We start from the raw sequence: 71,610 nt of genomic DNA, 5'->3' as shown, positions 1-71,610 counted from the left end.
AACATGCTAACAGAGACATGATCGTTCCATAGAGTGGTTTTTGATGCTCTGAGGCTTCTTGTGTGTGCCATGGCTTATGGAGATCAGAGCTTGGTTTCATAAGTAGTGTTTTAGGTCAGATCATTAAACCCCACCTACTAAAATCCCCGCCCTGTCAGGGGGTGTGGTCTGGAGTCTCAAAGCTTTTCAAAGCAGCCCCCTCTATACTCTAACCATTCCGCAACCCACATCCTAGTTCTTAGAAGTCTGTGCTGAAAATGGCAGGCACTGGTGAGCCTAGCAGCCTGTGAAGACAGTGAGGATCGGAGAAAGCTGGAAAGAACGGAGTAGACTGCAAACAGGCGGAGAAGGGAAATATGAGCAGTTTTTACCAAGGAAGACCGAAAGTCTGCATAACCTATCTGTACTGTAGGACTCGGGAAGGTGGCTCGGTGAAAGAGCCTGTGCTTCTAGCTTTCAAGTATCCTACAAAGCTGTAAATAGCATTTTAATGAGGGCTCTGCTGGGAGTTGATATTATTTATCTCTCAGTATTTTTAAATGATGCCTACCTGTTTGCCTAATCACATCAGCCATAAACTCTCCTTCATATTCCATTATAGCTTCAGGAAGCAAAGTCTGAGGTTGGTAAATCAGTTCATCTAAGGCGAACAAAAAGTACACTGTTTCTTGCTTCTAAGAACACAGTTGGATCATTATCTCTTATTTGGTATAAATTCAGACTATGGTTCTGTCTCAGCTGGGACGCAAATGGGTGAAGGGACTTCCAGTCTTAGGATGTCAAAGGATTTTGAGGCCATTTCACATCTCAGTACTCTCAGCTTACATCTGTGAACAGCCCTGACCCAGTACATTCCCTGAAAAGTACTGATTAGTCATAGTCCAGACAGTGGACACTCCAGGTCACTCACAGGAGGCAAACGGGGAACATTCACTGCTGGTAAGTGTGGAGCTCAGACCCCTACTTACTCAGGGCTGCCTTCGTGAAGGACAAGGACAAAATGAGTTCATTTAGCTTAGTATAAAAATGAAGTGTGAAACAAAAGCAATAAAAATGAAACTGAAAAAAGAAAAAGATAAGAGGTAGCATTCTCAAAAATGTGACAAAAGAATAATGCTCCAAATGTATTTTAAGTGAGTATTTTAATAGACGTTTAGGCTCCTACTCTTCTCTGTTACCTGATTGATAGGGTCACAATCATTCATGATCTTTATTAATTTACTTATTTACTTACTTACTTATTAAAATGTGACACACGTGAATTATGTGTGAGAAAGAATGCATGTGCTCATGCATTTTTGAGTGTGTGTGTGAGCATATATGTGTGTGTGTAAATGCAGGCACGTGTGTGCTGACGCACATGTGTTGAGTTCAAAACCTTGAATATTGGTTTTCCCCTTCCACCTAGTTTTGAGACATGGTATCTTTGTCCATTTTCTTCCATGTAAGTTGGCCTAGGAGTCTCTGGGGATCCCCCCACCTCTGACCCCGTTTCCTCACAGGAACCCTGCAATGGGCAGAATGTTGCATTACTGCACCCAACCTAAACACAAGATCTGGAAATTCAGACTGGTGTCCTCGCTTTTGCTCAGCAAGCGTTTTTACCATCTCCATCCTCCCTCCTGCCCCTCCGCTTGACGATTGCCTTTCAAAGAGCTATCCCTCAAATACCTGAGAGAGACGCACTTGGGTTGAAAAGCCATCAAGGGGCTTGTGTGACCTTTAAAAAGGTTTATAAATATCTCAGGGAAGGAAAGGAAAGCAATAGACCCAAAACCAGGCGCACTAGCAGTAAGCGACCTGGCAAATCGTCCAGGGAAGCCCTCTTACCTGAGGGCTAGGCATGGCTGAGCTTGAGCCCATGTGTGGGGTGACGTGCCTCTACTTGTCTGTAAAGAGTAACATTCCCTTCTGTCTTTGCAGTCTCCCTGGCAGTTTTCTCATAGTGTGCAAGCATTCTGACTTGGTGCTTACCCAGTAACAAAACGCTTTCCTTTCTCCTTGACTCTGGAGAAGAGCTAGCCTACCGGTGGGAGGTTTTGCTTCTAATTCTGCTTCCCCAACACAAGGCATCCATTGCAAGTGAGAAGTGCTCCCACCACTGACACCCACGTGCTCTCTGTGTAGGAGAATCTCCAGGCAAGCCAATCTACATCTAGAAGAGTCTTTTGCAAATAGATGGAATTGTGACACCACCCCCCAACCCCCCAAAAAAGGCAGCTTGGAGTCCTGACCTTAAAATATGAAGGTTTTTGGAGATAAAATCCTTACAAAGGTGATAAAGTTAAATAAAGCCTGTAGGATGGAGTCTTCATCAGTATGACCGATGTCCTTAGGAGAAGAGGAAATGTGGACACGGAGACAGACACCCACAAACAAAGATGACATAAGGAGGCAGGAAGCAAAGGCAGTTTCTCTAAAACAAAGAGGAAGGCCTGGAATATATCCTTCCTCCACAGCCTTCCGGAGACAACCTGGCGAACATCTGAATCCAGTCTCCTCAGGAACCAGAACACGTCATGTCTGTGATATGAGCCGCTCACTTTGTGGCACTTGGTCATGAGATCTCTCTGCAACTCGATATAAAATAGTGCCAGTGGGCAGCCTGAGGCCCTTGCCTTACAAGAGGAACCCTCGTGTGCGGTCAACAGGGTGGATGAACACTGCGTCTACCACGTTGCCACCATTCCTGTTTTGCCTGGATCTTGATTCCTTAGGCAGATAGAAGCTGTTCCCCATTGTAGATGACCTGGGTACTGTTGTGTAGCTAGCCCAGTGACATTCATGTGAGGCAATGGGTCCCTTGTTTGCTCCCCTGGAATGCAGTAGATCCTGAATACATAACAACTAAAGAAGAACAATTGACCTCGACTGGGAACGCTGCGCCTTCCCGAAGAGGCTGAGCGCTTCCCCCATAAAGCTGCCCTCAGGGCATGCCGCCCATGGAGACTTTAGTAAGTGGAGACACATGTGCAGGGTTGTGATAAATACGAATTCTGGAAAAGAGACCAAAAATCCTAGAAGTAAGGAATGGAATGACCGTTACCAGGACCTGGGGTGCAGGTAGACTAGGAAGATGCTGGTTGGAGTCCAGGAGTTGAGCTGTGGAAAGTGGCAGCTACAGTGAGTTATGATAGACTGATGGCTGGAGATGTAACTCCATGAGAGAGTTTGTCTGCCAGTCAGTTCTGAATAAAAAAAAAAAAAAAACCAAACAAACAAAAAAACATCCTGTGTGTATGTGTGAGAGAGAGATAAATACAGACAGAGACAGTGATACACAGAGAGAGAGACAGAAAAATGCTAAGTATATGATATGAAGAGTACATCAATTGGTTTGATTTAACCATTCCACACACATACATTTTACAAACCATAGATATATTCGATTTGTATCCATTAGAATGATAAAATTTAGAACGCTGACAGTGGCCTGGTCCTTGACTTCAGTTTCAAGTGTCCTGTACGTTTCCATGCTTTTCAGATCATCTTCAGCCTCATTCTACCTTTCCTGGCCTCCAGCTGATGTTCCTTTCATGTTTATAAACAATAACAGAATGGGAATAGCAATGAAGGAAATAGTGTCCTATCTGTAAACTCAACAACCTTCACCTCCATCACTGAGGCACCACAACTGCTTTACTAACCATTTCTGGTCCTGGCCTGTTTCCAAGTTCCCACCAAGGAGCAAACATCAAAAATGTCTTATTTTTGCTCTTCTAGAGGCAACTGTGCTGTAAAGATCTGAACACACGTTGTGTATTGAGGGGACACCGAGCACAATGGGGGGATGGACAAGTGAGAAGGGAAGGGGAAGGCAGCCGGAATTGTGTACCATGGCTCTCGTCAGTCCTGTCCATAGGCTGCTCTGGGGACTATGTCACTTCAAAGCTGATGAGGGGACAGCAGCCCTCATAGGATAAAGACGCAAGACTGAAATGTCACAACATGAGGGGGCTATGCATGGCGTTAGCTGTGCTCTACTATTTTGGCTGTTACGGGAACCGAACGAATGTATTGTTGGGCACCTTTTCACCTCTCCTCAAGCCTGGACTCTCACTTAGGCCTGGGTGTCAAGCTCAACCCAAAAGCAGGACATCAGTCCCCTAGGCTGTTGAGTGTGGTAGTGAAGACATAGGTCCAGATATCACCTCAAGAAGAAGTTAGAGGAATCCAAAAAGGAAGCCTCATCTGAGAGTTTGAACAAGCTTAATCAGCAAAGTTTCAGACAAGAGGGAGTTTGAAACTATGCCTGGAGAAGGAAGGTACTGTGTGCACAGATCCGAGGACCCTGTGACTCTTGTTAAGGAACATGGCTGGAGCAGGGACACAAAGACCATAGTCGTGTCACCAGAAGAAAACAAGGGAGTTCTTAGACCATGGAATGTTAGGGTTCCCAGTGTGTATGCCTGAACCTGGACTACCATAGAAGCCCCAATTTCTACCCTGTTCGTGGGCAAGCAAGTTCGCTGTGGCCCTCCACAGCCCTCATCTCAGCTGTGGTAGCCGGAACAGCGTGGGAAGACTGTGCAGACACATGGGGAACACAGTGCAGAGCTAGTTACACCTAAGCCTCTCCACGGCTTCCCGCCTATTGCTGGGCGCAGGTTGGGGAGCAGACATGGAAAGAGTCTGGACCTCGGGGCAATGTTTCTTGGTCGGCCTCAAACTGTGCCTGCGAAACCACTAGTCCTCACCAGCCTTAGTAATGGATGCAAACACTGGCATTTATCAGATAGCTCAGATCACAGAGTTCCAGAAAGGATATGGAAAGTCTCACAGTTACAGCCGGCAAATAGATGGTTTCTCAGCAAAGGTACGCACAAATCAAAGATCACTTTGCAAACATTTGAGTTGGGATGGAACTAGCCTGGTGAATTGTTGGTCTGATGGAAGCAAACCCACAAAGTGCCTTTTCGTTGAGCCAACTTGATGTGGCACCAGTACTTCTTGGACAGTCATCTTCTGAGCCTCAACCTGTGGCCAAGGGATCCTGATACATCCTATCTTGTGTTCATCCTGACAGCTCTTCCAGGGAATGTGTCAGCATAGGAGTCATTCTCTGTTCTGCCTCACTCCATGTCGGTGCACATTTCACTGTGCCAAACAGCAGAAGCCGAGGCTCAAAGCCCTGGCCTGACAGTCTGAAGACTGGGGATGCAGGAACCGCTCGGCAGTCTTTGAGTAATGGCAGCCATGGCTCTTGTGCTTGCCTCTGGTCTTGCACAGAAAAGTTTGTTTCTTCTCCAGCTTCTTGAATGTCTCGTGCTCTGTGACTTGCTTCATTACTAAGAACATTCCAGACTTGGCCTTACAAGCAGCTGTTAATGTGAGTGAAACAGACATGATCAATGAGATTTCTTTCACATTGTTCTTGAATGTCAACAAATACCTAGTTAAGTAGTTTCTAAATGGAATGCTCAAGGAGGTACATACTTGAGAAATATTACAAAGTAAAGGTTTTAATCTAGAACATGCAGGGCTGCCTTCCTCCTCGCATGATCTCTTAGTGGAATGTGTGTGTTCTCAGAGCACACACACCTATTTGCTTTAATTTTTTATAGCTCTCCAGTGCTCACCTAACAATTCTTTCTTTTCTTTTTTTCTTTTTTGATTCTTCTTTACTTACTCCAAATTTTCAAAGAAGCAATCTATGATGTCTCTACTTTCTCATCTCCCACTTACTCTTTACCTTTACCATCCACCCACTCATTTGTATTTGTTCAATATTGTTCTTCTGTATGGAAGGCTTTGTTCTCAGTGTCCTGACACAAAAGATGAAGAGTGCTGTCATTGCCCCAGTGAACATGCTTTTGGGGAATAAAACACATCACACATCACAGGAAAAAGAAAAAAAGCATAGTATGAAGAGAACAGTTACATGGCTGCGAATTCTGACTCTGTTTCTTACCAATTATAGCCTTGGGCAAATGACTTTACCTCTCTCCTCTGAACAAGTTTTCTTTTCAGTGCAACGGGGTTCTTCATAGTATTTATCCTCTCCATTTCCTACAAAGATAATAATAAGTAATGTGTTTAGTACATTTTTGGGCATATAACAGACATCTAGCAATGGAGTGCATTTCCTCTTGCTACTAGAATACAGAAGGGGAATGCCTTGGAGCCCATGGGCACCATTCTCAAGCGGGGCCAGGGAGGGAAATGATCTCAGAAAGGTTTCCTGCAGCAGAAGAATGGCCTCAGATAAATCCTGAAGTTTAATTAGGAGTTAGCTAGAAGAGAATGAAGAGAGAAAGGGGAGGCTAAAGGTACTCCAGGTAGAAGTCCCTGACAATAGAAAAACAGAGAGACATAGGAGCGCCCGGCATCTTGGAAAGAAACCCATGTTGGTGAGGTGACAATTCATCTGCAGCCGCCTTATGTTCTGGGGCAGCAGAAGCCTCTGAAGGACTTCACAAAGGCAATGGAGGACACAGACTGGCTTCTTTGGAAGGTGTTTCTAGAGGCAGGAAGATGATACGGTGGAGGAGAAACCAGGAAAAGGATGAATGGGAAGTGTTGGTTCTGATGACTAAACTTTTACACACACACACACACTCTCTCTCTTTCTTTGTGTGTGTATGTTCATGATGGGGTCATGTGTGTCATAATATGTTTGGAGGTTAGAGAACAAATCTGTAGCAGTTTTCTCTCCTCCCACCTTCACCTGGATTCTGGAGATCAAACTCAGGTCACTGGGCTTGCGTAGAACCTTATCCACTGAGCTCTCTCACTGGCCCTCTGACTGTTAATTTTGTGCATCAGTCTGCTGGGCCAAGATGTCCAGCTATTTGGATGGACTGTGTCTGCAAGAGTGTTTCCAAGTGATGTTAACATGTGAATCCATAAATTAGGTGAAGCAAACTGTCCTCCCCAGTACGGGTGGCTCTCCTCCATCTGAATACAACATGAATACAAGGGTTGAATAAGAAAGAATTCTTTCTTGCTGCTTGGTTGTCTCCAAGTTGGACGCCAGTCTTCTGCCGTCAGCTCTGACTTAGTTAGGAACTCACATTATCCATCATACTGGTTCTCAGGCCTTTGGCGGCACCACTGGGTCTCCTGGGTCTGGACCAGCATTCTCCAACATCGGGATACATGAGCCTGTTCTCACTTTGTCTCCTTGTACTCTGGATAACCCTCAGGCACTGGAGTGATCCCATGCCTCCTCATATCTGATTAAGTCACATTTCTAATAAGTGTCTAGGCAGACCAGAAATTCCCTTAAGACCACCCTGTAGTCCCTGCTTCCCTGTGACCCCCAATCCCTATCCTACAACTAAAGACCCTTCACAATTTGAGTTCACCAAATGGTTCACCTGTCGTATTTTTCTTACGTCCCTTTAATCGCCGGTGTGATTCATCCTATCTTTCGCACATCTGTACCCCTTGCACCCACCATCTCCATTCTCTGTTGTGCCTTTCCCCATTCTCTCCCTGGTTATATAAATACTAGGTATATAAAATCCAGCTTAAGAGTCACCTCATCTGTATGCCCCCGTCCCTGAATCCCCAGAGTTAGGATGCTCAGCTCCGCTCTATCACTTCGTATAACGAAGTGTTCTCCACTGTGGCAGAAATTAATCGTGGCACCTATCCACTATGCGTTTCTATCACTAGGTAGAAGGCTTCTCAAAAGATATAGACCATTACAGTTTCAGCTTTGGATCCCAAGGACCTAGCAAATAAGGGGAATTCGGGCCCTAAGTGATGAAATGCTGAATGTAAATAGGTACATGAAAAAATGATTAGAGAGATGCAAGGGACAGAGCAGGCAGGACTGGAGCTGTACAATCTACATGCCCTGAGGCAGTCTTCTCTTCAGGCATTGCCTTGGTTTGGTTCCTACTGATATGATAAAAACATGGGTTCCAAAAGAAGTTTGGGGGAGGGAATGGTCTGTTTGGATCACAGTCCATCAGTGAGGGAAAGAAGGGCAGGAACTCAAGGCAGGAACCTCGAGGCAGGAACTGAAGCAGAGACTGTGAGGGAATGCTGCTTACTGCTTTCTCCCCACAACTTGTTCAGCCTGCTTTCTTCTATGACTGAGGACCACCTGCCCAGGGGTGATACCACCTTCTCTGGGCTGGCCCCATCAGTGTCCCATGGGCTTGCCTAAAATTCAATCTAATAGACAACATTTTCTCTACTGAGATTCCCCCTTCCCAGAGGACCCTGGGTTGTGTCAAATGGACAAAAACTAACCAGCATAGATGTCCTGTTAAATAAGTATCCTAACTGTCTTTCCTAGCAACTATATACACTGTGGACTTGTTTTCATAAGTTTTACTTTAAAAAAATTTTTATCAGTTTCAAATTGGGCTTTGTTGCATGACTTTTCTTTCCCGAGAGGTGTGCAAACGCCTGTTTATTCCAGATATGACAGCAATGAGTGACCAAAGAAATGATTTCACAAAAGAAGTCTACGTTGAACCAATCAATTTGTTTTGGTTATTTACATGAATAGGGTTAGCACAAAGGAAGCCAAAGTACTGCAAAGTTCACTCTGGCATGGAGGATGACTCAAGAAAACTGCATCCCCGAGCGCTTCCTGCCCACCATGCCACAGCAGCTGCACTAAAGAGAGTGCCTTACCAGCCTCCAGCCCCTCCACACCCCACCCTCACCCCACCCCAGCAAGATCATCTTGGGAAGGAGCCTTGGGGCTCTTGTAACTTTCCAAGGTTTCTGAGCTTTTTCTTAGCTTCGTCCTCTGAGCTTCCCCTGAGTCCTCTGAGCTTCCCCCGCTCCCTCTCCAGGAAAGGAGGTTTCAATCAGGAGGAAATAGTTACTCTGAGAGGCTTGAATAGCCTCCCTTGGCTGAATTCAGTGACTGCTGGCCCTCTGTCTTTTAAATTTCATACTGGTGGAAAGTTCCGGAACATAGTCCGCCTGGTGCTTCTGGGAATCGTCGTTGATAGCGAGGCTTAATGTGGAATTAGCATTTTAAACAGGACAGAAGTTCGAGAAAATAGTCTCTGCTCTTCTGACTGATAACTGAACACGTTTGGGGTTTTGAAAGTCCGGCTCTGTGACTCCTGCTCTTTATGGAGTAGCTGGCCTTTGTAATGAAGCCTAGCAGAAAACAACGTGGAGATTAAAGGAGGAGGCACATGTATTTTTGGCAGTTAACAGCCTAGGCCTGGTGAGTCCTTATCCTGACTCCTACTAAGCAAGAAGAGAAAAACGCCTAAATGTAGGGGCTTTATAATGAAACTCCAGCACAGATAACAAAAGTTGGTTTTGTCATCTTAAAAGCAGTGCTAGGACCAGAAAAAGAAAACACCCGACACCATTAGGACATAAAGGCCGGCCGTTTGGCCTTGATGTTTTGCTGCAGGGCAACTGGGGAAATGAGTATTTCCACTTGGGCCAAAAGCCACAGATTTCTCCTATGACTCATCTGTTAAGAGAGCTTGGTATGAGGAAGGGCTTTGGAGCCTCGTGGCCTCTCTCTGTTAACCCTTCAGTGTAAGCCGAGGATGGCCTTTGGGATGAGTTTTGTGGGTCAGTTTTATTTGGGGTATGTTTTCCAGGACATTCTGAGGTTTGGGGTAAAGTGACTTCATTTTTAATTTTTTTTAAAAAAATTATAAATCCAATTTTGTATGTAAATGTGGGTATTACAACACACTCATACCAATTCTCATTCTGCATTCTGTGGCCTAATGCAGACACTAATGCCTCTGGGAAGCAGTGAGCGCTTCTTAGCTCCTTTTTCGCCTCTGTAAAATGGGGACAGGGGATCCTTGTGTCTGAGTTATGTGAGGGTCAAATGATGGATATATGCAAACAGCTTAGCACAGTGTCTCACACACATTCATTATTCCACACAGTTGTGTTTTTGAAGGTCTGGTGTTGTTAGTATTAATGCTGGTGCATTGGGTAGACAGTTGGCCAGACAGCAGAAGAGCCTTCATGCTAAGAAGTTAGCTGCTGTTAACCTTAGCTTACTTACCTATTACTTATCCTACTTTTGAAGCCTGATTCTCACGTCTAGGCCTAGGTAGCTTATAACTTTAGCCCTTCTGACCCTGTGAATGTAGTGATCAATAGAGTCCTCATAGCTCCATGACCCAAGCTCCTGCGGTTTTCCTGAAATTATCTTTAGCCAGCGCAGATCTAACATCTGCCCTCCGTGAGGAAAGCAGAACTCCGAAGCGGCTTGCTCCACTCTGGCACAGAAGAGCTCCGCAAAGTCGCAGAGCAAGAGGTGTTCTGCAGTGTTTTCCAAGACCAAGACCAGAGTGCCCAGAAAAGGCTTTTAGCCAAAGCTGGTACACAGATAAAACTCAGACTTCAAGAGACACTGTTTCATTTTAGGAGAGAAAGGCCGGCAACTTTGTCCCCAAACACCATGGGATTTAACCGTGTCAGCTTGGAAAGAGAAGTTTTCACTAGACAAATTCTCCACCCTAGCTTCAGGTAAGTACGGACGGCCGTAACAGCATACTTACTGCACCCTTGCATCTGTTTGGCTCTCGCTCTTTCAAAGCCCTTTGTCAGACATTAGCCAAGTCTTCCCACAACTGTATGGGCAGGCGGGACAGCTACCAGGATATAGCCCTTGCTTAAAGAAGAGCGCTGAGCTCCAGAGGTCATGTGACCCTCACCTGGGTCACACAGGCTTTTTAGCTTATGCCCCAACCAGTGACAGGTGACTCTCACCCTCTAAGGGCTGTTACATGCCTCCCTCCGCCCCTGAGGATATATCCGAATAGCAACAACTCTGCCTTCTCCATTAGTTGCCTTGGAAGCTGGCAAAATATTTTGGTATTTTCATCTGATAAAACTAAAAGAAGTTAATTAAAAGGAAAAAAAAGGATGCAGCTTCTCACGCAGGGCTGCTAGATAGTGTAAGGGGTTAGGGGAGGGAAACGCTATCGGGGGGTTCCACTACCAGATTGAGCACTTTAAAGGGGGCTGTTAAATCATAAGCTTTCCGCTAGGAAGAGTCAGCTGCAAAGGGAACGCCCAACTCAAACGTGCTGCCTCGTAGATCACTTGATGGAGACATTTATCTGATTAAACAAATGCTGCAAGAAGAGATTCAGGCTTGTGATCAGAATAAAGATCATTCTTGGCTTGGACATATTTTGTTCAGTCTGCTCTGCCATTAGGAAATGTGCCACATGATGTCTCTTGCTTGGACTGGGAAAGAAAGGTTTTCCTGTGACAGGTTCCAACTGAGGCCTCTTGGACTCACCTGCATCTACGACAAGGAAATGCAGGCAGACAGTGTTTGGCTGAATAACCACCAGGGCTCTTGCTAGGAGACCAGAGCTATTTTTCCTTCTCCCAGGATGCTGCCACTGAGCATGCCCAGAATTTTCTTCTGCTTCTTGCAGGTTCTAAGTTCCTTCTCCCACCAAAAAAAAGAGAGAGAGGGGAGAGAGAGAGAGAGAGAGAGAGAAAGAGAGAGAGAGATGAAACCCCTCTATCAATTTCCCAAAACTGACTCCCTTTGTCATGTGCCAGTCTATAGCTTTAACCTGTATATTTGCAGAGAGAGATACTTTGAAATTGGACCCCAGGAGGGGTGGAGGGCAGTGAGGTCTGGAACTGATAAAATCAGGCTGTTTCTTCTGTCATAGCACCCCCAGTAAGGATGTCCCTGGCAGCAGCAGGCCTGATAGAACCCTGAAGAGATGAAGAAATGTGGCTTTCAATGTCCGCAGCTCATTCCAGCATAGAAGAAAGTCCTCGGTCTGGAGTTTTCCTGTTATTCTTTCCATCTGTCCTACTGTGCAGTGTCTGGTTAACCAAAATGGAAAGACATGCCAACGAGGAGCCTATGGATGAAAACCCGATGCATCCCTGTCATAGCCCGAGACAGGACTAAAGGCAGCAAGAGCCTGCACTCGGTAAGTAGCGCAGCTGCCAGGAGCAGTCCCTGTACTTGTCTCTGTAGCCCAGGTCCTTACTATTCTGTTTCATCGTGGAGTAAGTTGGCTCAACTATAAATGAATAACTAAACTTGTGTGAGAAGAAAAGGAAGCATCAGGTGCCAGCCCAGACCCCTGCCTTTAAGCTCCATGGCCTCTAGGTGGACCAGAAGGTAGGAGTGTGGGGTTGAAGAGAGAGACCTGCAACTGGGGTGCTCGTCTGCACGCTGCGGTTCCTTACTGTCTCCCCACCTGATCCCGACCCCACAGGCTGTGAGGGTAACCCACCACACCTCTGACAAACACTGGAAATCACAGAACACTAACTCAGAGAGGAAGAAAATCTAAAGGACTCCTGGGGAGGTTGGGGAGGTTGGACATCAGAGTCTCTCTCTCTCTCTCTCTCTCTCTCTCTCTCTCTCTCTCTCTCACACACACACACACACACACACGCACACTGTACCACCTCTGGTGGCCTCCTGTCTGTTGACCATGAAGTAGAGGGCAAGACCTCCTTGCAGGTTGACATGCACCACGAATGCTGCCCAAAATAGTCTTGGCCCCTCATCACCTCATCAAGTTACAGAAGCAATTTCTGCCCATCACCTGCCTAGCCACACTCCAGCTCCCCTCCCCTCCCCCACCTCCTCTTTTTCTCCCGACCTCTCTGTGGATTAGCTCCCTGTGGCTGGCTCAGTTTGTACTTCCCAAGCAGATTCCCATCTCCTCCCTGGAACTCTGTCAAGGCCCCTTTGGTTTCCTCCTCTGATCTTTGCAGGACCTACTGTGCCTGCTGCTATCTTTCAGGTTGTTAAGAATCAAGGGCAAATGAGGACGAATGCCAGGAGAGCAACTGTCACATCCTGGGTGCAGAAATGACAACACTGAGCCTCTGAGGGTTGCCCTCATTCCCAGCTCTGCCACCTGAGCCGGCACTCAGCTTCCAGAGTCCCAGTTTTGTTATTTGCATGGTAGCTACAATAATGTCTTCCTCAAAGTATTGGGAGAGGTTAATGAGATAACGGTACGAAACACTTAGCAGTGGACAGCGGCTGGGAACGTTCTAGCTATTATCACTATCCTTGTGATGTGACTTGTTACTCAGCGCCCCTGTGGCACAGAGCTTCCCTCATTTTCTGACCCCTGCAACACCATTTATAGTCTTTTTTTCCTCCAAAATATAGATTGCCTCGATAACCTTTACAAGTAGGTGTGATTACCCCAGTTTGTGAGAAGACAAAGTCACAGCTAGGTTATGTAACTTCCCAAGGTCGTAACATTTAGAAGAAAAGCAACTGGGATGAATGACTTCACTCTGTCTCCCACCGTAAGCAGCTGCAGGTGCTTCTAGGCCATTTTCTTTGCTAGCGGCAGCACAGACATGTGCCTGAAAGTGCGAACAACCAAATGCAAACTATGCAGGTGCACAGCCAATGACAAAATGGTGGTGGGAGAGCATTTAAGTAGATAAGCAGAGTCACTGGGGGAGGGGTGGCCAAGTACTCAGAGGGCAGGACCCCAGAGCTTTCCCACCACCACAGAGCTGATAAGTTTAAGCTAAAGAAACTCTATCTTCTGTTCCCGGGTTCTGGGACACAGCAAAGGAGAGAGAGAGTGATGAGTATGGGGGCAAAGAGATCAATCAAAGAGAACATGGAGAGGTAGGTACTCATATTAGGGCAGAGTTCTGAAAAAGCTCACAGACAGAAATGAAAGGAAAAGGCATGCAAGGTGTGGGGCTAGCCTGAGCAAAGTCCTTTGGGCTAAAGGACAAAAGACTCATGGTATGCAAGTGCACCAGTAAGGGTGGGACAAGATCATGAATTGCCTAGAAAGCTATGCTGAAGCCAAAAGGCAGCCATCAAATGGCAGGTAAAGATTAGAGTTCCTTTTGTTGGCGGTATGTACATGGAGAGCAGAGAAAAGAAAGACCAAAGGGTCTGCCTTAGCCCATCTCCGGAGCCCTGCATCCCTTGTGTAGCTCACCTCTCTGCAGGAGCATGCTGCATTGACCTTCTACTCATCTGCAGCCTTAGCTGTGGAAGTGGCCACTTCTCAAAAGTCTAAACTGAAGGTGAGCACAAGCCCCTATGTCTCTGTCTCTAATCTAATTGGATCCTCCATTGTTTCCATATCTCCTTCCTCCAAGAAATCTAAGGACCCAAAGGTAGTTTGTTGGTTACTTTTGCATTATTATGACAAAATATCTATGGTGGTTTGAATAAGAATCGTCCCAATAAGTTTTTATATTTGAGTACTTAGTCATCAGGGAATGCTACGTATGAGAGAGTTTAGGAGGTGTGGCTTTGTTGGCTTGTCACTGTGTGGGGGCTTTGAGTTTTCAAAGGCCCATGCAAGGCCCAGTTCTCCATCCCTCTCTCTCTCCCTCTGTCTATGGATCAGAACATAGCTCTCAGCTACTGCTCTGACACCATGATCTCACCATGGTCCCTGCTATAACAGAAACTAACTCTGACACTGTAAGCAAGGCCTCAATCAAATGCTTTCTTTCAAAATACCCTGAACTTACTAAGTAGCCCGGGGTTACTGGCCTAGAACTTATGCTAACAGCCTTGATTCTGCCTCCCAAGTGTCAGTGTAAAAGCATGACCACCATGGCCACTGTGGGCCACAGTTTCAGAGGGTCTCAGTTCATCATGGCAAGGAAGACATGTTAGAGTTTAGGGCAGGGGAACACGGGATGGGGGCTCCTTGTCCCAAGGCAAAGCAGGGAGCAGAGCTGGGGTGGGAATTAGGGGCCAGCCTGCAGCTTTCACGTGACCTGTTTCCAGCTAGGCCCAAACCAAGTCACACAACTTTCCAAAATGAGGCCACCAAGCTGGGGCACAAATATTCAAAATATGAGTCTGTAAGGGACATTTCAGATTCAAACCATAACTGTACCCAAAATGTTTCCTATCTCTCGGTTCACGCTAATGCTCATGCTTTGTGCAGTATTTCCTTTGCAGAATTACTATTCTGCTATTGTGCTCTTAGTTTTCTTTTCCTCAGAGCTTGTGGTAAACTATATACAAGAATTTCTAAGTTACTCTTGGAAACCAGAAAAAGTAAATTCAATGCAACATGCTTTGCTTCGGGCTTCCTGTCAGTGGCATATAGAATGCCCAGGGGACTTCTGACTGTATAAAACTGAGAAATTCTAGAAGAGAGCTTAGATTCTAAAAAAAAAAAAAAGTGCCAAAGAAATCTGTGTTTAATATTTTTCTGTTGTTCACCAAGTTGAAGTAGTTTGACCATATATTACTAAAAGTTGCACTCAAAAGAAAAATACAAGAAAGCCTTTAATTAACGTGTTTAAACCCACATTTTCTGATTCAAAAAAAATATAAGGAAACATCTTTTTTTGTTGTTTGTTTTTTTTGAGACAGGGTTTCTCTGTGTAACCTTGAACTTACTTTGTAGACCAGGCTGGCCTGGAACTCACAGAGATCCTCCTGCCTCTGCCTCCCTGAGTGCTGGGATTACAGGCCAGTGCCACTGCACCAAACTATAAAGAAACATCTTAACATCTTAACTAGGGCAGATCTTAGTAATTTATTCAGCTTTGAGGCAGAGAAACCCTGACTGAACTGACTTTAGCAATAGTGACTGCTTAGCCAAACGAACACCAAGCCTGAGCTCATGGCCTTAGGGCTTTAGGGATTCTGTGCCCATCAAGGATACAAGTTGTTTACATTTTACTCTGACTTTCAAAAAGGGCTGGTTTTATCAGCAGATACTTCCTGGGTTTCCAGAAGAGGCTCCCAGCCTGGGATCACTTCTTCATGCAGCCAGCCTGAAGGCAGCTCAAGGTCTCCACTTCACAGAGCCTGCATAAAACCGTGCATTTCTCGTCCCCCACCCCTGCCCCCACCCCCGCCTCAGGAAGCCATTCCAGAAGTGTTCTATACCTTTTTTTTATTTTTATTTTTTTTAATATTAGTTACAGTTTGTTAACTTTGTATCCCTGCTGTTTCCCACTCCCTCTTTCCCTCCCAAACCCACCATCTCACCCTCATCTCCTCCCTGCCCCTTTCCAAGTCCACTGATAAGGGAGAACCCCCTCCCCTTACATTTGATACTAGTTTATCAGGTGTCTTCAGGACTGGCTGCAAAGTCCTCCTCTGTGGCCTAGCAAGGCTGCTTCTCCCTGGGGGGGTAGGGTGGGGTGTGTGTGTCAAAGAGCCCTCCACCGAGTTCATATCAGAAACAGTCCCTCCCTTTTGCTCTTGTTTCCTTTTTTCCAGACTCATACAATGTAAATAATAATATAGAATCACCAGGACTAACTTAGAATAAAGGAACACTTACTTCTTAAGCTTCAGAAGGCCCTTATCCTAAGCTATTGAAAGCTGAATAAGATGAAGGGTTGATTAGCAAGGACTTCAGGAGTTTGGCTTGCTGGTGTTTTGATCAGCAGCACCATATCTATCCTGGGCATTTTGGTGTCTTGTTCTTGGAGTTTGCTTTAAACTTTTGGCTAAACTTTCCTTTCTTGTATAGTGGACCATCCCACCTTTCTGATGACAAGAAATATTTAAAAAGTTTCCCAGCTCACTGGATAGGATGTTGAACATTAAATTTTTTTCATTATTCTTGGTGCTAGGATCCAAGGCTTTAAAAGAATGTCCTGAACTTATACTGGTTATGAAGATGTAGTTTGGTTGGTACAGTTTGGGCAAATCACCAACATTCATTGGCTGTGATCTAACTTTCAATACCAAAGCAGGTTGCTGAAAGCACAGTTGGCTACATCACGTGCCATTTTAAAGGCCTGGCTACTGGCCGTGTATCCTTGAGTCCATAAGAATTTGTAGAGTAAGGAATAGAACCTGCAGCTAGGGCCGGGGGAGAGATAGGATTCTTCTAAAGTCATCTAGCAAATTTTATGATTCTCCACTGGAGGCTCTGTATAGTGTAATGAGCAGTGTGAAAATGACTTTGAAAGTCCACCAAGAAAATGAGCAAATGGAAAATGGGCAAATCAGCATAGAACCTACACCCGAGTCCAGGACGCCCTGATGCAGGGAGATCACACCTTCCAACAGTCTGTCTCCAAGGCCTTCGGAAGTTGCTCATCCAGGTTTCCAGCAACGTCAATAAACAAGTGGGCCTCATATCCAGACTTTCTGGACTAAGATCCCCGCGTATCTCCAGCTGCTAAGACAGCTGCTCCATTCTAGCTTTGCTGGGGCTGTAGACAGAATTCTTGCACTGGAATATGGACCCATGCCATACATCCTGCAAAACCACCTTGGTCTCTTTGTGGGACCACGGAAGTAGAGAACCCATTCTCTTCCTGTGTGATCTTCCTACTAGGATTTTCTTTTCCCCCAAGAAAGTCTATTCCTTAATTAAACCAGAATGAAAACAAGATTTATTTCAAATGTGAGGCAAAAATCCTAGGAAGGATTCAATTTGCATGCAGGACACACTGGCTTCTTCAATGTAGAGAAAGTAAAGGTTACATTTAATCATTCTCACATGTGCTAAACTACTATAGTGATGTAGGAAAAACACCTGTAAGACACTTTGAGGTGCTGGGGAGACGGCCAGCAGCTGAGAGCATTGCTTGTTCTTGCAGAGGACCACCGTCCAATTACCAGCACTCAAATGGCAGCTGTAACTCCCATTCCAGGGGATCTGATGCCATTTTGTTCTCTGCAGGAATCATGTTTGCAAGTGGTAGATAGATAGGTAGATAGACAATAAAACGTTTCACTCCTAGTTTAAATTAGGCCTTAAATTTATTGCATGCATAATGAACATTCCCTCCACCCTCTAAATTTCTCTCTGCTTTACTGAAAACGCATGGTGTTCTTTGCATTGTAGCCTTTTTCATGTTGAACTCTTTGTGGGACAGAGATGTGTTACACTGAAAGTACTTTACCTCTCATCACTGACAGCATCCTTGGACAATCTGGTGACTCTCCATTCTTGGGATAAGTTCTCACTTCCCTAAGAAGGCTTTCCGTTCTTCTTTTATGTGCCATGGACACAACCTATTCCTGTCTCTTTCTTTTCATGCAAGACTGATACTAGGGAGCTCCTAGATGAAGCCAGTAGAACAGGATCCTCGTTTCTACATTTTAAAAATGTGGCTTAATGACACACACCTCTAGTCCCGGCACTTGAGAGACTGAGGCTATATGGACATGCCTTGTCTAAAAACAAACAAAAAAGGATGCAAATAATTCAATTTATTAATATATTGTTGTCCCTCCCACTAAGAGATGATCATAGTACTTTATCTCCCAGCGTGTGAGTTTCTTCTTTAATTTTAGCAAATGTGAAAGTGGCTTTGGGAGAGTGTGTACATTGGGAGTTGCCATCTTTTCTGTTTCTGGAACCCAGCAGCCAGTAAAAATCTTGAAGTCATCTATGAGAGAATGTAGAAGTTTCTCTGCACTGTAAGTCAACTACTAGGCATGTTAATAGAGCCGTCAAAGGTCAAACTGCTTCTGGCTGACTCACCAGCTGCCTGTAGCTACACACATGAGCCCAGGCAGGACCCACAGAAGACTCTCCAAGCTGAGCTCAGAACTAACAGCTGATAGGCAGAACCATGAGTTTCTCAAGAGGTGCTGATTCAAGTCACTCATTTTTGTGCTGCTGCGTGACAACAGATGTAACACTGATGGAGCAAGTATCCATAATGGACTGTTGTGACAAAGCAGGGGATCCTCTTTCAGTTCTGTAATTCTGTAACTTGATGAGAAGATTCCAGTGTCTGCAACATGCAATCCAAATAAACTCATAGCTGAAGACCACGCTTTCTTACCCACTCTTTTGCACATCGCATCCCAGAGACACATGATACACGGCAACAGGGAACCATGACTGATTGCTATATGGCCTCATAACGTTGCTTCTTGGCCATGCTGTGAGTTGTTACCATCGTGGAGGTCTGTATCCTGAGGTGCACACTGTGTGTGTTTCCTTGGCATGAGCCCACCTCGAGGAAGCGCAATGCACGTTAAAAGGGAGTTGCAGTGTATGAATTTTTCAATAGCTGTTGAACTCACTTGCAAACTCACAGACAAGCATTTAAAAAAATGCAGCTGCTATAAATACTAAAGGAAATTGCCCTCAGACCACCATCCAGTACAAAAGCAAATTTCAGCGGCTAAGTCAGGCCTTGCGAGTCAGAAGCAATAATGGAAATGCTGACAGACCCTTAATTCCCACTGCTGTGGGGATGGTAAAGAAAGACCAGTGTAATAACAGCAGTGTGCATTCCTAGTGTTTTTACCTGGGGTTGGTGGCAAATGACAGTTTTCCATAAGGATAATCCTTCAACATTAAAAAAGATGTGTGTGTGTGTGTGTGTATGTGTGTGTGTGTGTGTGGTACATGTAGGTGGTGGACAGAAACCACAAGGGGGCATCAGATTTTCTTTTCTATCATTCCCATCTCTTATTTTTGAGTTAAGAGTCTCTCTCTAAACCTGGACAGCCAGAAATTCTCAGCAATTCTCTCATGTCTGCCCTGCTGGGAGATAGAGTTACAGGCATGTGTGGGACACCCAGCCTATCACATGAGTCCTAGTACCCAAACTCTAGTTCTCATGTTTGCACAGCAGGTACACTTAACCACTGAGCTATCTTTCTAGCCCCAAGGACCTTATAATTAAATCAGAGTTTATCTAGCTCATGTCTGAAAGTTGGGGGGAATGGTACTTTTGGATTTGGGAATAAGAGTCCACCTTGCTGTGGTTCCCAAGTCACATTTGCCACATGGGACATGACCCCTGGTTTAGGTTACAAACCTGGTATCCAACTGAGGTCACACAGAGAGAAATACAGGGCAGGCAACAGCACTTTTGAACAGAGACTGTGACATCAAAGATGGTGTCCTTTTCCAACCCTGCTTTGGTCCAGCATTGCCTTTGAAGCATGGGGACATCAGGGATGTGCAGACTTTCATCTCCAGTTGTGACCTTCCCCCCACTTCTGCTTGCAAGTCCCCTGAGAACTTCAGAGTCTCTCCTCTTCTGGGTGCCTAGGGCCGAGCCACGAGGAGGGAAGCAGAACCCTTGGAAAGTACGGTATGCATTACAGAATGTCCTCTCTTATCTCGCCGTTTTTCTTTTCTTTTTCTAGCTTGAAGAACAGAGACATGAGAGCAGAGTCTTGGTTTTCCTTGTTAGTTTGTTCCAGTTGATGACCCATACATCATTTAAAAATCATTTATGATTTAAAAACTTTTTTTTTGAGGGAGGGTTTCACTATGGAACTCAGGCTGGCCTTGAATGTGCTTTGGCTTCCAAAGTGCTGGGGTACAGACACAATCCCCAGCTTCCAATATTTAAAAACTTTTTTTCTTTTTCTTTCTGTTTTTCAAAAGTTTTATTTATTTTTTTTATTCACTTTACACCCTGGTTGTCTCCCTATCCCTTCTCCTCTCCCAGCCCTACCCTCTCTCTCCCAGCCCCACCCTCTCTCTCTCCCTTCTCCCCTTGCCTTTTTCTCAGAAAAGGGGAGCTCCCTTTCCCATCCACCCCAGCTCATCAGTTGCATCAGGATGCGTGTCCTCCTCCCTTGTGGCCTGTCAAGGCAGGCACACCAGGGAGGAGTCATCAAAAAGCTGGCAAGTGTATCTGTATCTGATACAGTCCCCACTTCTCTTACTAGAGGACCCACATGAAGCCTAAGCTGTCTATTTACTATATCTTTTTGGGGCCTAGGTCCAGTTTATCCATGGTCCTTGGTTGATGCTTCAGTCTCAACAAGCCCTTCTGGGCCCTGGTTAGTTGGCCCTGTTGATTATCTTGTGGAGCTCCTATCACCTGCAGGTCCTTTTTCTCTTTTCTCCTGCTTTTCCACAAGATCCAGTGAGGTAACCCAGACCCACAAAGACACACATGGTATATACTCACTTATAAGGGGATTTTAGCCATAGAGTACAGGATAAGCATATATCCCTGGGAGGATGCATAAATCTCACTTGGGAAGGGTAGATAAAATACACAGAGGTAGTGGCTGGAGAGAGGGAACAAGGTAGGAGAGGGGGCGCAGAGAGTTAGGAGGGTGGAGAACAGACCTGGGGAGAGCGAGGGCGAGAGGACAGAAGGCCTATAGAGAAACAAATGGAGGGTGGGCGTACCTCTGTGACAAGCTGGAGATCGAAGGCAGCGTGGGCTCCTGGGAGGATGTGAGGATTCAAGCAGTGACTCCTAGTAGCAGAGGCTATAGAGACTGAAGAGGATACCTTCTAACTAGGTTAGCCTCCTAGTAGAGGAAGGGGAACTCCAACCCACCCACAAAAACTTCAGCCCCCAAATTACCCTACCTGCAAGATGTGCAAGGATAAAGACAGCAGGTTAGAGCAGAGACTGAGGGAATGCCCAACCAATGCCTGGCCCAACCAATGCCTACCCTATGGGAGAGTGCCAGCCCCCAACACTATGAATGATTCTCCACTGAGCTTGCAGACAGGAGCCTGATAAAGTTGTACTCTGAGAGGCTCTATCCAGCACCACCTCAAAACAGATGCTGAGGCTCATAGCCAAACACTGGGCGATGCTTAGGGAGTCTTGTGGAAAAGTGGGAGGAAAAAAAAACTTTTCTTTTTCAAATGTTAAAATCCCATCTTTATAATTTTATGAGGCTGTAGAATGAGAATTCAGTATAGAAAATGTCTTGAGGTTTGAAGATATAGTCCCATTGGCAGAGTACGTGCCTTGCATGCATGAAGCCGTAGGTTCAATCCTCACCACATTAAACAAGTTTGTGGTGCGCATCCTGGTGCTAAGGAAGGCGAAGTTAGAAGCATTGCAAGTTCAGTGTTACTCTCCACAATACAGCAAATGTGAGGCCAGCCTGGGATACATGAGATGCTGTCGCAAATACACACGCAATCAAGAAAAAAAAAGTATAAAAAAGTTTGGTCAACAATCATCCAAAGAAATACAAATGAAAACAAAGAGGGTGACTGTGAACAAAACATAACTGCTTACTTGTGCAGTTGTCATTGTGTCCACCAATGATCAAACTGTGGGTGTTTCATAAAGCCCAGGGACCGGCTCCTCCTTAAGCCTCTTGAGGCTTCTTTGCCCAAGGCTGAGTGGTGCCTTGGAGACACAGGACTTCAGACTCAGAGCTGAGGGAACTCAGTGTTGACGTTGATTCAACAACTCCCACTCCCTCTCCCATGCCCAGCTGAGAGTGGGAAAAACAGATAGAGAGATGTTTATGGGCTGACTTACGTCCACCCTAAAGAGATGTTGAAACCCTGATACCGAAGCTTCTGCCCGTGACTTCACTTGGAAATAGGGTCTTTGCACATTTTGAGGTTAAGATGAGGTCATTAGGTGGGGCCCTAAATCAGTCCGGTTGGTGGCCTTATCGCAGAAGAAGGGCTGGCAAAGAACCTCATGAAGAAGAACACCATGAAAGACGGGTGGAGATGGAAGCACCGGAGCGCCGAACCAGAAGCACTGAGGTGGCTGACGCCTGGCAGAAGCTAGGAGGAGGCAAGAAAGGCCTCCTACACAGGCTTTAGAGGGACAATCAGCACTTCCGCCTTTAATTTCTGGCTGCCGGAGCGGTGAGGCAACAAATTCCTATCGTTTGAAGCCACACAGTTTGCGCTACGTTGTCAGGCAGCCCAAAGGCATGAATAAAGTTGAGGCCAACAGTCCACTTCCACACAGCTGGCGTTGGCCAAGGAGGCAGGAGACTGTGGCCCTGATTCAGAATCCTGTCTGCCCCCTGGGCTTTATTATTCTGGGGCTTACTCATAAGCTATCTTGATTCTCTCACATTTTTTGTTGATGTTCCTGATTCACAATACTTTCCATCAAATGAATTTTTCTCATCTCTTTCTACCATTAAAAAAAAAAAGTGAGACCTACGGATGCCTCTGAAGAACTCATTGTCCCCCAGTTGTCCTTTGTAGACAATGTCTTTCTTCCTCCACTCTCCCTACCTTTATGATTGGACGCAACCCTCAATCCCTAGCCTATCATGTCTCTTTGTTATCTTTTAACTTAGAGCTTCCCGACACCTCACTTTTGTCTTTTTATTCCTTTGACTTTCACAACATAGACAGTTTTGAGAGATCTAAACCATCTGATCTAGGAACAGTGTCTGAAAATGGGAATTTGTCTGCTTACTTTCTGACTGGATTTGGGTTAGATATTAGGACACTCTTTGGTTAGAAATGGGCCTCTACTGCGCCTTTCCCCTGCACCTCAGCATGAGGCACCTCTCAGTCCATAGCCAGCACTAAGGACAGCAGGTTTTTGTTCGGGAGATATCTGCCAGGTCTTCCCAGTGTGAAGGTGCCTTCTCGGTGATCATGAGTCACCTGCATACTTGAGCCCCTGCCCCTAATGTCTAGACACGGTCCAGATATAAAAGCAAATATTCACACGATCCATCATTCCACAGCCAAAAGGCAATGCCTCACATGCTGGGCTCGAGTCCCATGTTTTTACAAGGGTTACATAAAGGTAAGGTTAAGGTTAAAACTAACCTTTCTCCTCTACAAACCACTAGGCAGCCTACGGAAATCTGAAGGCAGGCTCACAGTGTTATCAACCAAATAACGTCATGCAGGCTTTGGTCTCACCTAAGCTCTCTAGCCTTTATTAACATCTGCATTGCTGCACTGTCCTAGTTTCAATCCCCTGTCCCCCTGCTCCTTAAGAAGACATACTAAAAGTTGAATGTATTGAAGAGCCAAACCGCAGGGAGGCTGCCCCAAGACTTAAAGCATAAAATGACTTCAGGCAAATCAAAGCCTGCTTCTCAGCATGTCAAGGCTGCAGTGCCGTGGATAATACAGAGCTTATTCTATTACCCTTCAGCAGGGTGGCGGTTTCATTGCTGGCTACCACGGAGAACATGAACTTGAGAAAGCAGGACGAAAATAGATCCTCACAGCCATAATAATTTCTGAGAGGTCAAAAATACTCTCTACTTTAGCTGGAAGCCATCGCTTTGGTACTTAGTGTACCACAAACACATCCTAAAGTCTCCAGGGGAGGGGGGGATATTAAATATGGGTCTCAGGGGGCATAAGGTACCAAGGCCGAGCCTCAGGGCATCCCTGTGTTCTAAGAGGATAGGATCGGTGCAGGACTCCTGTGAAGCTCGTTCTGTATGGCTGCGAGTTCCACGAGAATAGGGTCACTGTCTTGTTTTATCATCAGTGTCCAGAATAATGTCAAGCACACACTAGGTATCAAATAATTATAGGTTGGATGAATTAATGACAAAAAAAAAAGTCGTGTTCCCTCAAGTTAGTGCAACTCAACTTTACAAAGGCTTCCCAGAGGAGAGCCATGACCTTTTGACTCCTCCGCCTCCTTTTGATGATAAAATATGCTCCTCTAGAGTAGGTATGAAAGGACATAAAGAGGGCTTCTCAGTTCCTCTCCCCTCCAACAGCCCAGCTGGTCACTTCAGGGCAGACAGGTGTCGAGACCCAGCTCTGTGCACCGGATCAGGTTATTGCTGCCCCTTCTGAGGCCACAGCTTTTTCTACCTGTCTCTTTCTTCAACACAGCAGGAACCAGGAAAAACTCGCTCACCCTCTGCTGAGTAACTCCTGAAAGTTCCACTGCTAAAGGTCACGGGCAGGGGTGGGGGTAGGGAGTGGGGGGAGGAGGTCTGAGGGCTGTGAATAGGCTATGTCATTTGCATAAATACTTTTATTTCTCTACTGTGCCTGGAAATATTGACAGAAATTTAGTTTCAAGAAAGAACCCATTAGCCCTCAATCACAATCCTCCAGACTCATGTTTGGGTGCTAACAAAGAACAGAAAACACCCCAGGAAAATGGCAATCTTTCCAGAAAACAACAATACTAGAAATTAAAACCCAAGAATAGCAGTTTGTAGTCACGGCATGCATGGTCTGTCTGTTTACAAAGGCCCCTTAAGCTATTAAGTGTTGCTGTAGAGTGGGAAGCAGGCTTAGCAAAGGCTGGGACTTCACAGTGTAATGACGTGGGACAAGGACTTCATGAAGGATGTCTGACCTCAGAGCCCTCTTGCTTGAGTCTCCACAGGGACTGAATCCAAGTGCCCAGTGAAATGAAGCCTGTTATTTGCAATTGTTGCCTGGCAAGTCTTCAAGGAAATCTTTGATGCTTTCTGAGAGCGCTTGTGTTTGGAGGAGTTCAGGACTGATAAGTTCCTGTTAGGTCACTGTTAAGGCACCTGAGTTCCTCAGAACTCAGCCTCAGGAATCCCACACTACTCTAAGCATCTTTGATAGTGTTCGATCTTTCAATAGTCTTTGTGTGTTCCCTTCAAGCCCTCATCAAAGATGACATATTCACTGGAATTATGGGTACGGTTCAGTTCTAGAGTGGTCCATGCTTGAATGTGTGGAAAGCTTTGCTACAGCAAGAGAGCTGGATGAGGACACTGTGTGCAGGCGGCCTTCAGCCCTGCCCAGCTAAAGATTCTGTTACTGATGATGTGCTTAGGCATACAGTTCCAATGGCTTGTTCTTTCTCCCTTCTCCTTGCAAAAATCTGGGAGCAAGGGCAGACGCTATATACAAAGGCTCTTTTTAAGTCTAAAATACAGAATTAAGTGGAAGACATATATCCTTCAAACTTTATTTAATGATACAAGGCCGGGGCGAGAGATCTCCCATACTGGTAGCTACGTTGGCAATTGCTTTCTGCAGTTCACATTCTCTACTTCGGGAGACACAGGTCTTTTCCCCTTCACCAATACTCACCAGACAAGTCAAGAAAATCACTTAAAACTAGCTGTAAAGCAAGTAGACATCTCTTTTCCTTTCTTGCAAATTACTTTTCCACTAATGCAGATGTGGTTAGTCAGCTATTAGGCCAATAATCAGGTGTTCCTTTCTACACAAGTGCATATTCCTTCCACCCCCACCCCATAGGTAACTATCAATAACACGGCTCTAATCTCCCGGAGTTGAAGGATCGATCACTAAGTAACATATAAGCATATATCCCACAGAAGTTCATTGGAACGAGTCTGTCAAGTTTCATTTTGCAGTTAGAGAAACCTGTCACACACATTTTATCATGACTTCAGAGAGAAAAATGCAACGGAAAACTTATGGAATGGGCATGACTTTAGCTAAATAAGTATTAAAAATCGCTCACCGTATGGAATTTGGGGGTTTTAGAACCATTGTCCACCATCTTAAAAAAAAACCCTTCTGCCACAAGTAAGTGAAAATTCCATTATTATCCTGAAGCCCAAATTTAGGGATGGGTCCAGGGAACAGTTGTACTGATTTTGCTCCTTCCCCTGTCATGGAAAGACAGTCTTTCTTCTTGCTTGAGGATTTTGTGGATAACTTTTGTTACTGCACGTTGTCAATGCTCAGCCAACAGCTGCACCACAAGCTCTTCTTTTTATTGCACTTATTTAGAGCGAGTGCACGCCGCACGCATCTGCACACCATGGTGGTCGTCTGAGAACAACCTGTGGGAGTTATTTCTCACATGTGTCAGACCTGGACAGCAAACTCGTGTCCTCGGGCTCCGTGGCATGTGATTGCACCTGCTGGGCCATCTTGACAGCGTCGGTTGACACAGATGGTCTGACTCTCCCAGAATACATAGAACAGTCTAGAAGTGGTTCTCAAACATACTTGCATCGTTGTCAGTCAGAGGTAAAGATAAGGTTCTTTCCTATACCAAATTGATCACCACCTGCCACGCGGCACGCCACAGCAGACCACAGCAGCCCTAGAGATGAGCATAAAGCTACAAATACATTCAAGCCCCACAGGTACACGGCCATGGCTTTGTGGCTCTAAACTGAAGTTAAAGTAGAAAACACTCTTGTAAGAAGAACCACCTTGGCTAAGAGACTGGCTTGCAGCTGTGTCTAAATGTTGTTAATGATGCTGACGTATACAAGTTCCAGTGAGAATGGAATTTTCAGACACAGTGTAGAGCAGGAATCATCAAAAAGGTAGAGCAGCGAGAGCCAGCAAGCAAATGAAACACTCTGTGCTCATTAATCCTGGTCATTTTTTTGGTGAGTCATCGATTTGTGGTCCGAAAACTGAACACTGAGCCCAGAAGTTCTCTGAAACCAGGAAAACAACATTTTCTAATTCATTTTTCTGACATAATCTGGCTGCCATTCAGCAATGCAGTAGAAATATGTTCCACAAAAAATATATTTATGGGATTCTCAATACACTGACAATTTCCTTTTGTAAGGAGTAGAAACACTAAAATCTTCTTATTCCTTATATGCTTTCCACCACATAAAAAGTACTAGGAACTAAAATTATAATCAATTGTTCCTAATAAACAAGGAGAATGTAAACATAAACTGCTCAGTTTATTATTTTAATTCCTTAGTGGTTTATGAAAGTTCAATTGTTTAGTTCTGGCTTAGACATAAGATTTGATTCATTTCAAGATTCAAGTTGTGAGGTACGCTGCTCTATGGGTGAAATTGTGGCAGCCCTGGTGATTGGAAAGGGGATTGGAGTAAGACTGAAAAAAAAAAATCATCACATTTGCTGATATTTATTCTCCTTGCTGTAAGATAAAGGGGCTAGAAACAGCTAAACTCAAGGTGCTAAACTCAGGCAGGTTTGAGCCTAATGTCCTATGAAGGCAGCACAGCACAGGCAGCCACGGCACAGGCAGCACTTCAACACGCCTGGAGAGCTGTTAGCAGGCTCCAAGAGGGCCCGGCATGGTCCTTGGATGAATTCACACCTTTGTGGAATCCCTCCCAAATGTTTACCAAGGTTAGTTTGTGTGATGAACAGACATCTATCTTCAAGATGATGATACGTCAGTTCTAAGATTACAGGTCCATGCTGAATTTCTGTCAGGGTCTTTCTCTTAGACCACTCAGTCCAGGAGAAGCCACACTGTAAGGGATTCAATAGAGAGGCCTACGCTCAAGGAACTGAAATGTTCTACCCAGACCCATGTGAGCAAGCTGGACAGATAGTCTCCAACCCCGGTAATGCCTTCATACTTTTTTTGTCACTTCATGTTTGAAAAGAACAGCTTCTCTTAAAAGTCAGCACAAAGGTTTCCTGCCTAATGCATTCACTGAACACAACAATAAGAAATGCAGGTTCTTTAGGCAAAATGGCTGCTTATCTGCGGGTCTCAGACTACTTCACACAGATGATTCTTTACTTGCAGTGGTGTTATCGCCCAGCAAACCTAATGAATGACAAGAAACTGCCTGCCCCCTAGCTGGGAGCCCTCTGCCCATTTCATCATTCTCCTCCATCTCTGTGTCACCTCTTGAAATCTGATGAGAACAGACCCCTATTCAAAGATGGCATGAGAAAAATGTGAAAGCGCCTAAAGCAGCCTCTAGTCTGAATGTTAAGCCACAATCTCTGTTTTTGTTTCTGTTCAGTAGATAATGTTAAGCTCACTGTATTACTTTCTGCTGGTTTAAGTGAAAATGATCCTCTATAGGCTTATATATTCACATGTTTAGTTTCCAGTTGGTAAATAGCTAGGAAAGATTAGGAGGTGTGACCTTATTGGAGGAGGTGTGTCCTTGTTGGAGGAGGTGTGTCCTTGATGCAGGAAGTGTGTCACTACGGGGTGGGCTTTGAGGTTTAATAAGAACACACCATCCCGGTGTCTCTCTGCCTGTTGCCTGTGGGTCAAGGTGTTAAGCTCTGAGCTAAGGAAGAAGTTGGTACCAGACAGTGATATATTGCTGTGACAGGCCTGACTCTGCTGTTTGTTGGAGAAACATGGAAGACGTTGGGATTTTGGGCTAGAAAAGTGGTTGAACACTTTAAGCAGGACTTACTAGGCTATCCTAGTAGGAGCTTGGAAGTGGTACTGACAGCAATGTGGGCCCGGCTCAAGAGGTTTCATAGGGAAGGAGTATTAGTTAAGAGGCCTAGAGACCATTCTTGTGGTATTTTCATAAAGAATATGATTGCTTTTTTGCTCTTGCCCAAAAATATCTGCCAGAGGCTAAATGGAAGTGTTTTGGGTCAATGGTGTTGGTCAAGGAGATTTCAAGATAGCCTAGCACTGACTGTGTCACATGGTTATTAGTGATCACACTTGCGCAGATCTGCAATGAAAAGGAGCAAGTGGAGCAAGGAGAAAAACAACATCAGGAAAGGCAATGAAGCCAAGTGCTGGACTCAGGGGATAAACGTTTAAAGAAAACCCTGATGCTGAACGGAATAGAGTATCGACCTCAGGGTAAGAACCCACCCTGCTAAGAGTCCATGTTGGGAAAAGGCATTTTTAAAAACCAACAACTGAAAACTTATGCAAATGTGATAAAAGAAGGGGCCCGGGCCACAGCCCTAGCAAGCAAAAAAAATCATGGCACTTCAGACAGGTAGTTCTGGCTTGAGAGTCAAGGATACAGGAGTAAAGGGACTGTGGAATCTTCATCTGCAGCTAAGGAGAGCTGCAAGGGCCAGGCACTTGGCAAGACAGTACCAGCACAGAGGTCCAGAGACGCGACTGTGTGGCATCCTGAAGGTGACACCTAGATTGTGTTGGAGACCCCAAGATGCTGGAAACGTCAGCATTATGAAATAACTGCCGAGAAGAGCTACTAGCAGAGTATGGAACCAGCCCAAGAGAAAGGCGTGTTATAGTCATCAAGGCCGGAAGGAGTTGTAGATTTGAAGAGCCTTTTATACCAGATGTGGAGATTCAGAGTCTGGAGTTTGCCCTGCTAGGTTTCAGTCTTGCTTTGGTCCAGTGTTTACTATGCTCCCTTTCCTCCCTTTTGGAATGGTAATGCATATTCTGTGCCACTGTATGTTAGAAGCATGTGATTTGCTTTTTTAATTTTGCTTTTGCAGAGAGTTACAGTTAAGAGACTGTCTTGAGTCTCAGAAGATACTTAGAGACTATGAGGACTTTTGAAGTTGGACTAAATGCATTTTACATTATGGTATGGCTGCAAGCCTATAGGGGCCAGAGAAGTGAGATGTGTTGGTTTGAATGAGAATGGCTCCCATAGGCTCATATGTTTACATGCTTAGTCTCCAGTTGGTGAATTGCTTCAAAGGGGTAGGAGGTATGTCCTTGTTAGAAGTAGGCATGTCCTTGTTGGAGCTGTGTACCTTGGGGGCAGGATTTGAGGTTTCAGAAACCTAGGGCAGGCCAAGTCTCTCTTTGTGCCTACTGCTTGGAGATCAGCATGCAGCTTCTCCAGCACCATGCCTGTCTGTGTGCCACCATACTCCATGGCATGAGAATGGACTAACCCTCTGAAACTATAAGCAAGCCTTGTAAACTGTAAGCAATACTTTCTTTTATATAAGTTGCCTTGGTCAGGGTGTCTCTGCAGAGCAATAGAACAGCGACTAAGACATTCTCCAAGTACCATTAATTTCAAGAATTGACTTAACATCAAGAAAGCAAGAATTGATTGCTTAGTTATTATTTGCTGATTTCCCAGAAGACCTGTTGGGAAACAGGAGTGTGGAGAACCAGCCTTTCTTTTTCTAAATGATTTTGGCAAAACCAGTCAGTCAGTAACCATCAGGCTAAAAGCTTCTCACACCCTTATGTAGGTCTATTTTAAGCTTGCAAGCTGGGAACTCTAAGGCTACTGGATCATCTGAATGCCAAGAGAATGTTGGTTGTTCCCTAAATGTTGCTAGTTCCCTATTTCTGTGTTAGTATTTCAAAGGCATCTGCATAGGAGACATATGTTTTTGTTTTTGTTTTTTGCCTAGTGCTTTCTTTGTACCATAGTTATTTTTTTTCAAATATTTTGCTTTCTCTTTGCCTGTTCCTTCTCTACAACAATCTTAGGTTGTTTTAGTGTTACTTTTCAATACTTTCAAATGTTGAAATGCCAACAGGTATTCTGGTGGCTCAGTGAAGTGACGGCGGAAAATCCATGAATCTGTCCTGGCCTCGGCCACATAGTAACAACGTTACTGAAGCAAGCCCAATGGGGTAGCCTCCATCCAGAAGGAGAGTAAGACCAGGCCGGAGGAGAATCAAGGCAGAGAGCGTCATCCAGTACACAGGAGTTGGATCCGGTGCAGGGTGGCGTGTCATTCAGTCATGTAACTAGAGAACAGAGCTTACACCTCAACTTTATTTCAAAGTCATCACTCTGAGTAGGCTTCATCCCATTTCCAGAAATATCTTGGCATTCAGTCTTGATGACAAATTCTTTTGACTATATTTAGTGGTGGCGAATAACTTTTTTTTTTTTTTTTTTGAGAATCAGAATTATTTTCAAATATAGATAGGTCATTCAGAACCCAGAAGAATAAGTTGGAGAAATCAATACCATTCTGGTAGAAAACTAAAGAGTTGGATATAGTAAAACAAGTTGGAATTTCCCACACAGATGTAAAAATCAGTTTGAAAAGAGAACTTGAGGTTACTCTGATAGCATTGTGTTATGAGCAAATCTGACCAATGTAGCAACTTTCAAGGTTATTTGCTGTGGAGGTATAAATTCTGGAATCTTGTTGTTTACAATTCTTATTAGTGGCAGCAGTCAGGTGTTTCCAGGTTCTTGGCCTTTTATTCCAGAGAACTGGAAATTAAGGCTCACATAGATTTGCAAAACTAGCAAGATATCAAAGCAAAGCAATAATACAGATTAAAACAAGATATATTCAAGATTGACAGCAGGCTACATGAGAGTACTGAAGGGTGAAAAATTATTGTTTGGGGTTTCCTTTTATGGAGTTCAAGAAAAGTTGTTTGGTTGATAAGAATTGTAATACAAGATCTATTCTGCTTGCTAGATTAAGTTTTTTAAAGTTCCTTCCCATAAGGCATCTGATTTTAATTAGATGCGCGTACAATTATACATACACGTAAGATGGAAAATTCTCCCCAAAATTTTACTTGAGGAGTTTTGCCTTACTGTGTGCATGCACCCACAACTTCATGCCAAACTGAACCGTTGGATCGGGATATATTGGGAATATATATATATATATATATATATTGACATTTGATTATTAAAGCGGATAAATGTATCTCCTTTTCCAAGAGAGGAAGGCAGGGGATTAGTGGGTATCTTACCTTGTTCTTGGTAGGCAGCATAGAGGTACCTGTGTGTGGTACCTCTATTCTTCCTCTCCCCCATCATCTCTGTCCATAAGCCTCCCCTGGGGATGGGCAAATTCAGTTTAGAAAAAAAGAGAGTTTGAAAGACTTGGGGATTATGAACTACATGTTCAGTTATATAAAGCATTTCCCTTATTACATAAACATTTAAATAATTAAGGATGAACAAAACACAGTAAACTTGGGAGTTCTATCTAGTCCACATCAATTTGTAAACTTATTAGCTAATAAGATGTGTGCAACAAATCAAAGTCAACTCATTAACACTGGGCAGAAGCACAGTAGCTTACCGGACACCATCTCCCACGAATCGTTTATGCCGAGAAGATGGCATCTATGTGGGTGCAGGTAAGTGAAGAAGCCATTATCCCATAGAGACATCTGGATGGCGGTAAGGGGAGAGCCCTCTTGTGCGGTCTAGCACCTACAGTGGTAATGCAATCTTAAATCTGATCTCACTTGACATGAGAAAACTGAGTATCACGGTGGATTTTGTCACAGGGGTGATCTGAAAGGTTCTTGTGCCTGCCTCCAAGTCCAGTGCTCTTCCCACTTTTACTGACTGCATTTTCTTTTAATTCAAAACCTTGGGAGGAGCCAGGGCCAAGGAGGGAATGCTGATTTCAAAGTCCTCCAGAGAAAACGAGCACACGCCCACTCTCTACAATGATAAGCATTCCTTAATCAAACTTCCTCTCGCTGTCTACACAGCTGCGCCCTAGCCCTGGGACACCGAGAACAACGGAAAACCCAAGACAACTTAAAGCCCCTAAGATCAGCAACTTGGTCTGGAATGAATGAAGCGGGTCACGTCCGAGGTCCTCGGCCACCCCTCACTTGACAGCCCGGGACGGATAGAGGCGTGGCGCTCAGGTCAGCCTAGCGCACCCCCCGGGCCCCACCGAGGTCACAGGCTCTCGCCGAAACCCGCCTTCCGAGGAGCAACCGGCCCCGGAGGCGCCGCGCGCGCCGCGATGCTGGAGGCCGCCCAGGTCCGTCCTCCTCCGTGAGCCCGCGCAGCCAACCCCAGCCGAGCGGCGCAGCCCGCGGCGCGCGCGGACCCACCCTGCCCGGCGACGGGGCGTGGCCGCGGGGCGCGCGCACGCGTGGAGCCAAGAGGCGGCCCCCGCCGATTGGACGGGATTGTCTGACCCCCGTGACGTCACAAAGCCGGCGGGGAGGGCGCCCTCTTCCGCGGTCGGGGCCCGGCTCCCCCCCCCGGTCCCGCCCACCCGCCGTCGCGCAGCCAATCGGACGGCGGACAGCGCACGGGCGGACGCGGGGCGGGGCAGGGTGGTGGCCCGGCGCGGCAGGGGCGCGGAGTGGGCGGGCCTGGGCCGTGCCGCCGCGCGCCGGGGAGCTGCGCGGTGCAGAGGGAAGGACGCGCGCGGAGGGGTGCGGCCGCCACCCGAGGCAGGACGGCAGCGGGCGCTCTGCGGGGCCCGGTTCGTATCCCCGTCCGGCGATGCCGAGTCGCGAGGGGGCGTCGGGGCGGTGAAGCGGAGGGCGCGCGTGGGGAGCGGCCGCGGGTTAGAGGGCCGGGTGCGCGCGGGGCCTCGGTCGGGACAAGCTGCCGCGGGCCCCGGGCGGCCCCGGGCTGTCAGCGCGCGGGGCGCCCGCTGGGTCCCCGCGGACACGCGTGGCCGCGCCGTGGCTCGCGGTCTGCGGAAGCGGGCGCCGCGTGGAGCCGGGCGGGCCCGAAGATGCTGCTGTGCGCCCGCGGGCGCGGCGCGCCGGCTGCATGGAGCGGCCGCGGGGCTCCGGGCCGCGCTCCGGCGGTCCCCCGCCCGGGGCCGTGACGCCGCCTCGCTGGCTGGGTGGGTTTGTTTGGTTCCTCTTCTCCCCTCCCCTCGCTCCCCCCTCGGCTCTCTCCTCCCCTCCCGGCCCATTCACTGGGCTGCGGCGAGACCTCGCCCCTCCTCCGCGCCCGCCTCCCCGCCGCCGCCGCCTCCTCTTAATTGAGCATCTCTGCCTTGCTTTCAATGGGCCGCTGCTGCTGTCGCTGCTGCTCTCCTTCTCCGCGCGGGTTGTGGATGTTGTCGGCTCCGTGTTGTGATGACGGGAGAATGTGTGTGTGTCCCGGGCCCAGACGGATTGGTAGGTAATTCATAACTACCTGTGTTGGGTTCCCCAGGAAGAGGGGTGCCTGGTCTTGTGTATGGATGGATGGTTCTCATGAAATTTAGGAGTGAGATAGGAAAAGGGAGACAAAGGCGCTCTGGACCGGGAGAATTTCTTTGAGATCTTAGTAAGTGCGTTTTTTCTGGTAGGGACGAACGAAACTGATCAAACAAGTGCTGTGTGGTGCTTTGCGTCTTAAGGATAATGGTTTCTTCGTTCTTGTAGATACTGAGCTGTGAAATGGCTAGGCATTTCCAGAAAATGCTGGAAAACACCAGTCTTCATGCAGGGAGTTTCATGCAATCAGATTACATAAACGTAGGTTCTGATAGATGGAATGACTAGTGTGTTATTTATTTTCATTTACGTTACAGTCTTTGCAAGGCCGAAAAGCTCCACAGAAGGTGCACGGGTGACATTTTCTAATTGATTTGGTTCATAGGTTTATTGATGAAGTGGAATAATTTCTTGGCACAGGCTTTGCCCAGCACATCAGAAGGAATGGATGGGGTTCTCTCTGTTTCTGGTTACAGCACATCTTTTTATTACTCACTGGCAGTATCGGCCAATTCTTCCCAAGACTGAGATGCTGCATATAATGTTGCCTGGTCTGGGCCATGATGTTGTATGAACTTAAAAAGAAAGAAAGAATCTGAGATTGCTCCAGTTTACCAACAACTACCTTGACACTCTCTCTGCCTAATCAGGAGGCTTCTGTTTTGTTAATTTAGCAAGTTTATCAGGATTTCACAGAGATTTTTTTTAATTACAGGATGTTCAGAAGGGTATTAAGAATATTTCATTACACATCATGTCAAAGCATATAATAGCATATTGACTTGTAACTGTTTCTGCTCAGATGGAGAGGAGATACTATTGGTACTGACCAGATGGAATGCTTACTAATTACAGATCAGGCTTTCATGAATTCAACTTCCCTAAGACTATGCCTTTTAAAAACCTGTTAGGAGCTTAAGAATTGGGATGCAGTCATACGCTAAGCTTTGAATAACTGAAAGGTACAATTGAAAAAAAAAATCACTCACTCTCTCTATTTTGGCTTTTAACCTGAAATACTTTTGCTGTGAAGAAAAAAAGTGTAGAGCGCTTGAATTTAAGTATTCGGAGCACCTGCTGCATGGAGCTTTTTTGCAACCAGATGTCATCCATTTTTAATTTACTTTAAAAGCAGACAATCTGTCAGAGCTACAGGAACTTAAGGAAAGGGATAGATAGGCTCTTGCCATCTCCCAGCTCTCACATTAAGTTTTAAAGTAATACAAACTTAGAGATGTGGCGCAAAGCTTTCGCATGTCTCCTGGCTCACACATGTCCCCTTAACCTTTGGATGACTTTGAGGTATTCAGTGTGAACTGCTGTTGTTTAGGTGGTTAGTCCTGGTAAACTTTGTTGTTAGAGGATGTCTTTTTTCATCCCAGAAGGCTTACTTACGAAATCTAGTCCCCTCTATTGTGTCTCTTTTCTTTAGAAACAGGTCTCTTCTTGGCTAGTCCAGTACTTTACTACCTGCGTAAGACATTCTGAGCAACTGATGTATTTTGGTGCGCTCCACAGAAGCAGACACAAATGTGAATTTTCAGTGTTTGGTTTTCTTTCTTCCCTTGTTTTTACTTTTTACTTCCTCAATTACCCACCGAAAAGTATGTGAAAATTACTTAATAATACAACTACCACTGCACCGTGATACTTAAAATTCTTTCCTTAGTAGATTCAGCTTTTGGGAAAAAAAGTTGATGATAAGATTTGTTTCATTTTTCCTGTTTTTATTTGTTTATTTAAAGCATTCTAAAGTCTGTTTCTTGTAGTTTAAATGAATACTTGAGACAATATTTTAGGAATTCAGAGAAAATGTGTTAATGAAGATTCCTTTTTCTTGTATACATTATTTGAAATAGATATATGTTCCCTTAAGTGTTCTAGATGAATGCCTATTATAAAATACTGTTTTGAGGATACTCATAATGCTATATTGTTTCAATCTAAACCTTGGGCTTAATTTATGGGTTTTTGTCATTGTTTCTTTCCTATAACAAGTAGGTAGCTGTTTTTAACCAGAAGAGAAAAACATTTCGGGAGGAGTGAATAGGGATCTCTAGTAGATTAAATAATATTTCCATAACCTGCTTTTATGACAGCTAAGCAACGGAAATGGTAGCAGATTAATTATCATCTGAAACAGGAATTGCTTTATGTTACCAAAACCAGTTTTATAGCTACAAGAATACTTAAAATTTTTCAATCACGAATGGCACAGCAAAAGTCAGCAATGAATCAATAAATCCTGCATTTGATTTCAAAGCCTCAATACATCAAGCATGAATTCCCTCTGGTCTGATCCGTGTAGTCAGTTAAGTTTAGTGGGAAGAATCCCAGAGAGGTGAACTGTGTTTTCAGGATCACTTGGTGAACAGCAGACTTAGCCCCCTTCAGCTTGCTAAGGGGTGGTGTAGAGAAGGGAGCTTAACAAGACTCTCCGCTGAGGTGCAGAAATGCTGGAATTTCTGCTTTAATTTTGTTACGTGGAAAGTGTTCTATAGAAGTTAAAATGAACTTTATATTAATACAGAGGTATATTTATGTAACTCACTGGTAATGAATAAATACGCATTTGTTGAGGATATGTTTGGTGATAGCCATGTGCAGTTAAATGCCAGCAGTTGACCACAGGTTAAGGAACGGGTCTTCATAAATGTTAGCAGTAACTGCAAATGGGAAATCTAAGGCCCCTGTTTAAAAACCATAGAGGAGGAGAATAGTGATTGGGCAGGTAGGCTGCTGCGGCACAGTGTTACATAACTTCCTGCTCCGCTTTCTCCAGCCAGATACGTGTGCGTGCTGAACAGTTGTCTGCACTCAGACCTGCAAAGGAAAGAGAGATCCAGTGCAGTTCAGCCCTAGGATCATGAATGGCTGAGAATTTTAGTTACCATAAAACACCCTGTAGAAATTCCCTAGGACCCGGAGTTTTCATGTAAATTCCTTTAGAAAGTATTTTCAATACAGCAGAGTTTGTCAGGTAATCCAGAGTGTAACTTCTCTTTGTGTGTCTGTCTTAACTTGCTCTCCAGGAATCCCAGTCAGAACGTCCAGTCTGCCCCTGTTCTCTGATGTCATGCCAGCACCAACTCAACTGTTTTTCCCTCTCATCCGTAACTGTGAACTGAGCAGAGTCTATGGCACTGCGTGTTACTGCCACCACAAGCACCTCTGCTGTTCACCTCCGTACGTCCCTCAGGGTCGTCTGAGGTGCACACCCCACCCAGCGTATGCCACCTTTTGTAGGCCGCCGAGGGAGAGCTGGTGGCAGTGTACTCAAGGAAGGAGATACGCTTCTACACCGCAGAAATTTTACCTCACACCTCCACAAGTCAACAGCATCCTGAAGGCCAATGAATACAGTTTCAAAGTGCCGGAATTTGATGGCAAAAATGTCAGCTCCATTCTTGGATTTGACAGCAATCAGCTGCCCGCAAACGCACCCATCGAGGACCGGAGAAGTGCAGCCACCTGCTTGCAGACCAGAGGGATGCTTCTGGGCGTGTTTGATGGTCACGCGGGCTGTGCTTGTTCCCAGGCAGTCAGTGAAAGACTCTTCTATTATATTGCTGTTTCCTTGTTACCCCATGAGACTTTGCTAGAGATTGAAAATGCAGTGGAGAGTGGTCGGGCCCTGCTACCTATCCTTCAGTGGCACAAGCACCCCAATGATTACTTCAGTAAGGAGGCGTCCAAGTTGTATTTCAACAGCTTGAGGACTTACTGGCAAGAGCTTATAGACCTCAACACTGGAGAGTCAGCTGATATTGATGTTAAGGAGGCTTTAATTAATGCTTTCAAGAGACTTGACAACGACATTTCCTTGGAGGCTCAAGTCGGTGATCCTAATTCTTTTCTCAATTACCTGGTGCTCCGGGTGGCCTTTTCTGGGGCTACAGCTTGTGTGGCCCACGTAGATGGTGTTGACCTCCATGTGGCTAACACTGGTGATAGTAGAGCCATGCTAGGTGTGCAAGAAGAGGATGGCTCCTGGTCAGCAGTCACGCTCTCCAATGACCACAATGCTCAGAACGAAAGCGAACTAGCACGTCTGAAACTGGAGCACCCAAAGAATGAGGCCAAGAGCGTGGTAAAGCAGGACCGGCTGCTTGGCTTGCTGATGCCTTTCAGGGCTTTTGGAGATGTCAAGTTCAAGTGGAGCATTGACCTTCAAAAGAGAGTGATAGAGTCTGGCCCAGACCAGTTGAATGACAATGAATATACCAAGTTTATCCCTCCTAACTATCATACACCTCCTTACCTCACAGCTGAGCCAGAGGTAACTTATCACCGGTTAAGGCCACAGGATAAATTCCTAGTGTTGGCGACTGATGGGTTGTGGGAGACCATGCATAGACAGGATGTGGTTAGGATTGTGGGTGAGTACTTAACTGGCATGCATCACCAACAGCCAATAGCTGTAGGTGGGTACAAGGTGACTCTGGGACAGATGCATGGCCTTTTAACAGAGAGGAGAGCAAAGATGTCATCAGTCTTTGAGGATCAGAACGCAGCAACCCATCTCATTCGCCATGCAGTAGGCAACAATGAGTTCGGAGCTGTCGATCATGAACGGCTCTCTAAAATGCTTAGTCTTCCTGAAGAGCTTGCTCGGATGTACAGAGATGACATTACAATCATTGTAGTTCAGTTCAATTCTCACGTCGTAGGGGCATATCAAAACCAGGAACAGTGAGTGATGTTACCCTGGCAGTTCTCCAGTTCGAAGGGCAGATCAACATTTGAAAGAGACTAACAGTAAATATTCCAGTGGTTCATTCTAAACACTTCACATTGATACCCTAGCTAGCCCAGTATTCCAGATTGACTGTGCAACATGAGAGCATTATGATTGTCTGTCTTATCCTGTTGGACCTTAAGGTACCTGCACTGGAGGCAGCTCGGTTCCTTACTACAGGTGTCTTGTAAACAGTGACTTAAGAATGTGAAGATTGGCAGATAAGGTCAAAAGCAAGGATTTTTCTGGGAATATTAGCAAAGGCAAAAAAAAAAAAAAAGCCATTACCATCCCCATCTGCAGATTCCCTCCATCATAAGGATCTATTGTTCATGAGAATATTTAGTTACTGCATGAATTTTTTTTTTAAGATAAATAGTCCACGTACTATTCACATACATTTATTTTAGCCTGAAGTATTTTTTTGGGTCCATTGTTTTAAGCCATAAGTGACCATGAACCAATAAATCTGGGTTTGTAAGTTTTTGTGCAATTAAAATGTTTTCAAATGGAAAAAATTATAAACTGCTCTTCCTTCCTCATTCATGATTTCCTCAGTGTAACTGAGATATTTTGTTTTGCTACACCTAAAACACAATAAAGGTTCTTAGTTTATGTATCCTTCTAGTGTTCTAATAAATGTTACCTAAAGGGAAAATGCTTTTCCAGTTTGTATTCATGAAAAGCTTTATTTAGTTTGAAATAAAGATACTCAGAATGAAAAGAGACTGCTCTGTTTAATTCTTGTCACCTGTAGCTACCAGCATGTCACTGTTCTGTAGTCCCCAAAGTCTTGGCAAGCTGTGTGTGTGGTTGGTAAACAAACAGCTGCTGAGAAATTGTTTCTTTATTTGTGATAGGAGTTTCATGAATTTTGGAACTTTAAGAATAACATGTAATAAGTTTAAATATCAATTTGAGTAGTAAGATTTTAATATATTTGAGAACATTTTTTGTTTGTCCCCACTTAAGTCAATAAAATAATTGGACTTAAATCATTAAATGCTTTAAACATACTGTGGCTTGTAATATATGTGTTAAGATGTATACATGAGAAACTCTAAATAGTAACCTATGCATGCCTGATACACAACACTTAGTAGTGTCAAGTATTTGCCGCAGTTTCCGTAATTACCTGCAGTCCTTTCCAATACTGTCTTAAAGTAAATTAAAATAAATAGATTCAAGTAGGCTTTTTAGGAGTTTATTTGATGTACATCAAATGATAGTTTTGTTCCTGCATTCAATGGTGATCTCTGTATAGCTGTGCATATGTTCCCATCACTTATTCACTATTAAAAAAAAAAAAAGCTATGACTTTGTTTAAAATTCACATAAGTTTTTATACAAAACATGATTAGTCTATGTTGTGTAATTAGTTGGGAATATAGGAATCTTTTCAGAATTCTGCAAGATATGAACTATGTGTTCAAGGACTGCATCGTGAATCCTAAATCAATATATATGGCAGTATTGGCTGCAAACTTAGGTCTAAATAAAAGTAGACTCAGGAAGATTGCGTCTCAGAACATCATAGAATTTGTTTTCTGAAGTACTTTCTGGGTTTGTTTTTCTAAGTCAACTTTTTAAATGCCACTTTTTATTTTGGAGGGGGGAAGACTGACATACTTCTAAATTGGGACATCGAGGATGAAAATGTATACTACGGCATGAAACCCATTTTTAGGACTGTTTGGAATTGCTTTTGGAGAGTTGTGTTACATGCTGACTAATGTCGTGTCTCAGTGTAATACAGAGAGAATCAAGTTTGTTCTCTGTGCTTGTGAAAAGACAGCAATCCTTATTCCCCAAGAAGTTTTATTTACAGTCTGAAAGCCAGCCAACTTGTATAGAAATGAGAATGTGATGTCAAAATAAAAATAACTGGTTATTCAAAAACTTTTAGGTACTGTTACTTAAAAGCAGTTGTGACTTTATTGTAACTTGTCATAATTGTGACATGTCTAGAAGTAAAGTCAGTTTGTGTAAATTTTCATGAAATTTAGTCTTAAACTTGTTTCATTTATACTTTGTTACATGTGTTCAATTTCTGTATGTATATTTAGTCAGTGCTTCATGTTACATGTAATATGCCCTGAACTACTTAAAAAGGAATGGTGGTACCGTGCTTGGTTCAAATGCTGTCGATGAGAGAAATGCCCACAGTGAATTAAAGCTTTATATCTGCTTTCTGAGAGGCCTGCCTTGAGTTTTTAATAATAGTAGCATTTACTGTATGCCTTCTGTGGGTAGTAGGTTGCATTTAACTTTAGGAGCCAATAAATAAATAGCATTTAAATTATTTAAGTGCAGTTATAATTTATATTTAATAAAATAAAAAGGCTTTACATTTATGTGAAATCTGGCTGTCAGTATCCATAAAGGAGGACTTTGCTATTATGTGACTTCCTGTCCCATTCTAGTTAACCTTTCCAGATAGAAGCAGGATAGTGCAACTGTTCTAGAACTTCATGTAATTGAAGTCGAGTACTCTTCTGTGTTGCTTTTTCTTTCTTTTTTTTAAGACTTATGCTTAATGTTTTCATGGGTTCCTTTTTTTGATGAATACCCATCCCCTGGTATGGATAGACTGCCTAATTGTTGAAGTAATTTTTGAACTTTGCCCATTCTCTGTTAAATAAGTCTCCTTTTAAGCTCGTTTTCTGATGGATGGTTTCTTAGGACTACTATTTGGTTAGGGTGCAGCTGCACCTTTACAAATGAAAATGCAGGTGAGCATTATAGACCCTAATAACCTCAATGGGGAGGAGCCTGTTTTAATGCTCTAACCCTGAAATTAGAAGACACAAATTTTACATGGTAAAAAGTTTGGAGAGTCTGGCTGTCTCTACGTTTCTCCCACCAAGAAATTTATGTTCATTAACTCATTAAATGGCTCTCTTATGGGGCTGGAGAGATGGCTCCGTGATTAAGAGCACTGTCTGCTCTTCCGAATGGACCGGGGTTCAGTGCCCAGCACCCACATGGCAGCTCACAACCACCAATTCCGAGGGATCTGACACCTTCACACATAAAATGAATTATTAAAAAAGTGGCTCTCTTATGAAAGCAAGATAAGTTGTGTCAGTCATTGTTGCTAAGAATGAAGGAAGAAAGATAGCGAAGAGGTAACTCATGACAGGGATTGGGTGACAAACTGGTATTTTCTGCATTTGTTGCAGTACTGGGGACTGGACCTAAGCCCTCTGAGGTGTTAGGCAGGTGCTCTATCACTGAGCCCTACTCTAGCCCTCCTTTTGCTTTTTTGATTAGTACATATGTCACTATTTGATAAATTGATACATTATATAATACACCTTGATTTTGACACAGGTTCTTTCCAGGAAGCCCAGGCAGGTCTTGAATGTTCAAATCTGCTCTACCCTTCTGCGTACCTAGAGTAGCAGGTCTGTACCACCAGGCCCGATCCTGTTTTAGTAAATACGGCTAACACTGCTTGAATGGAGCTTCCCTGGTTATTAGACAACACATTCCTGAATTTGGTTTATTGGCTTTGTCCTTGAGTATAGAAAGAAAGAAACAACCTAGGAACCTTCTGCAGAGGGCTTCTGAAAGCCAGAAGAAAACAGGAAACAAACTAGGAACCTAGAGGGCCTCTGAAAGCCTCTGTCCTACAGACTATCAAAGCAGATACTGGGCCTGATGGCCAACTGTTGGGCAGAGTGAATGGAATTTTATGTAAGAAGTGGGAAATAGTAAGATCTGGAGAGGACAGGGTCTCCACAAGGAGAGCAACAGAACAAGAAAATTTGAACACAGGGAACTTCCCAAAGACTCATACTCCAACCAAGGACTATTCATGGAGATAACCTAGAACCCCTGCACAGATGTAGCCCATGGCAGTTCGGTGTCCAAGTGGGTTACATAGTAATGGGAAGAGGGACTGCCTCTGACATAATCTGATTGGCCTGCTCTTTGATCACCTCCCCCTGAGGGGGGAGCAGCCTTACCAGGCTGCAGTAGAGGACAATGCAGCCACTTTTGATGTGAACTGATAGACTAAGATCAGAGAGGAGAGGAGACCCTCCCCTATCAGTGGACTTGGGGAGTGGCATGCATGCAGAAAGGGGAGGGAGGGTGGGATCGGGAGGGGAGGAGGGAGGGGCTCATGGGGGGATACAAAATGAATAAAGTGTAATTAATAAAATAAAAAAGAAGGTCTCAGAAGTTGCTCAATACTTATGACCTTTTTTCATAAATAACACTTGATACTCTGGAATTTTTCAGATTTGCAAATTCAATCTTGTTAAGTTGGTGCAGTGCTATAACCACTTCCTGGAAGAGTTAAATGACTGAAGACAATGTCATTGGAATTGACTCATTGTAGTACGGAGGTCATTTCCTTTGTGTGCAGAATTAATTTACTTTGAAAGCCAAACTTAATCCCACTAAAACCTGCCTGTCCAGTTCTTAATACAATTTACCTTGGGTGAAATTTCCATTTTTCTGTAAACAAGACTCACATTACAAATCTTCAAAGTAAATATATCAAGAATGATGTTTATGTAATTAGTCTATGTTTTAGCCATTAATGATCATCCAGTGCACATATTTTAATAACCACATGATATGGAATATTCAGCCAGTATAAAGGTACATAACTTTAGGTATCTAATTGTTGCAATTTTTGAACTTTGTCCCATTCTTCCAAGGCAGCATTGGTGGGTTATGCTGCTTCTTAGAGTCAACACAATGTTGAAGAAAATTTATTCACTTCATTTTACATTAGAAATTGTATAACCATAAAGCCTACATGAACTTCAAGACATATCTTGCATTCCTCCATAGGAAGGCACTGAAGTCGGATGCAGGAGAATCAGGTTATTCTTACAACAGTCATTTCATTTGACAGTTCACAGTCAATATTTCTAACAAGTGAAATAAAAGACTTGATGCAAAGAACTAATGTTTAAAAAGAGAAGAAAGAAAAAGTGTACAAATCAACCCTTTTGCGTTGCCCACCCCTCTCCCATTCCTAGGGAGGTGGCTTCCTAAACGGGGTGGGAGAGGCCTAAAGGACTCAGTTATATAAACAAGTCAGTCAGGGCCAAAACTTCAATTTAGCACAATCCCTTCCCCAGTAGAGCTTCACCACAGGGTCCTCATGCCTTACCCCACACCACTGAATTTATCTGCAGCCCTTACAGCCCACCAAATGCCATCTAACTCACTACAGTGCTGGGAAGTTAGTAAATATATTCAGCCCCCAGAAGCCTCCAGCCCTAGGCGCTCATAACAAATGAGATACCGACAAGTGGAATAGCCAGAGATCTGTTTAAATCTCATTTGCAGTGATTGACAAAGTTGTCTTCTCAAGGACAGGAACTGTTTGGCTGGCGGTGTTGGAGAGCCCGACCCAGTGGGTGGCAGGAATGCTAAAGAATGGTAAACATGACAAGAGTCCTGAAGAGAGAGTGAAAAGAGAATGTTGAAGTAGTGATTAGATGCTGTAATCAGGGCTGGGAGCGTCAGATCCTTGGATTCCCTGGATCTGTGACAGCCGTGAAAGCATAGCAGAAGAGAGCAGTGTGCCCAACAGAGAGAAGAAAAGAGAAGATTTTAGAACACATTTTTAAGCCCTCATAGAGGCTTCTGTGTTTTATGCTATAGCAGCAACAGTTGAAACAGTAGTTAGCATGGCCATCTTGCCTTGGATTGTTAGGTAGGGAAAAAGGACAGTGTCTGAAGCTGGCCATATGGAAAGTGAGTGGATGCCCAGATGGACAGTTTTCCCAGAAGAACTTTGCTCAGAAATTCTTTTTCTCGCTGCAAACATGGGGATAGGTTAGGCAGCCTAATTTAGCTTGAGAAGAACAGAGACAGGATAATTAAAGCCCTGATGTGAGGAAAAACAGCTGTGAGACAAAGCAGACCGGAGCATGCAGACCATGCTGTCTGCAGTCATGTCTGGGTCTGTGCTGATCATGGATGCTCAGATGTCATCAGACAGAACTAGGAAGTGCCTTGGCCGGGCAGTTGTCACAGCAGTAACCACAGCTGTTTCTTGAGCACTTGCTTTGTGGCGAGCCCTGAGAAAAGTGTACGATGACATGCTTGCATTTAATCCTGGTGGCACCATAACCTCTTCTCTCGTTGGTCTCTTCCAGGGATCCAACTCTGCAGGCTCCACCCTTAGGGCTCAGTTGTGTCCCAATGCCATTTTCAGTTCAATCAACTGATCATACCAGCAGCCAGTCAGAGAGCTGGGTGATAAGGGGATATTTCCTCTTTCCCTTCTAGCTCAGGGCTACGGTCCCAGCCTTAGCAAAACCCCTTATGGGATTCCAGGACCCACTGGTGTCAAGTAACACCCTTTCCCCCTGTTGTCCTTTGAGCCTGAGGAGTTGGCATGGAAACCCTAGTTCTGTTACTTTCTGGGTGCCCCACCAATCTTTGTTCCCTCGCCATTGCCCAAAGCTCAGTAAGTAACCCATTTGAGCCGTTTAGGGTAAAGTTGGTTTTGTGCCAACTTTGAGATGAGCTTGGGTACTATATGGAAGGCTAGGTAAACTCACTGCGTATCACACACCAGACAAACAGCTATGCTTCAAAGCCTGCGTTCTCATCACCACACTGCCGAGCCTTGCCCCAAATCCAGAATGATTCCCTCGTTATCAGGAAGATCCAAGGAGTCCTTGAGAAGCAAGGGCAAAAATCCACCCGGGAAGAAGCAAAACCTGAGGTAGCCCAGCAGTTAGTATAGCATGTAGGGATGTGCCAGCCACAAATAGGTGGAGCATGGCTGAGAACATACAGCAATTGTAGCTATGGAGTTTGGAAGCAGAAGTGGCTTCTCACTCAGTAGTGTATTGCCGTGTCTAATTATTCAGTTCTCCATTTCATTTTTCGAAATGTACATGGGCCAGGCTCTGTAGCCTAGTCACTAAGGATAGCTGTTGAGGATAAAGGTGGCTAAGATAGAAGATCTGCCTTAAGGGAACTCGATTTATTTGGGAGGAAAACTGTGTTAAAGAATAATTACTTTTCTTTAATTAAGAAAGTGAAACAAGGACATGTTCCAGCCATATAGGAAAAAAAAACAAAACAACTTTCGGCTGATGTGCTACACGGTCAAAGAAGGCCTCGAAAAGTAAGATAATTTCATTAGAGAGACTGATGCTTGAGCAGAGATTTGAAAGGTGACAAGAATTTTGTCAAGCAGAAAAGGATTCAGGAATGGCATCCCCGGAAGAAGGAAGTAATTGCCTAAAGGCCTCACATATATACATGCTAGGCAAGTGTGCCACTACCAATACTCCTAGCTCTTAGATGCTACATTTAAATATCACATGCATTTTGTGAAAAGACTTTTAACCCCTATGAAAAGACTTCTAGAATATACGAAATGGAAAGAAGTTGTATAGTATGTTCTTTATGAGTTTGGTAATTCTTTTCATATAACATTTTTTTTTTCCTGAGGAATGACAGGGTAATAATACACAGTTTCTTCTATTTATTTTGTATTTTGAGATTGTAATTATGTTTCTCTCTACTCTTCCCTCCTTCCAAGCCCTATCAGTACTCTTAACCACTGACCCAATACAGATTTAAATCTGGGTTCTGGGCATGAAAGAAAGCATGCAGTATGTGTAAGTCTGGCTTATTTTGTTAACAAATGATGTCCAGCTCCATCAATTTTCTTACAAATATGATTTCATTTTTCTTGGTGAGACCTGGTCTCATATTGCTCATGCTGGTCTCAACCTTGTTACATAGTTAAGTTCTCTCCAGAATGTTCTATATTTTTTTTCTTATTCTGACTTTTCTTTTGCCAGGTCAAATGAAGGCAGTTCTAGTCTTCTATCTTACCCAGAAGTTCTCTTATTTCTCTTTTTCTTGTTTTAAAATGGCGATAGTTCCAGCTTCCCAGGGTTGTCAGTGAGAGAGAATTTCACCCAGGGAGAAGCAGTGAGAGTCTAGCTCATGCCCACCAAGCCACCTTCACAATTGTCCATTTTCCCTAATTTGTCATTGTCAACCCTTGAGATTCTGAGATTTCTTTAAAACTTAACATATAACATTTACAAATTAAAACACCTACTTAATGTTAGTCAGTTCTCTTTAGAGAAATAGAAATGAGCAGTGTGGTTAGTAAATACAATGTGAACAAGCCAAACATACCAGTATCCTCTTCTCCTGACCATACTGCATGCTGATGTCTGTCATAGAAATTAGGAGGTAGAATTATACAGCAGCATATACTTTAGATTTACCTATGTATACTAGTTATTTGATCTGTTTTTACTGTGGTATAATAGTTCATTGTTAGACTGTGCTACAATTTGTGTATTCACTCGCCTTGGTGCAATGTTTCAGTTATTTCCAGTCACTGGCTCTTATGAATTAAGGTCCTGTAAACAACCTTGCGAAAGTCTTGTTCTGGATACAACCTTTTGTTTCTCTTGCTACCTGCTTGAGAAAGAATAGCGTCATGTGGTAGAAGTAAGTTGAATTTTACGAGAACTATAAGACAAGTCTCCCAAGTTTATATAAGCCATTGGATACCCCAAATGGCAATATTTAAGGGCTCTTTTTGTTCTGTGCTATGTCTTTCCTAACCTGTGCTGGTTTTTATCTTAGAGTTTTAGTAAGTATGAGATTCTGTCTTGTGGCAACTCTAGGTGTCCAGCACCTTTTCTCATGAGTCAGTCTTTTATGAAATGTGATTTTTCTGAACCCTTTTGAAATGACACGCGAAGGTTGTCACTCTTCAAGGGGCTTTCCAGCTGTTTCTTCACGTGCATACAGAAGAAACTTCACGTCATGTGCAGAAGTAACGAAGAACCCTGGTTCCCTCACACCAACCTCTCAGTTCATGTCAGCCTTCTCCTCTATTTCTTGGGTTCCTTAACATTTAGGGAGCCTTTATTCCTCTTTGGATGCTTTTCATTTCAAGTCCTATCCTTGAAAATGGGCCAGGAAAGGTGGAGTGTAAGAGCACCGTTTCTGCCTGCTTGCTGCAGTCCACGGCATCTCCTTGGTAATAGGGAAAATGGAGGACACGCCCCTACGCGCACTTCCAGCTTCCTCCGCGCTGTATTTCCTAGCTCCCAGATTACCAGTCATCGGGTAATTTGTTTGTTAATTTGTTTGCTCACCCATATGTGAACAGTTGATTCATTCCCTTTCCCATTATTTATTATTTTTTTTTGAAAGCCAAATTAAAAATCCATGTTAGGAAGAGTCTATCTAAAACTAAAAAGTCACCTAGGATGTTTCATCTCAGTAAAATGGAAATTGATCCAGTTTCAAAGAGCATAACTAAGGGAGAGCTTTAGGTGGTAAGAAAATAACACTAATTCAATTATTGTTGAATCCTTGTGCCTACCGCTTTCAGTCATGGCTATACCTGGTAACAGGGAACAAGACTGAGAATGCTGATTCAGCATGCTACTGTAGTAGATGATATGTGGAAGAGAAGAAGCACCATGTGTTCAAGCACCAGATTTCCCTCCCCTCGATCCCTCCCCCTGCATCCCTTAGTTCTCCCTGCTGCCCATACTTGCATCCCAATAGTGTTGTAGAAAATGCTCACTGGATTGAACTGTCTTTCCACTATGTCAGAATGTTTTCACTTATCCTGTATTTTTTTTAAGTATAATTCGGGATTCATTTATTTTTCTGTACTTTTGGTATCAAAGTGTAGTGTACAGTGTTTTAGTCGCAGACAATCAAATAATAACATGCTTATATTGTAAACCAGAGGTATTTTTTTCTAGATTTGTTTATTTATTTTATGTATATGAGCGCTCTATCAGCATGTACACCTGCGTGCAAGAAGAGGGCATCAGATCACAGTATAGATGGTTATGAGCCACCATGTGGTCTCCAGGAATTGAAACTCAGGACCTCCGGAAGAGCAGACACTGAACCATCTCTCCAGCCCAACCACTGACCTTTTTATGTTAAAAGACATGAATCTGTATGTCTGTCCGCCTTCCTTCCTTCTTCCTCCCTTCCTTTCTTCCTTCCTTCTTCCTTCCTTCCTTTCTTCCTTCCTTTCATCCATCCTCTATCCTTCTTTCCTCCTTCCCTGCCCCCTTTCTTCTCTCTTCTTGAGATAGGCTCTCACTGTTTAACTCAGACTGGCCTGAAATACACTGTGTAGCATGGGGTGGCCTCAGACTCTCACCATTCCTCCTGAATGAGCTTCGCAAATTCTGAGATTATAGACATGCACCACCATGTCCAGCTGACTCCCATGTATTAAAACAAGTAATATACAAATTTGGATATATGTATTTCTACGTGGGATGTGTTTGAGTATTCTAAGGCTGTTTAAAAATACATTGAATTTATTTTTAAATAAATTTATCACATAGTGCTCATTGTAGAAAATCAGAAAAACATAGAAAAATGGGGCTGGAGAGATAGGTCAGTGGGTGAGAGTACTGGCTACTTTTGCAGAAGACCCAGGTTTGGTTCCCAGCACCCGCTCAATGGCTCACAACCATCCATAACTCCAGATACAGGGACTCTGTCACCTCTTCTGGTCTCTGTAGATACCAGACATGTGTGTAGTACACATATATACATACAGGCAAGCGCTCATACACAAAGATTAAAAAAAATCAGTCTTTTTAGAAAAGGAAAATCACAGAAAAGGAGACAACAGAATATTAAAGTAGCTTCACTGTCTCATTGTCTAGCGATGCCCATTGCTAGCCATCTTCTGTTCATCAGGAGGAAGGATACTTAGGAACTAATAACCCTAACCCCCAAAACCTGATCTAGACTTGTGCCTCAAGATTTTGCCTCTTCTCGTCTCAGATTCCTTATTTGAAGACGAATGTGCAAATGTGCTTTCTTCATTGACTTTTGGCGGACGATGCCTAGAATAATTTATTTTACTTGCCTGTCAACTGTAAAATGCTCTGGCAGGTGTTTTCGCTGTTTGTTTTTCCAGATCTTCTTCTGTGTGTTTCTACATTTAAAAGGCCTCCGTTGTGATGTGCATACCCATTTGTAACATGCTTACCATTCAGCAACATGACAACAAACATTTAAATATACCCAAATATGTTTAAATAACAGCTCAACTTTTTCTACTGTTTTTGTTTTGCTTTGTTTTTCAAGACAGGGTTTCCACGTGTAGCCCTGCTGTCGTAGACTTACTTGGTAGACCAGACTAGCCTCAAACTCATAGAGATCCACCTGCCTCTACCTCCCTGTGTGCTGGGATTACATCTGTGTGTCACTGCACCCGGCTTTCTCTACTTTTTAATAATCAGCTTAACCTAACATGTGGTTGTTAGGTCTCTTTTACAAAGAAGAGTTCCAGGGTAGCCAAGGCTCCTCAGAGAACCTTTGTCTCAAAAAAAAAACAAAAACAAACCAAAAAAACCCAAAACAAACAAAAAGAGCAACTGACTGGAGTTTGGTTTTCATGCTCCTTATTTTCACCTTCAATTTAGAATCTCCATCTTCTGTAGGGTTTTATAGAACACGGCCATTGCCTCCTTCTGCTTTACAGAGTCTTTGAATAAGCAGGGGAATGCTTCACAACAATCTCACCTCTGCTACTCTGCTTCTGAACCTGGGGGAACTGCCTTCTCGCCAGACCCCACTTCACTCTCTGGTCAGAACAATCCGGCTGTGATATCACGTGCCTCACAGTAGTGCCCAGCTGTCACCCATCACTGCTCACAGCTTGGACACTGCTAGTTCAGCCAAGAAGCAGTCAAACTCCAGAGCGTGCTGGACCACTAAATCCCCAGGAGGTAAGTAACCATGACCAGCAGGTTCTTTCTGCTTCCAAGTTATTTCTTTTCTCTGGCTCTCAACCTGACTCGAACTGTGCTTTCCTCTCTGCCAAAATGCCAAGCACAGATTCCAGAGATCCAATTCTGGAATGATGGTGTAAAGAGATTCTTCAACCTGTTCCCCCGTGAAATCTCATTAACGGGTGGAAATTATTTAAAAAAATAAAACCACTCAAAGACTCTGGAGACTGCCCAGAGGACATAGAAGAAGACATACCACAAACAAATATTCAGTCAAGAAAACCTGCCAAATCTTGGGCAGTGAGAATGTGGTACTGGGATGACTTGCTTTCTGTGTCTTCCTGTGTCTTCCTACCCCCACCTCTGTGATAGAGGAGACAGGATCAGTGTGGCTGACAGTGTCCTCTAAAGAGTAACTTCAGTGCTCAACACTGGCAGAAATGCTGCCCTGAACTATTCTAGCCAAGTCACTGAATAAACAAGAAAGCAGTAAGCAGCTCCAGAGATGGAGTGGAAAGAGCCATTATCTAGCACCGCTAAAGTATATTGTGAAAAGTCTGAATTTTCTGTAAAAATCAAAAGCATTGCAAATAAACAAAAAGGTGGGACCCATGCACATGTTTTAGAAGGGTGCAATGGCTACTGCCCCTGAAGAGACCCAAATGTTAGGCTTAGCAAAGACCAAAGGAGCTGTCATAAATATGTTTAAGGAACTGAAAGAAACCACTGTGCTATTTTTTCAAGATAAGGTCTGCTACAGACCTGGAATACATTATGTAGATGAAGGTGGCCTTAAAGTCACAGTGATCTTGCATCAGCCAGAGTGCTTGGAATTATCAGCATGCGTTACTGTGCCCAGCTAGAAAGCATGCTTTAGAAAGAATAGTGGTGGTACATGCCTTTTATGCCAGCACTCAAGAGACAGAGTCAGGCAGATCCCTGAGTTCGAGGTCAGCCTTGTCTACAAAGGAAGATTTGGGACAGGAACTAGCAAGCCAGGGCTACACAGAAACCCTCACTCAAAAAACCACCCAATGAGAAAATAATAAATAAATAATAAATGAGGGTATGTGTTAGGGCAAATAGGATGATCAACAGATAATTTTTACACACACTTGTCATATATATGTGTATGTATGTTTATGAAGGGACCAATATCTGGAGTTGCAGAGTATAATGATCAAAATGAAAATCTCACTGAAAAGCTTCACCAGATTTAAACTTAAAGAAGTATTTGCAATCATGAAAGCAAGCCAATAAGCCATTGTTGTCTGGAGAACAGAGAGAAAAGAGAATGAAGATGAAAACTGAGAGTCTCTAGGAAATGTTGGGTGTATATTACTAAATATACCAACAGATATGCGATTAGACTACAGAAGTAGAGGGGTTAAAAAAGCAGAAAAACCACATTTGAAGAAATAATGTCTAAAGACTTCCCAAATAAGGAAAAATATTAATCTTGGGTTGTGGGGGGAGAAACACGTTTGAAGGATTCACTATTGATTTCAAAACAGGCTACATTAAAGCTACAGTGATCAAGACTGTGATGCTGGCATTTGAAGGGTCAACAGAGAGCAACAGAGTCCTGACATTCTGGAAGGAAATGCTCTCACTTATGGCCTGTTGGTTTACCAGCAGGATGACAAGACAGTTCAATGCAGTGGTTTACATTATATGCAGGAGCAAGTGTGCAGAGAAGGAAGCTAACAGAACTACCCCTTAGAATAAGCTTTATTGGGAAAGAGGAAGCCTTATTGGGATGGACATGATCAAGTCTTAAAGTAGGAAGGCCTCCAGCCCCTGATGATGGGGTTATAAGCCTTTGCTGTTTTCTTACATCACAGGAATCAAAACTTATGGGTAGAAGACACTGTATAGTCACAGCTCTATCCCATCCTTCCCTCCTTATTCACAAGCATTAATCAAAGCTTTATTATTCATATCCAAAACATTATTCATATCCAAAAGCAGAAATAACTCAAATGCCCACCAACTGACACATGGATAAGAGAAATATGACATACCCATATAGTGAAATATGATCTTGTACCAAAGGAATAAAATATTTATGATATGGTTAAGTCTTGAAAACATTATGCTAAGTTTTAAAAATAAAAATAGACAGAAGCTACATTTTATAATATTCCTTTGTGAAATACTCAAAAGGGACAACTCTAGAAAACAAAATGTAACTAAATGGTGAGGGACTTGGGCATCTGAGGTGTGACTGCCAGTGGCTTTTTGAGGAGAAAGACTGTGTCAGTTTTCAAAATTGACGGTTTGCAACAGCTCTGAATATACTTTTCAGTATGTTTTCAGTATAGCACATTGTACACTTTAGATGAATATTATCTCTCTACATAATCATATACACACATTCTTTAAAGTACCAGTTTTGGAGAAAAACAATTGATAACGGATGGTGTCTAGAAATGAAAACACACACAATGGAAATTGACCTGACTTCCCAGATTCCCTGTCCTCAAATCATCTGGTTCAACTCCTCACACTCCAAGTAGACACTGAACTACTTTTAATAATAGCTTTTATTTATTCTTTGAAACACTTAGACATTCATACAATGTGTTTTGATTAGACCCATCTCCCACCACCTCCCTCCAGCTCCGCCCACTAGTGCCCTGCCCACTATCCCCTCCCACTTTATAGCCTTCTTGAGTCCAGTTAGTGCTTTCCCTATGCACATGACTGTGGGGCCACCCACAGGCGCATGGGCAACCTACCAATGGCTGCATCCTCAGAGAAGACCAACACAACCTGCTCCAACTGCCAGTAGCTTCTCCTGCAAGTAGGGGCCTTGGGGCCACTTCCACACCCATGCCAGAAGTTTGGCTGGCTTGACCTTGCGCAGGTAACCACAGCTGCTGGGAGCTGATATGGGTAACAGCCACGCAATGTCCAGAATCCACTTTTGACAGCTTTCCTCCCCATCCGCCATCTTACACCATTCCTTCTGGCTCTTCCATGATGTTCCCTGAGCCCTGGGCTGGAATGTTGGTTATAGATAACTCACCCACAGCGCAGTGGCCAGTTATTTCTATTAGTGGATCTCTACAAGGATTCTTTCTGTATAAAGGCTAGCTCACCCTGTACTCCTTCTCCCAAGCCTATCCCAATTTAAACCTTTCATCCCAATAATCCCTCCCATCAAGTTTCCTTTGTTCTACTATCTCCTCTAAACTTTTCTTGGGTTGAATTGTTAAGTTTCCATATACCTTTTCTATATACTATTCATTTTGAAATATCTCTAAAGTAAATCTTTGATTTCTTTTGCATGTATCATTTCTTTCTTGTGAATTATGTCTTTTCTCCAGTGCTGCTGATACAACAGGAAAAACATGAGCATGAGTTTTTTTACACTCCCACTTGACATGTTTGGAAGATTTGTGTTTCCTGGAAGCATTTCAATGAATTCTGTGCTGCACTGAACAGTGTAAGGTTTGAATGTGAGATATCCCCAGCAGGCTGTGTATTATACTTGGCCCGAACTGGCAACACTCTTTGGGGAAGTAGAGCCTATAGGAGGAAATGGAGCCAAGGCTGTGACTCAGAAGGTTATTTTTGGTCCACCATCCCTTCTTCCTTTTCTCCTTCCTGTCCACCAAGAGATGACCTGCTCTAGCACACCTTCCGCCATGATAGACCAAAAACCTCTGTAAATTGAACCAGTCTTTCTTCTTTATATTAGGCTTATGCCAGACATTCTGTCACACAAGGAGGAATTAGCTAAGTTTCCTGCGGAAAGGTTAAAAGGTCATGTTTTACATATTGAATGTGGTGGTTATCATGTGTGCGTACCAGCCAAAGCCATCTGAAGACACCGCATGGTCACACCTGTGCAGTTCTAGAGCATTTACAATGCATGGGTCTGTATCCCTTTAAAAATATTGCTTTCAGTGAACCCCTTATGGTAGAGTTTTATATTTTCAATTATATTTTTTTTTGTTATAAGCCTAGATTTTAGCAGCTGAGCCACCTCTCCAGCCCTCAATTATATTCTTGAATAATGGCTTTGCTTAAAAGTGCTTAATTCCAAATGGATAATAAGGGTAGGATATATTATTATGTAAGGCATAGATTATGAAGAAGTTGGCATATGAAGTGAAGAAGTTGGCCTTGGGTCATAAAGTATGTGAAATAATCAGAATGACTGCATTTTTGATGGTTTAACCTGTTCACAGCCAGGCAGGCTTGTTATCCTGTTTGGGTTATACCATGTCTTTACTTTTCTGTTGCTCTGAAAAAGACACTGTGATGAGGGCAACTTTTAGAAGAAGGAGTTCATTGAGGTTTACAGTTTCAGGGAATGAGTCCATGACCATCATAAGGATCATGAGAGCAGGCAGACAACCCTGGTGCTGGAACAGTAGCTGCAGGCTTATATCTGATCCATAAACAGTTGGCACATAGAGAGAGCTAACTGAAAATGGCGTGGGCTTTTGAAATCTCAAAGCCCACCCCCATTGACACACCTCCTCCAGGGAGGCCACACCTCCTGATCCTTTCCAAACAGCTCCATCAGCTGGGGACTAAGCACTCACATCTTTGAGCCCATGGTAGCCATCCTTATTCAAACCACCATACTGATAGACTCAGAGTTAGAATTATTCCTTAGATGAATAGGTATTTCAGTTTTACTCAAACTTCTAAAAATTTGAAGAGATAGAAGTCATAATTCATGGTTAATGTTCAAACTTTGCTTTCACCTCCTCTGCACTCTGTAAATGCCAGGGCCCTCGCACCCTCCTCCCTGCTCACCCACGTCACTGTTTTTGGTCATGCTTCCCGCCCATCTTCAGTAAGTCTGATCAACACTCTAGCCCCTTCCTTTCCTTTCCACCTCTGCACAGTTGGCAATGTAGGCAAAGGAGGAGCTGATGACAACGCCCAAACAGCTTTTTTTTTTCCTTAACAGTGTATTTCAGTCATGTCAAACTTCTGAAATTTTTCGTTTTATCTTATTGCTGTTTATGTGTGTTCAAAAATTGTGGGGCAGGAGAGATAGCTCAGTCAGTAAAGTGTTTTTCTGTGTAAACATAAAAACCTGGGTTTGATCTCTACAGCCCATGTAAAAAGCCAGGCACAATGGCATCACCTGTAGTCTCAGAACTGGTGAGGCAAGAGACAGGAAGATTCCTGGGCCTTGTTGACCAGCCAATGCAGCCAAACTGACAAGATTCAGGTTTAGTGAGAGAGCTGTCCCCAAAACTCAGGTGGAGCGACTGGGGTCATGGCTCAATAGTTAATGTGTTTGCCACTCAAGCTAGAGGGCTGACATGAAGCCTCTCAGAGCACGTGTAAGTGCTGAATGGGCTTGGTAGTGGGCCTGTAATTCCAAACTTAGAAGGCAAAGATAGTGCATCTCAAAAGCATGTTAGCTAGAGAGATGAGCCCTATCAGTGAGCTCTAGGTTTGACCGAATAAGGTAGAAGAGTAATGGAGGATACCAATAACACCCTCAAGAACTGGAGCCTCCACCTGTATGTGTGTTAATATGCCTGTGCATCTACATGTATCCTTACACACAAAACCCCATACACACACACCACATGAGAAGAGAAGTATTAGGTGAAGTGTGATTGAGGAAGACTCCTGATGTCAACCTCTGGCCTTTGCGCACGTTGGCACAAATGCACACACACAAACTAGAGTCTGTAAAAGGATTCTTTTAAAGGTGTGTTATTGTCATCTAACACGTTGCATTTGTGGACAGAGCCTGTTCTGTTCATGGCTGATTGTTGTTGAATTCTGATTTTCTCTATCTCTTACATTTAGGCCACTTCCCTTGCTAAGCAAGAAGTAGGGTGACCCCTTACCTCTACTCCCAGCTCTCAGCTTGGTCATACTTAGGGTAGATGGGCCCTCTTGGAAGTCTGGGGTGGCTGTTTCCTGTCTTGTTGTAGCTGATAAGAGGCCAAGGCCTCTGGATGTTGCCTGGAGGTTCCTTTATTTGCTTGTCTCTGAGTTTGATACATTCCAAGAACACCATGGGGATGGCTTGACTATGAACATTTGTAGCTCAGAGGCAAGATAATGGCTTCTTCTCTATCATATCAACGGCTCTACACAAAAGCAGTGAGAGTGTGTTAATCCCACATATGAGAGGAGAATGATCACCAACCCAAAGCATCATGGCCAAATTAATTAAAACATTTTTTAAAGTTGGTGTACATGGGCTGTCCCTCCCTAAAGGCAGAGATTGGGAGATTAGCATTGGACAGAGGTAAAATAAGAGTTTTTAGAGTTCAGGAGTATGAGATTTCCAAATGTAGACAAATTTGGTAGAGAAGTAAGTGGGGTCACAGACAGAGAACTGAAGTGTAACAAGTCGGTCATGGCAACCTCTTGAGACAAAAGACATCTCTGCAAGGTGGTCCTCACAAGGGAGTCATAACAGCTGAAGCAAAGGTACGGTTGTTTCCTGGAACAGGCGGTACAAAATCATGTGTAGTTAAAGTTACAGGAGGGGCAGAGCCCAGTCCTGGAGAAACAGGAACTTAACCATAAGCAGGAATGGATCTAGTTTGGCTTTGTATGATGGCTTTCAAGCTCCAGATGGAGGCAGGCTGGTTTCGCAGGTGACATAATCAAACGTTGCCCACATCCCGCAACTTGGAGGTTACGGTTTCTGTTTGATCTGTTTGGGAAGTTGAGATCATGTTCGTTGGGTCTGCTGTCTCTGTCCTAATCCAGGAGAATCTTAGTTCTGGGCCTCCTTTGTCCATATCCTGAAGAATAACTTGCTGGCCTCATTAGCTTCCTCTAGGTATCAGAGTGTTTTACTTTCTGTAGAAAGAATCATTTTCTTCCTCTCATGGCCAATTAAGATTTAACTTCTCTTCACTACCAAGAAATTGATTGCTCATCCACTGTGAAGAAGCAGGCGGGATGAGGTGGGTTGCTGGTGGAGATGGCTCTGGCCTTCTTTTTTTATTTGATTGTGATCTCAAACTCAAAAGGAGACCAAGGGTGCTTCCACTGCCTACACACACCACTTTATCAGCACTGACTGCAAAAAGCACAGACATAGGCAGCCTCTAAGTGGAGAGAGAGAAAGCCCCAGGGTAGACCAGGCAGTCGGGAACAATCCTGCGCAGCGTGTGATTCCAAAGCCCTGTGCTCTTGAAAATAAATATAGCCACTAAAGGAAAGCTGCATTAGGTTTAAATTGTGATATAAAAATACCTGTTATATAAGGTTGTAACATCCATGCTCATTTCTTTTTCTCTCATAACTCTCCCTGGTTCAATCTGATTTTTTTTTTTAAATTTAAGAATGAGGAAGTTTTGCCCTCAGATAAGAAAACAAAAGGCATCAAGAGAGACCCCAGACCAAAAATGGGGTACAGGCAGATGTATTTTATTTAAAAGCTCACACTCCTACCCCACCCCTACCTTTCTTGAGCTCATTTCTTAACAGGATTTTTTAAAACTCTAAACAATAGCTTCTGTTGAACTTGAAAAGCTGTAGAATAATCACGTAGAACTGTCTTGTCATTCAGTGTTTGTTAGGTCTCACCATGGACAGGGGATAGAGTTTAATTCTAAAACAAGTTTAAAACAAGGGTCAAACTACAATGCAATTTGCATTCCTTGTTGGATAGTTTCTTATTTACAGTTGAACCGTTTTTACTAAGAGGACACGATTTAATAGATAAGGGCTTCAGCTTCTTTCTTTCTTTCTGTCTCCCCTGTCCCCTGACAGAGCCTGGGGAAAGGGAGAAAGCGAGAGGAGTCAGCTTAGAGCTGGGTCATTCATGTTTCATAGACATGTTCAGTCCTTTATCACCATACAAGGCTCCGGTCACCTCTGTAAGTACCTTTCCTAGAGCAGCTCTTCCACAGTGCAACACTTTCCAGCTCTTCCACAGTGCAACACTTTGCAGCACCCTGTAAGTCTGTGCCCACTGTCCACCCTCTCAGTGAATGCTTCATCTTGACCATGATCATTTCATTTGTTTATTTAATTTCATACAATGTATGCTGATCAGAGTTTCTCCTCCCCTAACTCCTTCCACATTCTCCCCACATCCCCACCAACTCTACTCTACTTACTTTCTCTCTATGGAAAACAAACAGGCAAACTATGGTGGTCTGAATAAGAATGGCCCCAGTGTGCTCCATATTTGAATGTTTAATCCTTGGTACTATTTGAAAAAGATTAGAAAGATTACAAGATTGTTGGAGGAAGTGTGTCATCCCTGGAGGTGGGATTTGGGGTTTTAGAAGCACAAACCAGACTAGTGGCTCATTCTCTCTCTCCCCCCCAGAGCCCGTGGTTCTCCCTCTCTCTCTTCCCCCTCTCTCCCTCCTCCACCTCTCTCTCTCTCTGTCTCTCTGTCTCTGTCTCATTCTTCCTGCTACCTGTGGATCCAGACACAGACTTCTCAGCTCCATCTCCAGCATCACGTCTCCCTGTGCTACCATGCTTCCCCCCTGTGCTGATAAGGGACTGAACCTCTCGAAACTGTAAGCAAGCCCCCAAGGAAATGCTTTCCTTTATAAGAGCTGCTGTGGTCATGGTGTCTCTTTACAGCAACAGAACATTTACCAAGACACATCATATACAAGCAAAAGTCTAGAAGACAAAATATGCCCAAACAAAGCATTATGAAACAAAACGTCTACAAAATTAGTATTAAATTCATTCGTATCGGCCACCTACAGCTGGAGAGGGGTCCTACCTTAAGTGTGGTATTTATATCCAGTGATACACCATTGGAGAAAACTAAATTTTCTTTTGTAAACAGTTGTCAATTAGAGATAGTTTTTTTTTGGTTAGGGATGTGGGTTCATGCCCACTTCCCCCTCTTAATGCTAGGACCCCATCTGGATTAAACTTGTGCTCGCCCTATTCAATTTGCTAGAGTCTCTGCGAGCTCATTTATGTAGGAATCTTGTTGTGTCTGGAAGACACTGTTTTCTTATGGTCATCCATCCCCTTGGGCTCTTACAATCTTTCCTCCTCTGTCTCATCTTCGGCATAACTCCCTGAGCACTGAGGGGAGCACCGCATGTTAAGGAGGAAGTTAGAGTCGAATTTCAATCACAATCACTCGAGATTTCTCAAATTACCCGTACTAAGAGCTCAAGCAGAGCTTTGGGAGCGGAGCGAAGGCTTGCAAAGCAGTATGGCAACGCAAATGTGCCAAGTAGGTAGTATAGTGTTTTAGTTATTTGCTCTAAACCTGTTTTAGAACGAAACTCAGTGTCTGTGCAAGGCAGGTACTTAGTAAATCCTGGTGATGAATCAAATATGCACGATAGATTATTTCATAGCTGTCCAGAGTCAGGAGAAAAACTATGCTAAGTACTATACAAGTACATAGACTATCAGGTATGTACTACAGAAAGTATAAACCAATCTGTGGCATGCTATGCTGAGAAAATAGCAGGCTTCATGCAATATGTAAGTAAACTAAGAAATAGTCTAGTTTCTCACTAGTTTCCGAGGTTAACTTTTCTTTTTTTTTTAATTTTCGAGAGAGGGTTTCTCTGTGTAGCCTTGGCTGTCCTGGACTCGCTTTGTAGACCAGGCTGGCCTCGAACTCACAGAGGTCCTCCTGCCTCTGCCTCCCTGAGTGCTGGGATTCATTTTATCAGTTTGTGTGTAGTCTAATTGGTTCTCAGGACTTCTCTGAAGTGTGTAGTGGAACTGCAACCACCAACTAGTATGAAGGAAGCGTTTCGATTGCCTGTGACCCGGAAACCTGGTCAACACCCAGGCTTTCTTTGATCAATTATTAAGGCTTTCCTGGGTCTCTGTAAGCAACCATTGAATTCATTTTTTATTTTCCCCTATCTCCCGCCTCTTCAGAAAATTACGAGTGACTGCAAACGACAGAAATCCAAAATGTCACTGGCTTAAGCTAGAGTCACTTGTCTCACCTTGTATTTCACAGGAAAAGCCGGGCAGTAGGTGTCAAGGAACTGTTCTGAGGGCTATACAGAACAGTTCCTCCGCTCTTCCTGACCTGCCATCCTTGTTCCTGGATTCCATCCTCAGAGGTGCTGCAACTCTAACCAATGCATCGTATTCCCACCAGCAAGAAGAAAGGTAGGTTCAAGAAAAATACCCCAAACCTGGAAATAGGGCGACTGTAGGGTCCTAACGACAGCCTCAGCAGTCCCACAGGGGGCATCTTGCTCTTGAAAGAACTTGTTCTTTAGTTGCTGTTGATTAGGGCTTCAACTCTAAAGTCACGTGCTCACTTGGGAAAACGGCAGGACACAGAGCATCTTTCCCAGGAAGACATGATTTCGTTGCCTTGAAAAGGAGAAGCCTCCATTGTGTGTAACTGGGCCGGGTTTGTTTTGTTGTGGCTGCCATATTGTTTTTGTGGGTTTTGGTTTATTTGTTTGTTTTTAGACAGGTACATGCTATGTATCCACAGCTAGCCTGTGTAGCTCAGGATGGCCGTGAACTCATGGTTATCTTCTGCCTCAGCCTCCCAGGTGCTAGGATCACAGAGCCATACCCAGCATGTTTTTAACTGGACCAGCTTTTCCATCTTACTGGCTCCTTCATTAGTAAGCTAACTATATGCTCAGATAATATGTGAACATTGTTTTGTTTTTAACAATTTCCTGTTTTCACAGAAGGAAAGCCCAAATAACTTTCTCCTACGAGAGTTAACAATTTCCCTCAGTAACCCACTTAAAATTCTTACTTCTGCCTTCGTGGCAAGAACCTGGGAATTGGGCATCCGTATCTACCTGAAAGAACGACTGGGAATGGAGCCATCTAACTGGAGCATGGTAGTTATAGCACAGCCAGGGTTCTCGTACTGTAAGGAAAGGAGCAGCGACCAGGTGGCAGAGAGGAAATAGTAGTGCCACGGACCTGTCCATTATCCTTTATCCCCTTTATCCCCTCCCTCTGTTTTGACTTCTTTCTAGAACATTATGGACATCCTCGGGAGCTCCGGAGTTGGAATCTCTTGTCCCAGCACCTCCTGCTTCTGTCAGGACACCAGGCTCCTTCCTCCCCACTGGAGGCCTGGGGAGAGCAGCCATGGCTCTGCAGGCTCATCCTGCTCTTTTGTTTGCCCTTTCTATTCAGGCTTCTGATCCTCCCATGGGAATCCTGCCCTCAAAGGCTGTTCTCATTGACCACATCATGCTCAAGTAGATATTAATCAAAGATCCCTGATCATTCCGCTTGTCTGCTTGGTTACTCGTTAGTCGTGAGCAGTTACTCTTTCTTAGGAGAGCGCTTTTTTCTCTTCCTCTTCATTGTAAGTTTATCAACAAGGCAAGCCAGCTCCAAGCTTACCAGCAGTTCACAATGGTCTAACTGGGTCTTCTGACTTGGTTTTCTGCACCACTTTAGTGCCCTGTGAAATGCATTCCAACCCATCCCGTTGGTCAACAACACTCTTTTGGAGGTGGCGTTTTGTCAGCTCTCGTCTATTCACTCTGCTCTTTCTTGTATTGAATGGAAAAAAAGAAATCGGATTTTTGTTGCTAATAAAAGAAGATTCCACTTAGCTCGTTCCTGAACCAAGCAAGAGGTGGAGACAGATAGGAAGCTTCCCCAGCTCACTCAGAAAGGAGAGCTGCCTATTTGGGACCCCCTGGAGGAAAACCACCAATATTGACCCAGGTAATGTGCTTCCCTGTTTGCTCCCCTGCCCTGCCCCCAAGCCCTTCTCACCGCATGGATTGAGCTATTTGCAACTTCATTTTTTGTCCTGGACATGAGAACACAGTGTCCCAAATACAAGTTTGGCCCTCTACAAGCCTGTCCATCTGCCTGCTCTGATCATCATCAAGCAGGGCTCCTCTCCAGGGATTTGGGGGTAGGGTTGTGGAGGCCCAGGTGGCCGGCAGGCTGCTGGCAGGGTATAGTTATACTGCCCCGGTGTGGCAGACTTGGATCTATCTCAAATGCCACTCTATCTCATTTTCTCTGAAATGACCCACTCGGGAAGAGTGGTTTCCTAGTACACTGTGGAGGTACTGAGGGTTGGGGTTGAGGGACCGGTCATGGATCTTCTCTCATCTCCTTCCCGGTCTCAGGGACAGTGGCGGTAAGAATGTGAACTTGGGGCGTAATAAAGCCCTCTTCTCTCAGAAGGTGTTCCAAGAGGTTGGTCGGTTTCCAGTCTGCCTGGCCATAAGCAAAGGGATAAGGCAGAGAAGCCAAGTGTGGCTGTCAGACATTCTGTCTTCTACAGCTTTTTCATTTACTTCTTGATATTGTATCTTCAGTTTCAGCGTCAGGTGGAACTGGCCAGTTACTCTTCCCTGTAGACCAGGCTTTCCCAGTGTGTGTTGCTACAGGCCTCACTTCCCCGCCTACCCTGTTCGCTGCCTCTGTCATTTACACTATCTGCCGTGTCTGCACAAGCAAATGCAGTTTTGGATCCCTATTGGAAACAACCATACATGGTCTGTATCTTGCTCACTTAACATAGGTTATCTTCAGCTTCCACCTGGCTGACTTACAGGGACTTCACAACATACCCAGTCATCACATCCCCTCTCAGTCAGTTCTCCAGCTCTGCCCTCGCACTTCTTCTGACATGTGTAAGTCTTAGCCACCACACTGCTTAAAATATGATAATGCCACCCATACCCCCAAGAACGAGGCTTTAATGTCTTTATTTGATATCCCTGTGGCTCAGAGGTTCTTTTGTTGGTGGTGGAGGTTTTTGTTGTTGTTTGTTGGTCTTGTTTTATTCCCAGACAGGTCTCTCTGTGTAGCTTTGTCTTTCCTGGAACTCTCAATGTAGATCCACCTGTCTCTGCCTTTCGAGTGCTGGGATTAAAGGTGTGTGCCCCCACCACCTGGCTTCAGAGGTACCTCACATCCTAGTGCCGATTGCTTTTTGCACTCCTGCGATCTCCTGGTCTTGCCTCTGTTTTCAGACACCTGGAACGCGTTTCTGTGTTTAAAAGTCGTTCCAGGTCACTGTCTCTATTCCTCTTTCACTGTCAGGTTGGAACTCTGCTTTCTCTCAAGGCCGACTGCCTCATCCTTGAAGAGCACTGAGGCTTTTTCAGCTTTGAAAGCCCTGGCTGCACCTGGCCTAGGCAACATTGCCCCCTAGAGGACCTCTAGGCGCTCTAGCTGGCTGACTCCCGAAATGACCTGTAAACATCACCGAGGGTGATTTTGCTTCTGCTCCAGTCTCCCTTTCTTTTGATATTTTAAAGGATCTCTAAGATCTCCTTGGATCCATAGTGGTCTCTTAAGTTCCTTTATATTTTCTATTATCTTTGTTTTTCTGTGTTACATCTAATCATTGTCTTAAAGTTTTCCAATTTTCTGTTCAGGTATACATAATTTAGTATTAAAACCTTAGACTTGGCTATTAACTGATTTGTTACACTTTTGAAAGATGTAAGGAGTAAACTCAGTTATCTCAAGACTGGTAATCATACATCTGGCATACTTTAGCTATGCTATTATGCGATACTCATAGTCTGGCTGTTGAAGTTTTTGAGACAGGGTTTCGCAGTGTAGCCTAGAATGGCCTTGAATTCATGGTCCTCCTGTACCAGCCTCCCAAGTGCTGGGATTATTGCATCTTGTTAAATGGTGGGATTCCTATTTAGCTCTCTTTCAATTCTGCTATTACTTTTTAATATATAGATCCCACCCCCCTGTTAAATTATTAAGTTTGTGTTGGAGGTTGGTCTGATGCTTGTGTATTGACACTAGTTACTGGCCCTCAAGATCTGGTTACTGTCCAGATATACCTATCCTTGTGCAAACCACATGATAATGATTGTATGTTCAATAATGAGTTTGTATTTTATTTATGTCACACAGTAAACAGAGCTGTGTACTTTACGTGTGAGAGTATCAGGAGTGAGGTCTTTGTCGCCGGGTGTCATTGCTCTTTTCATGTGGTTCTTCATTATGCCTGGTTATCTTTCGCTGTGACTTTACTTAGGGTTAGGTGGGCAAATATTCATGTGGAGAACATTTTGTGTATTGATTTTGCTTTCTCAAAGAAAGGCAGACTGCTGCATGCAGCACCTGATTTAGATGTGTCTAAAACCCTGAAAGCTTGACCACCCTACATTCTCCTACAAATGGACCTTCAAAGGTTTCTTTGGAAATTCTAGCAAGGGTTTGCGCCCTGACCCAAGAGTGATCTTCTATTGAGAAAAGCTGTCCTCTTCAACCACACATGCAGGAAGGACACACGTGGACTGTTGAGGGAGGAAGGGGGCATCTGCCCAGCCAGCCGGATTAGCTAAATCAACTGACCAATAGGATGACAGATATCGTAGCCAAATCACCTTTATGCCTCATTTATTTTTGCAAGGTGCAGCCATGTGACAGTCCTTCCTTGTCCCCAGTGGATACTCCGTGCTTCACACTACACGGTAGTTCCGGTCTATCCTACAGTGTTGCTGCCTACTGTCAGAGACATCTGTCTGTCCATGTCTTATGCCCAGGTGACTCCTTTACATCACATTGCACTCCAGGCCCATTATTAAATAAAACAAGCATTAACTGAATACAAGCATGTGATACTGTGATAGCCAATTTGATAACTACGACCACTGCCAACTGACTGAACCTTTGGGTGGTGTATGCAATGTGGATACACTGCACAAAAATCCCTCTAAATTATTTATATGGACTTCTGTGCTTCAGGAGGCTAAGCTGAAAAGAGGGAGCAGAACTCTTTTCAGCTCCTTCGGTGATAGGCGACATGTACGGTGCCTTGCATAGTCATCATTTAAGAGCAGCTCTCTTGGATGAAGGTGCATTGAATCCCTACCTCTACTTCTTGCTCTCTGATACACTGACAGAGCCAGGTGTAACAGATGACAATTCTCTAGCATTCTTCTGGCTAGCCTAGCATGTCTTCCAGCATGTGATATCTCCTGCATGTCCTCTGCTCCCAATCCCACTTCTTTTTTGGTTATGTTTTGACATCCTCTGACTTCATGTAAAGTAGCGTATGCAAGGGAAAAGGGAGAGGAGAGTGACATGGTTGCCTGCTTTTCCAGTTGGTCCAGACTCCACTAACAGGGTCAGGCTAGATAATGCTCATTCAAAAATGTCTGCCTCTACTCCCTGGGGATTATGATATAGTAGCATATGAGACAAAATCATGGCTGTTCTGCCATATGCGGCAAAAGGGACTTCCTGTTGTGGTTGTTAGTGATATATGGGTATTTTTGATCGTCCAGATTGTCCCAATGTGATCACAAGGTTCCTTGTAAGATGAAAGCAGAAGCTATACATCATATCGGAGGTGTGGTGATAGGAGAGGGGAGGGTGAAGCAGGAAAGGGCACCAAGCTAAGAAACCTGAGCAGCCTCTAGAAGCTGCAAGAGGTAAGGACGTAGAGACTCCACTAGAGCCTCCACTAGAGCCTCCAGGAGGAGTGACAGGGCTGGCATCTTTATTCTAGGACTGCAGGCTCCCAGAGCTATGCCACAATAAATTTGTCTTGCTTTAAGCCACTAAATTTGCAGTAATTTGTAACAACAGTGGTAGAAAAACTGTACCGGCAGGCCATCAATTTATTGTCTGGTTCTGCTACAAGCCATTGTAGTTCATGGAAATGTTTCTCAGATGTTGAAATTAGGACCTGTCATGACTGCCCTCAACAAAAGCCCTTAACAGAGGGTGCACATTGAGTTCTTGTCATTTTCTGCTCCACTTTCCTATTTCTCCTGCTTCCATTTGAATGGTGTAGGTATAACTCAGACTTCTCTTTGATGTGCAGGATGTCCTGGATTATAAACTTGTCCTTTTGCCAGGTGAGAAAATCCCTTCCTCTTCATGGTGATGAGGGAGACCATTTGTCCCCAACCATTTTATGTGAACTGTGCATCTTCTATGTAAAGTTCAATGTTAGTCACCAACCTGCTCTCTTGGGACAGGGTCTCTTTTGTCTTCCTATGTAACTGAAGAGGATGCTACATCCCTGGTCCTCTTGCTTCTACTTCTCGAGTTTGAGACTGAATTCATGTACCACCACACCCAGTTTATGGGACTGAGGCTCAAACCTAGGACTTCATGCATGCTAGGCAAGTATTCTACTAACTGATCTAAATTCCCAGACCCAACTAAAATCTTGAGAAATAAGTTGAGAGAGAATGAAAACACTGAAATACCTTAAAATGGCGGTAAGTGTTCCATCCAGTATTTCAGATACTCCACGGAGATTGTTCATGAGTCTAGGCAGGCTCGTGACATGGTTCTGGGGACATGTAACAGGCTATGGCATGTTATGGCAGAAGAGAAGCAGCTGCTTCACTTCCCTGGGATTCTGCAGCTCGCTCAGTAAGCAGGGACTGAGCAGTTCGAAATTCACTTTACATGTTTTCTATTTGTCTATATCTGGAGCTACAAACACACAGAAGACAGTAGGCTCTGTTCTCCAATTCACCAGACAAAACAGTTCTACAGATAATTACAAGGCAGCATGATAATTGCTATGGGACAATGATGAAATGAGCTTGCAACTGAAGCAGGAGGAAATGGCAGAGATATTCATTAAGTAATTAATTAATTCACAGTAATCCACTCAGGCACAGTGCTGAATGCCAGATGATGCCTTACCTTGAGAACAATAAGAATCTGTGCAAAGACTTTTGTTTCAAACACTAGGCCACTTAACAGTCGGGCCCCCTACTCGGGGTTCCTGAGTTATCAAATGATAACGTCTACACTTTGAGAGATACCTGTAGGTGTAAGATGGGCACAAACATAGGTTGAGAACTGCTCCTATGTCTTTCACTAATCATTTACCATCAAAACACACCTTTTTCAAATCTAGGTAAGCGTCAGCGATGTGTTTGGACTGACTGTGTGACCTGAAGCCTGGGACAGACTTCATGGAAAACCCCATGAGGTTCAAATGCTGTGCACCTTGGGAACCTGCCTACCCTGTTTGCTCTGGCTTGGAGTCCTTTATTTTTCTAAGTATCGGGTTCCATTTCAGCCATACTGAAATGTTTCCAAGCATGCTTATTTTCCTGTACTGAAACTCAGTTCACTTCTCAATGTAGTATTAGCTCATGACACCCAAGCAAGCCTTTTATGCAATGGATTACTGCCAGGTTGAGGGAATATGGAATAAAGAGGAACACAGAGATAGTTTAACTATTAACCCTACATATGGCTAAATCACAGGTGAGGAAACTAGCTTGAGGTGCCAAAATTAGCTTTCCTAACCATACACTAGGAATAAAGGACTTTTTGAGAAGTGAACTGAGTTTCAGTACAGGAAAATAAGCATGCTTGGCGCTGTCCTCTTCCCACCTCTGCTGTGGAATCTGCACACATCACTTTTCACCATCTTGAGAGCAGTCCACAACTCTCCAGGGCCATTTTCCAAATCCCTCCTTGGATCTCAGGGAGGTAGGAGTTTTCTCTCAGGAGACAGGAGACTGTCCCAAACAGTATCAGGGAGAACAGGGCAGGTTGAAGATGGCCTTGACAGAGAAAGTCTGAGTTATCCTTCCCATACTGCAACACCCTAAGCAGAAATACTTAACACTTCCGGGTCACATTGCCTTCTCACATCACCACTTCAGGTACACTTTTTGTTTTGTTTTCAAGATAGGGTTTCTCTTCGTAATATCCCTGGCTGTCCTAGACTCACTTTGTAGACCGGCTGGTCTTGAACTCACAGATATCCACCTGTTTCTGCCTCCTGAGTGCTGGGATTACAGGCGTGAGGCCACCATGTCCGGCTTAGGTGCACATCTTCAAGTGACATTTTGTAGTCCTTGCTGACCTCATCTATACTTATACCTCCTGCATATTCTCTCTCAACTCTATTTACCTTATTAAGTTTCATTTAAAAAAAAAAAAAACATTCTTACAACGCACACCATTCTTTAGGTGCATAATATCTTAGGGCATATTTTGCTTCCTGGAGAACTGCATTTACCCCTATTTTACACCTCTGCTCATGCTCTCCAATTGTTCTCTGCTTACTTTCTCTCATTCCTCAGATTGAATAGTAGTCCTAACCAAATCCAGGAGAATCTTACCTGAACCCCTAGGTGCTAAGGTCCCAGAATTCCATGTGTTCCCATTACACGCTCCTCACCATTCTCTACTGTAATTATCTGTTTATGAGCTGCCTCAGACTCCTGATGACTTCGTTGGCTTCTGCTCAGCGCATCTTTGAAACCAATGTTCATGAAGACCATAGCTGCGACTCGAAGTGGTCAGCAAGCTAAGCTACTCCAGTCCACCCAGCAGTGGGCGCCATTTTCATGTCATTGTCTTAACTACCAGCCTGTTAGACACCGTTCACATGAAGATATGACCAGCTGGCAACCCAGTGAAGGGTGTCCCCAAGTCACCGAAGGCATTGGAAGAGGGAAAAGTTGGCAATATTGGGAGAGGACAGAAGGGTAGGAGTAGCACTGACGGGGAAGGTGAAGCCAACATCTTCCCCTTTTCTCTCCAGGGCACCCAGAAAAGAGTCCTTCAACTCCAGTTGCTACCAACTCTTCCATGTTTCTTGAAAACAAAGGCAGTGAGGTCACCCCCACGCACCTAATCAGACAGCCCAGCGCCAAGTGCCATCACTGTTCTCTACAAGGGGAATGTATTCATTTATTGTTTGTATAATTAAAATTAATTTCATAAATGAGCATTGCCAAGAAATTGTTCTGTTTCACATTCTCCAGCTGATGATTTTTTTTCATGAAAGAATTAGAAAATTGGTGTTGATGTTTTTTTTTTTTTTCCTCTATTGCTTATTCTAAAAAGCAAAGAGGCACCAAGAAAGCAAAGCATGAAAGTATTAAAAACTGTTTAGCTCCATTTAAAAGGAAGAGCTTATGGCTACACCAGGCACTCTGGTCTGGGAACTGGGGGTGTGGCTTAGCAGTAAAGAGTTGTCTACTATGCATGAGGTCCTGGGTTCAGCCCCAAGCCACTCAAAGCAGCACAGACCTGGACTGAAGATGGCTGCCACAGGTGAAGTGCCGCAGTGACTGTGCTGCTTGATGGCTGTCGTTCTTCCGGTTTATGACTCTTCGCCACACACAGTTTGTCTTTGGTGCCCTTTCTTCCCCTGTGTCTTTTTCTAGTCCTAAAGCATCTGGTCTGTATAATTAAGGAAAGCTGAGAAAGTGTAATTAGCCAGACATGCAGGAAGTAGATGACAAATCTTCTTCATGGCAGACATGTGGCCCGGACCGTATTCTTTCTTGGGTAAACACATTATTTATTAATGATATATATGCATGAAAATGCCAAAATGAAACTCATTACTTTGTATGCTAACTTGAATAATTAATTGTTAAAAAGACAAAGAAGACCTTATTCATTGACCTGTGAAGGATATTTATTTATTTATTTATTTATTTGGTTTGATTTTCTTGAAAACGCTTCATTTTATTTTGGGATTCTTTCACTGGCCCCTGGGTGGCAGGATGGCATCCTCACTTGGACTGCGCCCTAGTTTTTGTGGCAGGCTCTCCAGGTCCAGGATGGCTGACTGCAGGTTAGCAATGCGTTCCCACTTAGTCTAAAGCCAGAAGACACATCAGTCGTGGCACTGCCTTCAAACACACTGTTGACCTTCTAAGCTGGATGTAATTTTATGGGAGGTAAATGCGGCATAGTCAGAGTCAAGGATGGGAAGTGGAGAGTCCCTACAGGAGTCATTGGATAAGACCGGACCTGGTACGCATTAAGAAGGCACTGCAGAGCTCGCCATCTTCTCTGTCAAGCCATGGCAGCTGTTTCCTGTAGTACACAGAGAACAGAAATCTTCCTCACATGCACTGAGATAAAAGCTTTAAACCATTTGATAAATCTGTGGCATGCTACATAATATACTATATATATTGCATAGAATGTAGGCCTATAGATTAATTACCTCATATGTTTTTTATTTTGTGTTAATAATATGAAAATTTTAATTTCTAAACACTTTTTCCTTTTGCAACTTCATCTATATACATATACACACACATATATAAGAAATGGATTCTGTGTGCTTTCATACTTGCCTCTTTTATCTCTGTTCCACCCCTGTCAAGCTCCCCTTCTCCCTAAAAATCTCTTTCCCACTCTCATGACTCTGTCTTGCATTGTGAACCCCTGATTTAAGCAGGGTAGTCTGCGTGGCTGTGGGTCTGGAGCTACCTTTAGGTGCTTAGTGGCCTCACCAGTGTGGACACACTGAAGATCGTGACTCCCCCAGCAGAGGGTAAGGGTCTCGTGAACCCTTTCCCCATCCTTGACTCATTATTGACAGGGCCAGTCTGGTTCAGGAAGTAACTGAGGATGCTGAGAGTTCATGGTTGCAACAGCTGTGTAATGCACAGGAGAGGGCTTTTCTCAGCCCTTCTCCCTATCTTTTGGCTTATGTTCTCTTTGCCCCCTTTCCCCTATGTTCCCTGAGCCTTAGAGGTGATGGTGTAAATCTCTTGTTTAGGAATGAGCACTCAACTGTGACTTATTCCCAAACCTTGAGCATCTGTGAGCTTCTGCATTTACCATGCCTGTTGTGGGACTATGAGGGTTTTGTTTTGTCTTGTTTTGTGTAATAAAGAGAATGATTTTTTTTTTTTTTTTTTTTTTTTTTGCCTAGATGCATTTCTTTGGAGCTCATCCTATTGATTTGTTGGCTTTAAAGATAGAAACTGCTTCTTTATCTCTAGCCCCATTTGAATTCTGGATGCATTTATAAAACATCTATACTTCTTGGCCTAGGAATGCCCCTGACAGATGCACAGAAGCATGGCTGAAGGTCTGGTTGGAAACTGAATGCCATCTGGATGGATAAGAAGAATGCCAAGAGAAGAACACACAAACAATGGCAGCAGCTTCTTGTGGCCATGGGTTCCCCACAGACATGTACTGTGCCACCGGCTCTTGAAGGACCGAGTGCTAATGTGAGTATGCATATCGAGGCTTTGATGCCCTTTAACCAAGTCCCATGAGCATCCATGCTCGGAAAAGGTTGTGTTGAAGTTGTAATACTGGTGTTAGCAAGATGGAGCAATAGGAGAGAAAGGTCATTAAAGTCACAACTGTTTCGGTTCAGACACAAGAGTCACTCATTCAACT

General features: G+C 44.0%; 1 protein-coding gene and 1 long non-coding RNA gene across 5 annotated transcripts; one reads left to right on the top strand and one right to left on the bottom strand.

The window, feature by feature from the left end:
* Positions 1–17,311: 17,311 nt before the first annotated feature.
* LOC110563743 (uncharacterized) lies at positions 17,312–32,978 on the bottom strand. Of its 2 annotated transcripts, XR_009592477.1 has the most exons (5): positions 32,202–32,978; positions 31,867–31,952; positions 25,987–26,923; positions 19,654–21,723; positions 17,312–18,840 (listed from the first exon to the last, which is right to left on the bottom strand). It is a non-coding gene; the product is annotated as an uncharacterized LOC110563743 (long non-coding RNA). The 2 variants fall into 2 exon arrangements; XR_002477299.2 differs by lacking the exons at positions 17,312–18,840; positions 19,654–21,723 and having other exon boundaries at positions 24,496–26,923.
* A 251-nt stretch (positions 32,979–33,229) lies between these two features.
* Pdp1 (pyruvate dehydrogenase phosphatase catalytic subunit 1) lies at positions 33,230–41,022 on the top strand. 3 transcript variants are annotated; one of them, XM_021660919.2, is made up of 2 exons: positions 33,230–33,356; positions 37,122–41,022. In XM_021660919.2, exon 2 carries the CDS (start codon positions 37,166–37,168, stop codon positions 38,783–38,785), a length of 1,620 nt encoding a protein of 539 aa, XP_021516594.1. In that variant the 5' UTR covers positions 33,230–33,356; positions 37,122–37,165; the 3' UTR covers positions 38,786–41,022. The 3 variants fall into 3 exon arrangements, with proteins under 3 accessions (XP_021516594.1, XP_021516593.1, XP_021516592.1); XM_021660918.2 differs by lacking the exon at positions 33,230–33,356 and adding an exon at positions 33,516–33,728; XM_021660917.2 differs by lacking the exon at positions 33,230–33,356 and adding an exon at positions 33,753–34,008.
* The last annotated feature ends 30,588 nt before the right edge of the window (positions 41,023–71,610 follow it).

The sequence above is a fragment of the Meriones unguiculatus genome, chromosome 6 (assembly GCF_030254825.1).
Source record: "Meriones unguiculatus strain TT.TT164.6M chromosome 6, Bangor_MerUng_6.1, whole genome shotgun sequence".
Taxonomy (NCBI): domain Eukaryota; kingdom Metazoa; phylum Chordata; class Mammalia; order Rodentia; family Muridae; genus Meriones; species Meriones unguiculatus.
The sequence above is the reverse complement of the archived record's forward strand: the minus strand, read 5'-3'. Positions and strand labels throughout refer to the sequence as shown.

Bases quoted from the DNA above. Each gene is read 5' to 3' on its own strand.
- Pdp1 (XM_021660917.2), top strand. From the start codon at position 33,894: ATGGGCCGCTGCTGCTGTCGCTGCTGCTCTCCTTCTCCGCGCGGGTTG. The intron at 34,009-37,121 runs GTAGGTAATTCA...CTTGCTCTCCAG, and splicing joins TCCCGGGCCCAGACGGATTG to GAATCCCAGTCAGAACGTCC.